This window comes from Lactuca virosa, chromosome 6 (genome assembly GCF_052849685.1).
Source record: "Lactuca virosa cultivar CGN04683 chromosome 6, Lactuca_virosa_CGN04683_v6, whole genome shotgun sequence".
Classification (NCBI taxonomy): domain Eukaryota; kingdom Viridiplantae; phylum Streptophyta; class Magnoliopsida; order Asterales; family Asteraceae; genus Lactuca; species Lactuca virosa.
In genome coordinates, this window is record NC_136431.1 from 77,484,803 (window position 1) to 77,556,891 (window position 72,089).

The window sequence follows — 72,089 nt, forward strand, 5'->3', positions numbered from 1 at the left end:
TTCAGGAAAGTCCACATTAAGCTTCAATAACCGGTCAACGAACCTTTTCATTTTCTGCATGTGACCGGTGATGGGTTCACCATCTTTCATTCTGGTTGTTATCATGGAGGAGATGAGTTCATACCTCTCCTGACGCGCGCTCTGATGGTACATTTCCATCAGATCCAGGTGCATCTCATAGGGGTAGAAATCTTCATAGGATTTTTGAAGTTCAGGAGTCATGGTGGCCATCATGATGCATGCTACTTTAGTAACATCCTTTTCATGTGCAACAAACTCCGCAAACTCTTCAGGAGTAGCATTGGCTTCATTGACAATCTTAAGCTCCCTATCGAGGACATACTCCTTGTCCTCATAGCGGGTAATCATCCTGATGTTTCTGATCCACTCATTGAAATTGGATCCATCAAAAGTGACTTTCCCACACAAGTTCATAAGGGAAAAGGAGCTTGTTGGGTTTGAGCCAGAAGCATTGTTGGAAGACATCTGAAAGAAAAGAAAGACAAGTTTCATTAGATTAAGAGTCCTTAATAAGTCACCCAAATGAAATATTAAGGCTAGGATACAACAAACTATTTATAGTTGGAAGAGGGATGCCGTAATCCAAGCTATAAAATATTTGAAGGTAGGTAAATGACGATTTACCAATTTCCACCATAAGAACGAAATTTTTCATTATTAGGTTTTATTGGATTTGAAACTCCTAGATCTTTTGAGATACATTGAACTTTTCAATGACATGTTTGAATCTCGATTGTGCCCTCTCAAGTTTGTGACTGGGATGCCGAGGATCACAAACAAGGTGTGAATAACCATACAAATTGACTTGGTACCCTTAACTATATTACCTAATCGATGTGCCGGTTAACCACACACGCTCCACCGATCTATAATAAAGTCAAGTTACCCTTTGCCACACTTACTAGTCCTTGTTAGTGTGTCGGTTAACCACACACGCTCCACTAACGACTTGGTAAGGTACAAAGTGTAATTTTATGGGCTAGCACCTATTTCACATTTTCCTAAAATAACTAAGATTTGGGAATTAATAATGTATAGTTACTTTATAATTTATTATACTTTTAATGAGAGTTAAAGTCTTGTCCTACCCGTTCGGCTAACGACCCTCCACCAGTCAAGGAAGCAGTGGGTGAGAGTGGACACCCATTAAGTTGCCATTTTATAGGCAACAACCTTATACCCCCCTTATAGACCGGCTTCGTGAATGAGGCCTACTTGCGGTAAGAACGACTTATTCTTATACATATCTATATAAATAAAATTATAATAATAATATAAGTGTTGATTTTTAAACTTTTAAAAATCTAAGGTTTAATTTGGAATTAAAGTATTAAAGTGTAAGACTTTACAAATTCCAAAACTTGAGGGCAAGTTTTGAAACTATTTCAAGACTCTTCAAATTTGTAACTTATGAGTTTTAATGGTTCGTAAAGTTGAAGACTCTTCATTTTATGAAACCTACTATTCTTTAATGACAACTTTTAAAGAAGTGACTTTTGGTTATCCATAACTTGAGGACAAGTTATGAACACCATCATTAACATTAAGATCATGAATTAAACTAGCATGTAGGTTACACACAATTCCTATGATCTTCTAAAACTCATAAGAACAAATATTCATATCAAACAATTTCAAGAAATCATATTAACACATATAAAACTTGAAAATTGATAATAGTCATTTGAAATGGGTTAACATAATCATTACCACTTTTAAAAACAGATTTTACAAGTCCAAAACAGTTTGGGATAATGATTCTAGCCCATTTCCAGCAACAAAACTCGGAAAACTGCCCAACACGCTCCTACTCGTCGAGTGCATTATCCTACTCGACGAGTGGGATGAATTTTGTCTTGGACTCGTCGAGTTCTCCCCTTGCACTCGGCGAGTCCAGTCGAACAGTGAACATTTTTTCGATTTTTCAAGCAGTTTGCATCAAATATACAGAAAACAATCTTAGGCTCTGATACCACTGATGGGTTTTGAGCATTCTAACACTCCTATGGTGTACATGCAACCCTATAAACCTTGAATCTATGTTTTCTCTAATATACATGCAAATTTGTTTTTCAAGGTTTACTTCCTAACTAGCATGGCATGGGGAGTATGTAATATAAAAACTAGTAGAAGTACATACCTTTCTTGTTGCTTGGATTCCTTGATGACTTTGTGAGCCTAGCACCCCAAATGTTGTGCCTCAAATGCTTCACACAACACCACAAGACTTGGAATAACTTGAGAGTAAACACTTGCACTAAAAAATCTGTTATGCCCTCTTAGAACTCACTAGTGGCCGATTTTGCTAGCTATAGGGTTCCTTTTATAGTGTTGTCACAATTAGGGTTTACACATGAATGCCCTTAATTGTCATGACTCTTCATTTCTAATGATCCATGGGTTTGTAACTCCCATATCCATGGAGCTCCAAATTACCATAAACCATGGATCATGAATCCACCATAAAAGATTAGATGATTGTCATAATCAACCCTATGTATTTAATTAGTCTCATTTTGATCACAAAATTAATTCTAAATTAATACTTGATCAACACTAATTAAATAATACTATTATTAATATATTAGAACTTATAATATATTAATAATCACAAGTGTCCTTTCTCCCATTTAGTCTATCCAAGTATTGCAATGCCATGCAACCCAAATAAACCATGCCGGGTCAGATCAAGTACATACCAAATAAAGTTATGGACTTAGACACTATATCCAACATGTAGTTACTAGTCAATGGGTGTTTTAATAATGAAAAAATGGGACCTTGTGAAGCCATTATAAAACCATATCTGGGACCATATAAAACATTCCCATGCATGCATATTATTCCAATTTTTTCCATGCATAAGTATTCAAAGCTAAATGTCATGATTTTACTTAAAAAGGCAACATACTTTCATACTTCATGTCATACATAAATAAATGACCAACATACCCTTTTCTGTCATACATAAATAAATGACCAACATACCCTTTTCTGTCATACATAAATAAATAACCAAAATACCCTTTTCTGTCATACATAAATAAATGACCAAAATACCATTTTCTGTCATACATACTTAAGTGACCAAAATACCCTTTTCTGTCATACATACTTAAATGACCAACATGCCCTTTTCTGTCATACATAAATAAATGACCAACATAGCCTTTTCTGTCATACATAAATAAATGACCAAAATACCCTTTTCTGTCATACATACTTAAATGACCAAAATACCATTTTCTTTCATACATACTTAAATAACCAAAATACCCTTTTCTTTCATACATACTTAAATGACCAAAATACCCTTTTCTTGCATACATACTTAAATGACCAAAATATCCATTAAATATAAATTACCATCATCCTATTACATAAACTTTAAATCCAAATTACCATCATCCTATTACATAAACTTTAAATCCAAATTACAATAAACACTAATCAATTACAAGAGCTTTTCCCTTCGAATTTCCTGGATCATCAACACCACCAATTGTTTTGCCTAATTTCAGCTTCAATATTCTCTCTGACTTTCTTCTCCTTATCCTCTTCAAAATCTCTGAAATTGGCCTAACCCTTACGTGTTGAACCTGGATAATAGGAGAAACCTCCTGAACATTAACATTATCAACTTGGGCATTAGGATTAACCTCATCAACCTCCTGAACATTAACATTATCAACTTGGATAACAGGATCAACCTCCTCAGCCTCCTCATCTTGAACAACTTCCTCAACCACATCAGCTTCCTCACCCACAACACCCTCATCACCTTCATAACTTCTAGGTAGAGTAAATTGCATAGAATGACTATAATCCCCTACACTACTGGATTCAAAAATAGTAGGAGTAACTTGCATATCATTTTGAGTAGTATCCATCTCAATTGGAGTCATCTCAACCTCTTCATGTTGTTGTGGTTCACTTGTACTACCCTATATGGCATTATATAATTATGTTAGTAACAAATCATATGTAAATAAATTTAAATTTTAAATGGTCTACCTGTCCTGCATTTTGCTTCACACAAACTTTTTGTTTCTTCTGTTTCTTCACATTTAACTTTTGGGGCCTTCTCTGTGGACAAGTGGCCTTGTTGTGACCTATCTCCTTGCAAATACTACATCTGATTTTCTTTCCAGCCTTAGAAACCCTGTGTGTTCCTATATTCTCTGTAGTGGATTTCTTCCTCTTAGTAGCTGGCCTACTAGGCATCCTTCTATTAATAGGAGGCAATGGTGGAGTATAGTTTGTCTCTGGCCACATGTCACTGCTATTCATGGGAGCAATTCTGTAATTGTATGCCTTCCTAAATGTGGTTGTGCTAAACATGTTGTTTACATATGCTTCTACATCCCTATTAAGAAATGATATGCTAGCTACAGAATGGGCACATCCATATCCATTCAATTGCCACAACCTACATGAACATGTTTTCCTTTCTAAGTCCACCTCATATGCATCTGTTGCCCCCTTACCTCAAACTGGTTTAATCCACTTGGTAGTACCTGATAATGCCTTTGAGCTTTTTTAAGCAAATTCACTTTATCCCTTATCTCTGGACAAATATGATTTCCCTATTGTTGTCCCTTTAATTTCATGTTGTAGATTCTGTCCATCATGTATAATCTTAACTCCTCTAACATGGTTATTATGGGCTTCTTCCTGGCATCTACAATTACAGCATTAAAACTTTCTAAGAACCCATTTTCAACTGCATCACAACACCTTCCAGTTTGAAAGGAAGCTCTTGACCATTTTATAGGATCTTTCTCCATGAGATATTGATGGGCATCTGGGTTCAATGTCTCAATTTCTTTCATCACAACTTTAAAAGCATGCTCAGTTGTGGCTTTAGATGCTCTCCAAAACAAGGTATGATATATGGCACCATTGAATCTCTTCTGCAAATTTTGGCAAATATGTCTAGCACACTGGCTGTGCTCTACATATGGCAGCAACTCTTTAACAGCCTCTATCAAACCCTGTAGTAATACAAAGGTTTAATTCAGATAGTGTAAAATAAATATAAATGCATTACTATGTAAAATACTAACCTTATGTTGGTCTGACATTAAACCGAAACCATTGCCTAAATTCAAGTTTAGATCATCAATGAGAAGCTCTAAAAACCACTTCCAATTCTACTTGTTATCCACATTAACCACTGCCCAAGCAATAGGATATATCTTGTCATTTCCATCCCTCCCAATACCATAAAGCAATTCCCCCTTACAAACACCTTTAAGAAAACATCCATCAAGACCAATTATCCTTCTACACCCTTCAATCTAACCTTGTTTAACTCCTTGAAAACAACAATAGAACTTGCTAAAATATTTCTTTCCATCTAGACCATCCTCCATATCTAGTTTCACAGTTGACCCAGGATTTGTCCTTAAAATCTCATGACCATATGACCATAGCTTACCATAATGTTCAACAAGGCTACCTTCAACAAGTTTCAGTGCATACTTCTTTGCTCTTCTACATTGCCCCATACTAACTTAGATACCAAACTTGGCCATTACCTTCAACCTAAGCTTCCTTACACTTATTTTCTAACTTTGTACAATCTCTTTGGTATAGTGACTCCCAATCCATGCATATGTCACCAATGATCCAAACTTGAAGTTCCTAGCACAATTATGATAAGCTTTTAGTGATTTGATTTGGAAACTCTCTTCATCACTTATCCAAGAAGCCCATAATCTAAATGTGCAAGCACCCTTGCTACACCTCACCAAAAGTCTTGTCCTATCATTTTTTTTTCAAAACACAATTGATATCCATTAGCTACAGCATAGTTACACAACATTGATTTTACTTGCCCTGGACCCTTAAATCTCATCCCTAGAATTGGTTTTTGTTTTTTTCCAGTGTAATAGCTCATTAAATGTGGAATGAGTTTGGATGTTAAGTTCAACTTCTCTCCCATTGTCATCATCTACAATGTAATATCCTCCTCATCATCAACACATAACTTACTCAAGAAAGGATCATTTGATGTCCTATTCATATGCACTACATCCTCATTAATTTCAAAGGCAACCTTCCTAAGTTCATCTATGTTATCTTCATTTTCACCATCAATACAAGACTCATGTTCATCATCATCATTATCTTCATCATCAAGCCACCCATCAACACCAACCCCAATATGATCCACATAAACCGAAATTACACCATCTGTTCCATAAGCATCAAAAATAAAAGCAGCATATTCCACATCATTTGAAATGGGATTAAGCCCTTCCATCAGGGAATTGCCTGGTTCACAGTACTAAAACTTTTTACACTCTTCATGCATGAAACGTTCGCTGAAGGTCACAAACTCATAATAAATCATAGAAGAAAAGTCAACATCAGTGAACATGGTTTTCACACCACCAGTGTAAGATAAAGGATTTCGATTAAATACCCCTTGGTAGTTGAGTTCCACCATCGCAAACAATCCCTTAGGTTCCGATTGTGCCATTGCTGCGACTTCTTTGTTTCTTCAGCTCGATCACAGGAATGCTTCACAAACCCTAACTCGGTTTCTTTTACAGCTCAACAATGAAGACAACTGAAGTTCGATAGTTGAAGACGATAGGATTTAAGCTTCTTATATCATTAATTGACGTGTCATATCTCACGTGGCATTGGATTAGACAAAAAATAAATATTAATTCACATATATAAAAAGTCAACCAGGAAACCTTCTAAAAATTGATAAAATGGTATAATTAAAAGGTCACTTACGAGTTTACTGGCCTAATGTACCAAAAAAAAACTTGAAGGACCAAATTAGCCAATTGAAGAAAGTTCCATGTGCTACAGTGACATTATCCCTAAAAAATACGTAATTCTTACAACTTCTTATATTAAATATTTTTTTTAAAAACTCGTATAAGACACGGATGTAACATTATTATATATAAATATAACAATACAATAATAAATATGAATTCTTTCTTATGAACAGTGAAATAAATTTGAGTTACCTTAGAATTTTGTCTGTTACTAGATGCTTCCGATTAGATACAGAGATGATCAACCGCCTCAATATCTCGATAGGTTTCCAATGTATTAAACAAACAAAACTCATTGCTATTCAATTTCTTCCTTATCATTTATCACGTCGATCTCCATCTCTTGCCGACTACGAATTCACATTTTCATCTGCAAACGCACATCGTAGGGTTCACCCATTTAACCCCTTTCAAACGACGCATCAAGTTTGAACATGGTGAGTTAATTATTTCTTCGCCTGTTACTTCTGTATCTTTTGTTGTTTATATAATGATTTTTACAGTTTATCTAGGTTTATTGTAACCAGTTCGTCAAACACGACCATGAACAACCCCAAAATGAAGGCCTAACACGAACCGGTTCTCACTACATGTCGGTGTTTCAGCTTCGTTTGATATGCCAGCTTCGTAACCGTCAAAGGTGGATAAGCAGGCGATTGAGCATGAGAAACGGGAGGATTTAAGTGGGTTAGAAAGTTATTGCTTTTGGATGAGAAAGATGCCTATAAGGCATTCGATGAAATGCCCGACCCAATTAAGCTATTCATTCCTATTTACGACTGTAAGTCCCTAATCTGCTTGTGTATCAATCAGATCCGTTTGATGGTGCGGAATCCCAATCAAACGGATGATGTTAGATCAAATAAAAGAGAAGGAGAAGAAGAATAATATGAATCTCAATGTATTACTGAATAGAATGATGATCCTTTACATGAGATTCACACACACTAACACACACTTGTTCTTCTCTCTAGTTTCTCTCTCTAGAACACCTTAGAATACACACACTTAAGCTCCTCTAGTGTTCATCAATCCACTCGTCAACCCTAACACCTATATATACTAGGGAATATGGGCTTGGTGAACATGGGCCGTAAATGGGTTTACGGCCGTAAACACAACCGTAAACACGTATACGACCGTAAACACCAAGCTGTTTACGGTCCAAGACACAAAAATACATTTTCCTAGAAAAGTAAAGTATAAACCATATTTTTGACCCAACAATCTCCCCCTTGGTTTATATCTTTCTTTTCTTAATTGACCCAACAAGCTCCCCCTAAAAAGTAGCTGACTTTTCTTGTCAATCTTCATTGGGAGCTTTGGCTTCAGCTTTAATCTTCGAATTCTTCACAGCTTCAAGATGAACTTGATGAATCTTCAATGAATGACTTCATCTTGAGCACTTGAGCTTTTCTTCAGAATTTGACATTGAACGCACATTGGGTGAGGAGGCTTGACGTACTGATTCTTGAAAGATAGCGCTTTCAGCTTAAGAATCTTTAGAGAGAACATCAAAGAGAACAAATCTTCTGGATCACTTCAGCAGGTTCATAGATAGCAGCAGACTGATTGAGGAGGCTTCAATGCAATCCGACACATAATCTTTAAGTGCAGCTTCACCTTGCTTCTGGAGTTGAAAGATTGAATGTTGAAAGAATAATCTTCATTTCTTGCTCCTTCGAATGCGAATTCTTCGATGCTCACGGATGAAACTTTGGCTCAGAAATCTTCAACACAAACTCCATGAGTTTCATCTTCACCTGAATTTACTTTTCAAGACAAAACAAAACTAAAAGAAAATTTTAGCACACAATATTTTTGGATTTTTCATATTTTCTGAAAAAGAAATAAAACAGAAATAACATTATTTTAGGATTTTTTTTATTTTCTGATTTTTGTTTGGTTTTTTTTTAATTTTATTTTTAAATTCTCCCCTAATATTTAAAAATAATAAAAAACCAAACAAAAATTGAAAAATTAAAAAAAAATCCAAAAACATTTTCTTTCTGTTTTATTTTTTTTCAGAAAATATTCAAAAATCCAAAAACATCAGAAAATCAAAAAATGTTGGTTATTAAATGTGCTTGAGGGAGATATCTTGGGAAGTGATATAATCATGTGATAACAGACAATCTGAATCTGTGTAAGGGACTGAATCTGAATTGTCTAGGCTCTGTGTTCGATGCGCTGGTAGGCACGAAAGATTAAAATGGACTTGACTAGGCATTAATGAACTTAAGGAATCTAGAGACTTGACAAATCTTGACCTAGTTAGCCCGTTTAGCCTGACAATACGACGCTCGGATAGATTGAGCAGGGAGATAAATATGAGAATCTACTGGTTACACTAAAGAACCTGTATCTAGAACCGTGGATTAACTTTTTTTTTTAAATTCTCCCCTAATATTTAAATTAGAAGAAACTATGAACAAATTTAACAAAAATAAAATGATATCTAACTTTAAGAGTGATTTGGGATCAAAGTTGTTAGACAGCCCTAATCCACTTGTCGGTACCTTTCATCTTCATGTCTTTGTCTGGTCGATTGTCGGTATTGTGGTCCACTTAAACACAAAAAATTGTGACAAAATTACTATTAATTGTAAGACAAAGTGATCCTAAGTTCCTAGATAATATTTCGTAAGGACCATTCAGCTGACGACGACCAGGGATATTGTTGTCCACCTAAATCGAGCAGCGAGATCTATAGACAATCTGTAAGTGTTCAATTGTTAATTGTAATAGAACATGGTTCCCGCTTCCTGATATGCTCCAGTAATCAAGGACTTCCAGAATACTCCTTACATCGGGTGAGCAGACAATTATCAAGATAGAAGATGGATTTAGAATGCATATGCTATACACCCAGGTCGGATCTCTTCCAATCTCGCAGAGGGTGAAACATATGACTAAATGAAGTTTTAGAGGGATTGAGAAAAAGAATGATGCATATACTGTGTACCAGGTCGGATTGTGAGTCACGCAAAGGAGACAGTATATGGCTAACAGACAGAAAGAATTGCATAGATGGAGGATGCAGAGAAATAGAATTACATATGTTACAGTCCAGGTCGGATTTTGAGTCACACAGAGGAGGTAACATATGACTAACAGACAGATAGAGAAAGAAAACAATTTTCTACACACCTAATTCATCGGAATTCACCAGTCACCCCATCAATACCAGAATTAAGGACAGAATCCGCACATCGAGGAAAAGTTAATCCACGGTTCCAAATACAGGTTCTTTAGTGTAACTAGTAGATTCCCGTATTTATCTCCCTGCTCAATCTATCCGAGCGTCGTATTGTCAGGCTAAACGGATCTAACTAGGTCAAGATTTGTCAAGTCTAAGAATTTCTTAAGTTCAACTCTGCCTAGTCAAGTCCATTTAGAATCTTTCATGCCTACCAGCGCATCAAACCCAGAGCATAGACCCTTCAACTTTGGGTACGTTACGCAGACTCAGATTGCCTGTTATCACTTAATAATATCACTTCCCAAAACATCTCCCTCAAGCACATTTCATAACCAACATATTTTTGATTTTCTGATTTTCTAATGTTTTTGGATTTTCTTAAAATTTTCTAATTTTTGTATTGTTTTTATTTCTCCCCCCTAAATTTGTGCATAGGAGAGAAACGAAAGTAAATGCGCAAATTTAAACTATCCTAAAACAAAAATTAGTCTTTAAAGCGAATCAACTTAAGAAAAACTCAGGAGTATAGAGAAGAAAACTCAAACCGTAAGTCACCGATTGAATTTGCATCCATAAGGTCTGAGAACAGCACGCGTAATCTCAGAACAGATCCGAAAATTCTTCATGTCATTAAGCACAAACCCCATGTGTGATCCCTTCTTTTCTTCCCTTTCCCGTAAAGGACACATACTCCCAAACAAAGTTATGAATGTTGTACAGTTGAGAGATGTCCCCTATCATGTGCCTGGAACAGCCACTACAAACAAACCGAAGTCTGATGATATGCCTCCATAGCTGCTCCGACACAGAGCGGTATTAGTTGGTCTTTGGAACCCAGTCCATTTTGAAACTGGGTTGACCTTTTTCACCCTTGCACGGTACTCTCTCCCATGACATGTCCTGCTTATCACAAACAGAAGATGTAGAAATATTAGAATCGTTAGAAGATTTGGGAGAGTGAGCCTTTGGAACCCATTTGTAGTTGGGTTTAACCCATTTCTTTTTCGATCTGATGGGTGGCTCAGTACTTGATTTTGATCTTGATGTCGGCCGTTGAGATGACTTTGACCTAACCGGTATTTGTTTCACTGGAGCATCTCTTGGATTGGGCTTCTTGGCCGACATTCCCTTCTTGCCATTGGGATTCAGATTCTTGGCCTTGTGGGTTTGATTCTTGGCCTTCTGCGCGTTCCAGTCATCATGGTCTGAACGTGACCTTGAGGGGTTTCTTTTGAAGTATCTCCCTCTTGGCGCATTCTGCCAGCCTTGTGCATAGTACGGAAAATATGCGCGATTAGGACAATTTCGGGCAATGTGACCAGGTGTTCCACAGTGAAAACATGTCTTTTTCTTCACTGTGAAGTTGTTTATTCCTGCCCCTGGTGGCGTATCTTTGCCTTGTCTCTTATTTTTACCACAAGCACAATTGCAGGAGTCACTCTGTTTCACTGGAAATGGTGGCCTGTATTTCTCAACAGCAGGTTGATCAGAAGCAGCTGAGTTCGAAGCAACAGATTCAGAGCTCAAGGAGATGTTAGTTTGTTCAATGGTGTTCTCCTTGTTCTTATCCTCTGCTACTTTACCTGCACATGAAGTAGAAGCATTAGAATTTTCAACCTGAATACCTCCTGAAACAAAACCAGCTGGTTTGCCATATTGAAGATGTGCCTCCCTGTCAATTTCTTCCTGTGTCGTAGGAATGGATGTGTAGTTATGATTGAAAGGTGGAGGAACACTATCATACCCTAGACCCTTGTTTTGATTATCTTTGAATTTTAATTGGGTTTCAAATAAGGACTCGACTGTCTTACTTGACGCAATATAATTTTTGAAACTAACATCTCTTTTTCCACACTTAATTTTCAAAGCGTCAAGTTCTTCAGTTACAGCATCAAGTTGTCTCTTAATATAGTCATAAAGTTCACATTTTTCACTGTATTCTGTCTGAATTCTCATGAAATCCTTTATTTTTGTTTCTAACTGGGCCTTCAGGGGTTTCTGTCCTTTCCTGAGTTGATATCCTTCATATCTCAGGTCCTCAACTTCTCTTTTTAATAAAATCATTATATTCACGAAGAAGTTTAATCGTAGCTTCACATAATTGAGAACATGAAACTTCACATGATTGAGAACATGAAACTTCATTGACCGGAAGGTTTGCGGAACTCATTGTTTTTCCACACTTCAAACCGTCAATTTCTTCAATTATATCAGCAAGACTAAGACGATTGAGATCTTTTGTCTTCTTGATGTCAGCCACGTTCATATCCCACGATTTCGGAAGTGTATTCAGCAACTTTTTGTTTATCTCAGATTTAGTCAAGAAGATCCCAGCTATATTTATCTCAGTAGTAAGTGTAGTAAATCGCTTCAACTGAGCTTCCAGGGTTTCTCCAGGGATATAATCGAACATGTTGAAATTTTGTCTTAACATATCCTGACGACTCTCTTTCATGTCTTCAATTTCCTTGTAGACCTCAAAACCATTAAAAGTCAAATTTAAAGAGTCAAACTCAAAAGTCAAACTTGAAGAGTCAAACTTAAAAGTCAAACCGAAAAGCTAAATTTGAAAATTTAAAAGTTAAACGAAAAGTCAAAGTTTAAAGTCAAAGGTCAAACTTGAAAGTCAAAGTCAAAATTTAAGGTCAAAAGTTAAAAAATAAAAGTCAAAAATTAAAATATAATTTATTATTATTTTATTATTATTATTATTGAAAATGAGGTTTTTAAAAACAAAAGAAATTATTTTATTTTATTATTATTATTATTATTATTATTTTTTGGGTTAAAAGTGCCAATTTTGAAAGTTGGAACCGAGAGGGACTCTTTAAGAATTTAGTTTCGAAGGAAAGACACAAAGGAATGGGTAGCTGAGTTGGTTAAAGCGTGGATTTGTTGTGCTTGAGGTCGCGGGTTTGATCCCTGGCACCCTCAAAATCGCGTCCCCCCCCCCCCCCCATTTTTTTTAATTAAGATGCTTTGCGAGGCTGCTTCTTGCGAGGCTGCTGCTTGCGAGGCCGTAAACCGAAGACCGCAAACTCGGATCGTAATCTCGGACCGCAAGCTCCGGGGCCGTAAACCGAGGACAGTAAGCTCGGGCCGTAAACTCCGAAAACCCTGGCCGCCACCCCCTCACTGGTTACGACCAAAAACACCGATTTTTGCCCCTTTTTGCTCCAAAACTCGATCAAAAACCCGTTTTTATGAAAAACCCGAAGAACAAACCCCCCTTATTTTTCAGACATCTATCCAAAAACGCAAGAATATTTCGAAAATAAGATCAAATAAGCTCCAGATCTGACAAAATTGACTGATACAATCCTTGCTCTGATACCAATTGTAAGTCCCTAATCTGCTTGTGTATCAATCAGATCCGTTTGATGGTGCGGAATCCCAATCAAACGGATGATGTCAGATCAAATAAAAGAGAAGGAGAAGAAGAATAATATGAATCTCAATGTATTAATGAATAGAATGATGATCCTTTATATGAGATTCACACACACTAACACACACTTGTTCTTCTCTCTAGTTTCTCTCTCTAGAACACCTTAGAATACACACACTTAAGCTCCTCTAGTGTTCATCAATCCACTCCTCAACCCTAACACCTATATATATACTAGGGAATATGGGCTTGGTGAACATGGGCCGTACATGGGTTTAAAGCCGTAAACCTGTTTACGGCCGTAAACACAACCGTAAACACGTATACGACCGTAAACACCAAGCTGTTTACGGTCCAAGACACAAAAATACATTTTCCTAGAAAAGTAAAGTATAAACCATATTTTTGACCCAACAACGACATTTCCATGGTTAACCTCAAGCCGCAAGCGCTCATCTTCAAATCATTTGCTTCTTCTTTACTCAGTCAATCGACTTTTCCATGGCGACCTTGATGATTTCCCACCCGGATTGTTGAACCCTAATCTCACCTTTATCGAAGGTAATTGATAAGTATAGTTAAATTTTGACTTTTAGACACAAATGTATTGGTTATTAGTTTCACATTCGGTAAGAAAATGCTTTGATAAGTTCAACTCTAGTAAACGTATTTACTCCTTTCACCTTAGTTGTGAACTTGAAACACAATTTTTTTTTTTTGGGGAAAAACTCTACAACAAATGCCTACGTATACAAAATTTTGTGGCAGATATTTATCAAAATCCATATATATTATCTGAATGTAGATGCTTTGGCTTAAAAAGTCTACTGCTATCTCCTTCTTCTGAATAGAGGGTGTATGTGCTAGCATAGTCATCACCTGCGGATTGGGCAACATCTATATTTTCATAGTTGTAAAGAATAATAGTAATATCTATTATGTAATTGTTTTAGGAAGGACATTTAATAGCAAACCAACTTATTCAATGAATTGAGGGTACTTTTGAAAATAAAAAAGTTGTAGTTTCACTAAATATTATTACGTTATTGGAGAAAATTATGCTCTTATTTTAACAAATCTTTGATTGTATAAAATTGCAGATGAGCTATGCATGAGGGTTATACTTCATGCATGTTGGATTGTACCTTTGCACTGATCAATGATCATATAATAGTCGTAAACAAAAAATATGCTATTTAGTAAAAACTAGATTTTTAAAATATGTTATTTGATATATTTTATTCACAGTTGTATTTTCTTCATGGGTAACATGTGACGACTCATAAGAATATAAGAAGTATTATTTTTTCTTTTTTCTTTTTTCGTGCTTATTTCAATTTTTACTGCTATTGGTATTTCCCACAATTTGCCTTTTTTTCTTTATTTGTAGTTTATTCTTTGGATTGTTTATAATCACTACAAGAAAAAAGGGTAATAGCTTTACCGGCGACACGTCGCCGCTATTGAGTCGCCGCTACTGCTTTGTCGCTATTGATCAAAAAGTCGCCGCTAATGCTCGCTGTCGCCACTAATGATGATGTCGCCGCTAATGCTACGTGTCGCCGCTAATACTCTTGTCGCCGCTAATGCCCAATGTCGCCGCTAATAGTGTCGCCGCTATTGTCTTTTTTTATTTTTTTTAAAAGCAGCCATTTTCGGCTGTCCAAAAACCGATACATAATAACGTTAAATGCAGAAAAACCGATACGTTAAATGCAGAAAAACGATTACATAACATCCAAGTTTTATAATACCATACATACACCAAAATAAATAACAAAATTCTTATAAATTTATATCATACTACAATCTCTAATAAAAGATAAATCTAATACGACATGTCATCATCCCCGTCACCGTTGTTCCCTCCTATAAGTTCCACAGTAGACTCCGGATCATTGTTCCCGCCACCTATTAACTTAAACCAAACTTAAAATTATCAAATTAACAAACCACCTAACTAACATTAACCTTTTAAGTTAAACCAACAATCAAACTAACAAACCAACAAACTAATAATTACCAATTTATCTACAAATACACATTACATAGGAACTATTATAGTAATTTACTTTAAATAACATTTTCAATATTAGCGTCCTACTTGTTTTTTGTTTCTTTTTTACATTATGACATTGTACTTTACACATTGTATACAATACACTTCAAATTGCATTCAAATACACACATACATACATTATACACAAATATATACTTTTTATACACATAAAACAACCATCAACACACTCCAAATTGCACATAAATACACACTTACATACATTATACACAAATATATACTTTTTATACACATAAAACAACCATCAACACACTCCAAATTGCACATAAATACACACATACATACATTATACACAAATATACATACTTTTTATACACATAAAACAACTATGAACACAATCCAAACTGCATACAAATACATACATACATATATACATTATACACATATACGTATAACATATTTGAAATACACACACATATATGAAATACACACAATTTTCACACACATATATATGAAATACATACACATATAACATATTTCACACACATATATACAAAATACACACACAAATTCACACATATAAAACAAATTACAAAAAAATGCACATGTGGTTCCCAAAACTTTTCTCTCTTTCAACTGGAGTCTTCGGTGCTGCAATAATGGTGGTGGTAGTTGATGCAGGTGACAGCAACTGCCGACGGTAGAGATGGTGACCAGAGAGGAAAAGAGATTTTTGAAAACAAAAATGCAATTAATCACAAACTCTTATGGAGATCGACATTAAAGTAGAAACAAAGGAAGAGATGAGGAAGGAAACACGAACCCGGGAAAAGGAAATCGACAACAGCAACAGTGCCGGTGGCCGGAGAGGGGAAGTTTTCGGTGGCCGGCGGTATCTCTTCTACTATATGTTGTTAAATGAGGGAGAATCGTTGGAGGAATGGAGAATCGTCGGAGAAAATGTTGGAACAAAATGAGAGTAGATTGAAGCAGAAAGAGGAAGCAAGTGGGAGTAATCTGCGTCGACCTTTAGCGGCGACACCCAATAGCGGCGACAAAAGAATCAATACCGGCGACATCCAACCCGTATACAAAGAGGGAAAAAAAGGCGCATTTTTTTCGACCTTTAGCGGCGACAATTTAGATCTTTAGCGGCGACATATTGTCGCCGGTATTGGTTTTGTACGTTCCACGAGTTTCTCAGCCATTAGATTAGAAAAATGATCAAACGGTTGGTGTTCACCGGAACGTGAAAACGCGGATTCGGGTAGGCAGCCATTACCGGCGACACTAATAGCGGCGACAACACCTTTAGCGGCGACTTTTCGAAAAGTCGCCGCTAAAGGTGTTGTCGCCGCTATTAGTGTCGCCGGTAATGGCTGCATTTCTTGTAGTGAATCATCACTCTGAGAGGTTAGGATATATAGACATCGGAACAACTACAACCTAGAAATTCTCAATATAATATAAGCAAGTACCAACTCTTCTATACGACTTCGTTCATAATTAAATACACCATAAAAAATAAAAATAAAAACTTCCGACCCATGCGAAGAGCCCTTTTCCCAGTTAAATTTGATTTTAAACAGTTTATTTATATTAAAATATATTAAACTTTTATATGATAGTTTGGGTCTTTTAATGTTATCAACTCCTTATTTTTTAATTGTCATGAACCATCCACACAAACGATAATAAAATAATCATGTGAAATGTTATCTTAACAAGAGCATAAATTGTAAGATGAAAAAATTGATATTGAAATCAGAAAAAATAAAATAACATAGGGAAAACTTTGCTAAAATAAATCAGCCAATTGGATATAAATATTTACAAAACAAACTCTTATAACATAATATTTTGTACGGATTTCGATTTTTGTAATCAACATAACAAAAAATTACATAAAATTTTTAAAAAATTGCAGTTCCTCATAAATTTTGGCAGCCCACTGCAAATTTCAGTCAACGATACCTGTATCGAAACAACATTTTAATTTTTTTTTTTGCATGCCCAACGTATTTTTGCAGATGATGGCTATTTTGGTATTTTCCTGTTTTTTGAAGTATTTTGTAATAATATATTAAAAAAAGAAAATTTATTATGCTCTAATGACCATACTTAAAAATAACGAACACACAAAAGTGATAATATTAATGATTTTTCATGATGAACAGACAATTACATCAATTTTAGCATTTTTTTTTAAAATTTTAATTTATAAATAAACTCAGAAAAATATCAATGACCATTCCATCTTGGAATTTATGTGGATGAAATTGCCAGTTTGAAATAGTTTTAACGATTTGAGACCTGACGCCATAAAGTCTTCGTCTTCTTTCATTGATTTCTTCTTCCACTTGTTTGATCCGAACTCAGAAGGAAACTTCATAGAATCAACAACGAAAACCTTAAAATTTTGACCTTTATCGATTCAATTTCTTCATATATTCACCCTTTAATCACCTCCTATCGTTCACTTGTAAACACCGTTCAACAAAAAAAAAAAATGAATCAAAATCATGTTATTACAATAGACCAAGAGGTGAAGTTCATGAACACCCAAATGAAAAAACCACCAAAATTACTACACAAATCAGCTGGAATGGACTCTTGTTGCATATTCAGAGTCCCCCAGAGTCTTTTCGAGATCAACAGGGAAGCATATCAACCTCGAATTGTCTCAATCGGCCCATACCACCATGGAAACAAGCATCTTGAGATAATCGAAGAACATAAATGGAGGTACCTGAATGATTTGATCCAAAGAACAGGTAAGTCAATTGGATTTTTCATGAAAATCATAGTGTCAATGCAGGATCAAATTCGACAAAGCTACTCAGAATCTATTGATCAATTTTCCACCAATGATCTTGCTAAAATGATGGTGCTTGATGGGTGTTTCTTGATTGAATTGTTCAGAAAAGTTGGAAAGTTGGTTCAGACTGATATATATGATCCAATTTTCCGTGTGGCTTGGGTGTCTCCATTTTTGATGAGAGATCTTTTGAGAATTGAGAACCAAATCCCATTTTTTGTTCTCCAGAAGTTGTTTGATGTATCTAAACCTGAAGTGTCTAAACCCGATGATCCCACACTTTCATATTTAATCCTTGAGTTTTTCAATTACACAGTTGATAGGAAAAAAGAGATACTAAATCAACACAAGAATACCGAAGGGAAACATTTACTAGATTTTTTCCGAAAAAGTTTCATAAACCCTAAAGAACAAAACCCAGTTCCCACCTTTGACATATCCAAAAATTCTTTCCAAAAACTTATCCACCTCCCCACCAAACTCAGGATCAATTATAGCTCTTCCGTTAAACTTATCCCCCCAGCGAACAAACTCAAGATCGCTGGGGTTAAGTTTAAGGCAAGTCATGAACCCGATAGCTTCTTGGACATTGAATTCCGAAATGGGGTTCTTTTGATTCCTCAAATAAACATGGACGATTTTTACAGTTCGTTCTTTTTGAACTGTGTTGCTTTCGAGCAGTGTTATTTTCACTGCAGGAAACATATTACAACTTACGTTGTGTTCATGGGATGTCTAATGCACACCTCGACTGACGTGGGTTTACTTGCGGAAGGCAAAATTATTGAGAATTATTTTGGTAAGGATAAAGAGATAGCGGAATTCTTCAAAAGTGTTGGGAAAGATGTAGCTTTTGATATCACAAACAATTACTTAAGACACCTGTTCATCGAATTAAACAATTATTGGAATGGGTGGAATGTGAGTGTGGACGGGATTAAGAGTACTTATTTTCCCAGCCGATGGGCCTCAATTTCGGTGTTTGCAGCCTTCTTGTTGCTTTCCCTTGCGGTTCTACAGACATTTTACACTATTTACCCGTATTACCATCCTAACTGATGTGGGTGATTCGAGGTGGTGCGGGGGAGATGTTGCATCAGCATTGTATTTCTGTTTCCATTTTTTTTCGGTTCAACTTGAATTCATTGTTTAAATTATCAACGGTGTACTATTTCCCTAAAAAATTAGTTTCTCTATCATTCATACACACAAGCAACGACTATCTACTTTCAATCATTTATCAACAAACTAACACAATAAAAAATATATATTATTTGGGAGTTAATATATATATATATATATATATATATATATATATATATATATATATATATATATATATATATATATATATATATATATAGAGCTAGGTTCAAATATGGATTGAAATGTGGAACGTGTGGATAATGCTATAATTTGCAATTAAGGCTACTATTTCTTAAACCAATTAACAAAACCTATTTTAACTTTTAAGTCACCTGTAAATATTAATACCCTATATTTTTATTTTTCTGCAAATTAGATAATTTTGCATCGCTTTTATACGATTTATATGCATCTATTATCGAAAAAAACTAGAGCAATAAACAACACTAGAAAATAAGAATGAAGTGGAAGAAGTAAATAAAGATAGGAGATTAGCTGGATACCTTCATCTCCATAATAGCTGTCAAGACAACTGCATGGCATAAAATTCAATATTTGTTAATTGTAAGTCCATCTTTAGCAATGTGTAGAGCAGCTTGATTATCACAAAACAAGGGAGTTGGTTTAGCTGAGTGAACGTCCAACTCTGTTAGAAACCATCTCACCCAAATAATTTCACTGTCAGTGGACGTCATGGATCTATATTTATATTTTGCTTCAGCAGATGAACGTGAGACAACCGATTGTTTCTTTGTTTTCCAGAAAATGGGTGCACCTCCAAGTAAAAGTAGGTGTATCCGGTCTGAGACCTTGATGTAGGGATAGCCGAGCCAGAGTCACAATATGTCATGAGAATGCATACTCCCTCTCATGGAAAAAGAATACCTTGTCCGGTTGCTCCTTTCAAGTAATGAAGGACCTTATGTGCAACGTTAAAGTGGGATTGTCTTGGATCAACAACAAATTGGCTCAACACATTCACCGAGTATGTGATATCTGGTCGTGTAGCCTGTACGTAACGTAATTGTCCAACTATGCGATGATAACGACTAGCATCAACTTTTGGTTCCTTTTCAGTTCTATCCAGTTTTAGGTACTATTCGATAGGGAACAGACTCGGTTTTCATCCTTGTAACCCATAATCCTCAAGGATGTCAAGTATGTGCTTTCGTTGATTTAGTACCAGCCCTGAGGTTCGAGTTAGCTCTATGTCGAGGAAGTATTTGAGGTTTAGTACATCTTTGATGCTAAATTTGTTGTTCAGATTATCCTTGTTTCTTGTATTTTCCTGGTATCGTTTCCAACCATAATTACATCATCGACATAAATGAAAGAAACAACAAAGTTGTTTCCTTTCTTGTGAATAAAAAAAGAATAGTCTGGTCGTGACTTTTTAAAACATAGACTGATTAGAGCATTGGTAAACTTTTGGTATCAATTGCATGAAGCTTCTTTTAAACCATATAACGACTTACGTAGACAATAAACTATAGTTTCTATTTCATTTCAAAACCCCTGGGGAATTTTCATGTAAATTTATTCATTTAAGTCGCCATATAAGAAGACATTGTTAACATCGAGTTGATGGATTGCCCAATCTCTTTTGACCGCCACAGATAGGAGAGTTCTGACAGTGACAAGTTTTTCCATTGGTGCGAACATGGCGTGATAGTCGACACCCTCCATTTGAGTGAACCGTTTTGCAACAAAATTGGCTTTATATCTTTCTACTTCGTCATTGGGTCTATACTTTACTTTGTAATCCCATTTTGACTCAATAGCATTTTTTTCCTTTAGGAAGAGCTTCTAAAGTCCATGCCCCTTTCTTTTCTAAGGCTTGAATTCCTTTTTTCACAACTTCTTTCCACTAGTCATTTTTAATAGATTGATAGAAATATTTTGGCTCATTGTTAGAATTAATGGCCACAAGGTAAGCCTGGTTAGTATCAGATATTTTTGGCATGAAACAAATTAGATAAGTGATGTACCGTAGAGGACGCTTGACTTGGTGAAGCTTGTGCATGGTTAACCAAGGTGGGGAGTTAGACGTGATAACCGGAAAAGTGTTTCGGTTGACTTTTTTTTTTTCTAAAGATTTGGTGCAGTAGGTTCAGTGGTGGTGTGGTGTTATGCGATTCTTGGTGAATTTGTCGGCCATCATTGATTATTCTTGTATTGATAGTAATCCCATTGGTTACTATGGGTGAGCTCCCTTCATCGAGGTTTTGGATTGAGACATTTGATTCAATTAGCTCTTGAACAAAGTTGGATCATTTTTTGTTATTATCCCATACATCATGTTTGGTGTCGAAGTGAACCGTCCCATCAAGAACTTCCAATGGGTCATCATTTGTACATTCATCGTTTTTCTTGAGGAAAGGAAACCGGTTCTCGTGGAACCTCACATCTCGTGAAACAATTACCCTTTTGTTCTCAATATCAAAAAATTTATAACCTTTAGTCCCTTATGGGTAACCCAAAAACATGCCAGATCTCCCCCTTGCTTCAAACTTGTCCTCTCTAGTTTCATTGCTTCTAAAATAAACAAACACCCAAAAATTTCATGTGTTCATATTCTGGTTTTTGTTGAAAAATAATTTCATATGGGGTTTTATTTCCTATATCTTTAGAAGGAAATCTATTAATAATATAAAAAACTGTTAAAATACATTCACCTTGAAATCTTTTTGGAAGATTAGCTTCAAATCTAAGAGCACGAGCAGTTTCAAGGAGGTGCATGTGCTTTCGTTAAACAACCCCGTTTTTCGCGGGGTGTGAGGACATGTAATCTCTAATAAAATTCCTTATTTATTATAAAAGTTAATCATCTCGTGATAAGTGAATTTGGCTCCGTTGTCACTTCTAATTTTCTTAACCAATTTTCCAAATTTGTTTTTTTTTTCAAATTATAAAAATTAATGATACATTTGCAGATTTACCTGCTTCATTTTTATGTTTAAGGAAGAAAACACATACGCCCCTACTAAAATCATTTAAAATGGTTAAAAAGTAGCTTGCTCCCGAAATTAAAGGAAAACGATACTTTCCCCAAACATCACAATGCAATAATTCGAAACAACCATTAGTCTTAATTTCACTAATTTGAAAGGGCAGTGTAGTGCCTTTATGTCACACGTGTGGCCGAGGCGGCGAGACACGTCGAACTGTGCGACTAAGTTCATAGATCACATGTAAACTAAATATATAGCACAAGTACAACAATAAACAAAATAACATTCGTATTTCATCTTGATATTTGAGTACAAGGTTTTTATAGATAATAATAGTACATGAGTTGCCTTAACAGATAGACAGATATTACAACAACTAGTAAACTAGGTCACCTGTAATCCAATCCGTCTTGAATGTATGTTTAGTGATTTTCTGAGAATACATGTAGTTTTGAGGGTCAACACAAGGTTGGTGAGAGTTACAAGTTTTCTGCTAACAAAAATAATACTTTTAAAAAGTCTAAAAAATATTTTCTTTGTAAGTATAACAATACTTAAAACTGTGTTTGTAAAGAGTCTTTGAAATCAAAAAATTATCTTTGTTTAAGTAAATCCATACTTAAAACTGTGTTTGTAAAGAATCTTTGAAAGCCAAAATGTATCTTAGTATAAGTAAATTCATACTTAAAGCTGGGTTTGTAAAGAATCCTTGAATATACTTGAAAACCAAACTGTACTGTTGCATAAGAAATCCATACTGAAATAGTGTTGAAAGCAACCAATCCCATGGTTTGTAGCGAGAGAGAGAGAGAGAGAGAGAGAGAGAGAGATAGAGAGATATTCTAGTTAATGTTTATAGTGAGTCCTATAACCGAGCTATTGACTGAATGTACCCCCTACAACGCTTCATTGGACGCTATAGTAACAATAACAAAAACTTATCACCCGCTTCAATTGATCGGTCGAAGTTGTAACTAGCAACCGCAGGTGGGGATGTCAACCTTGTATAGATACATACATATGTATCTCGATCCAAAGATTAACGTTTATAGTAGTGTGGGTATGCTAAGTGTTTAGACTCAGCTAATGAATATAGTCTCACTAAAAAGCCCTTAACTAAAGTATGTGAATAACTCTCAGCCCTAACTTAATTGTGGATAAGTCACTAGGCATAATGAATTTCATTGTATAAAGTTTATAACATCCGAGTATGCTTGGGACGTATGTAAAAGTGTAATGTACTCGCTTTTATAAAGATGTATGTTCCGAAATAATGAACATGTTACATATGTATGTGTATAAGCTTTATGTATTTATACATATAAGTATACATGCATAGTAATAGCTGGTATCCTTGAAATACTACTATAGTTTTTATGACGTACAATGTCACATAAATCATATATTTTTTTGTCATGTAGAGTTTGTTTTGCGGAGTAGTTATTTCACGATAAAATAGCTATAATATGTATATTAAAAGTTTATAATAGTTTATTTGTAATAATATGTTACATTGTTAAATAACATTGTTATAAACTAAACTTATTGTATTTTTGCATAAAAGAAGAATTTGTTTGTATAAACAAAGTATATAGGCACATGTATCCCCCCCCCCCCCCCCCCCCCCGAGATAATTAAAATTATTAAATGGGGCCGTAAGCACTCACTCTTGAAGCGTGAGTTCCATTTGTTCGAAGTCGTTTCATTTTTGTGAAGCTTGTCGTGAGAAATCGTAAAACCACAATTCTTGAACTTTGAAATACTTTCGGGGCTATTTTGTAACGAGTTTGCACTATAGGGGTAGATTTATAACTTCACTAAACTATAAGGGCTGTTTGGTAATATAATTAACCAAAGCAGGACTAATTTCGTTAAAATAAATCAAAGGAGGGGTTGTTTTGAATAAATGGATTTAATGTTTGGGGTTTAGGAATTGTTTTTAAAAATTTATGTTGCAGCAGAGGTTATTTAGTCATTTCATCAAAGTTGAAAGATCTTAGGGCTTTTATGCGCTGTCTATTGTTTGATCGATCAAAAGAAATGAGGGACACAAACAAACGATAGCAGGTGCAAATGATCGACGATGGCAAGAAGTCACGCAGGCTCGCAGGCAGCTAATCCGAACGTTTTGGTCGATCGATCGCAAGAAGGAGGCGTCTTCGGGGTCGAAGAGACCAAAGAAATGAAGAGACGAGGCAGCAAGATTGCACTCTTTCTCGTCCAGCTGTGAGGTGCAAAGGGAGGAGGAGGGTTGGTCCGGTGACGTGTCACGAGCAGCAACAGCAGAGCATGCGAGGCTTCTACAGTCTTTGGTTGATAGAAGTAGAAGAAAGAGTGCGAGGGGAGGAGTTCAGAAGAGGGGTCCAATAAGCAGCAATAACCCTCTCTTTCCAGGAGGCAAAAGAGTGTAGGAGGGTAAGGATGGGCAACCCTAGCCTTCTCTTTCCATTAAGTACCCAAAATATTAGGGTTTGGACATCCATCCAATCTCACGTCGTGAGCATTCAAAGTCTCACTTTGTGAGAATCAAAATCATGGGTCAACTAGTCAATGGGCATTCACGACGTGACCATTATGTTTCACGTCATGACCTTCAACCAAAGTTAAAAAAATTCAAGAAATTAAATCGCTCCATGATCAAAGTGTTACACAAGGAGTTTGATCTCTCCAATTCCACTTCTTTGTTCCTAATGGCCGAATTTGCAGTTGACTCATATGTGAAATTAGTATTACAATCACACACGATAACCAAGATTTAACACCTGTTTTTAGGTATTTTCACTTATGCTTAAGTATTTATAAACTTTTCAAATTTGGTCCTACGTGGTGCGTAGGAAGATGGCTACGCGTGGCATAGCAAGAGGATGTGGATGCGAGACTTTAATGATCTATGCCCATCGTAGATCAGAGTACGCAATGCATACTCGCCCAAAGCCAAAGCCCTAATATTAGGGTCAAGACCCTTTATAATCTCATTATCTCCCTTGAGACTTGCTCTATCTTCAACCTCCATCCTCCATATCTATGATCTCGAAACCCTAGACCCATTTGTGAGGCTTTTGAACTTTTTGAGTGTTTTTGTATGTTTAATAGTGCATATTAAAGAAGACGCAGTCCACCGTTGAAGCTTGATGAAGATAAAGCTCTTAGATCCTGAACTTACTTGTCATTCCTCAATCTCAAAAGGTATAGAGCATGAACCTTTATGTTTCATTTTGCAAGATCTTAAGTTGGTTCATCATTTATTATACTTTTGGTCTAATGACTTGGATTTTATGGACTATGGATTACTCCAGACCTCATGAATGCCATTTCTAGCCTTTCCTGAGTTTGTAAAGTCATAAAAATTGGAACTTGAACACTCCCATTCATCCATGCATGAGACTTTGGGCATTAGAGTGTGTTTTGGACTTAGGTTTTGTTTTGTACCTTATTAAGCCATGCACAGGCATAAAGTTGACGATCTTATCATTTAAGACGTCCCTTAGGCTCAAATTTGAGTGTGGATGTTTAGTCTTTAGGCATTAAGGACTTAATAAGAAGATTGTTGAAACAGTGGAATTATGCAGGGCATAATCTTGGGTATGCGGGGCGTAGCCCGTGGGTTGGCCGATTTTCCGAATAAGGCTCTACGCCTTGTGTAGAGCTATGAGTATGCCATGAGTAGGTCAATAGATGTTTGACCGGAGACTTTTTGACCAGTTTGACTTTTGTTCAACTGTGAAGGATTTGGACTCGGAAGGGTAAAATGGTCTTTTGCCCAATTGTGATATTTTCTTCGTAATTGGATTTGCTAAGTTGGGTTATTACCTTAATTTATTCATTAGGGTATTGGTTTTGATATATATATATATATATATATATATATATATATATATATATATATATATACACCATTATATAAACCATACATATTTGTGGCCCCTTAGAAATTAAGACATTGTCTTAAAAAACAAGGAGGTGAAATATGAAGCGTTGGATCTAAATTGGATGGTTTGGATTATTTTGTGGGTGATCCATGTGAATAGCTTACAACCAATCAGAATTAAGTATTTAAAGTTTACAACTGTTAATACAGAATGTACAAATATTAAAGCTTATTGAAACACTCTTGCTCATTCTCATATGGATGAAGCTTTCACACACACAGACATAACACCCCCGTGCACCCTAATTCATTATATACCCTAAATTCCTTTCAATTACCATTGTTATCTACCTCAAAACACTAAATACACAACATCCCTAACCATCGCCACAACCCACCACAACCACCTCTAAGAGCTACCCTCATCACCACCGCCTGTGGTATCCTCTGCTCGCCAAGGTCACCATTGCTCCCTGTCAGCGATCCTCCGTCGTTTTCTTCCCTTTGGTTTTGTTTCGTTTGTTTAGACAACACCACAACCATGACCAGGAATAACCCTTCTCACGGTAGCTACTGCTCCCCGCCGACCTCCCCTCTCACCTTCAAAAGCCAACGGTAAATCTTGACCCACCTACATTTGTTGTCGTTTTGTGACGTTTAGTGTCATTTGTGTGTGTGTCGGTTGCTGTCATTTGCTGATGTTTGGTGCCATATGTTGTTTATGTGTGAACAAGCAACACCTTCATGACTATGAAAAACCACTAACGAGGGTTCTCTATACATTTTCATTCTATCTATATGTGTGAATCCAAATTTAAACAATGCTTGTTTTCTGTGGTTTTGATATAGATTTGATAATGGTTTCATTTATGTGGTGTTGATATAATTTTTGTATCTGAATATGCAGAAAAAATGAAATATATGGGAAAGGCAGATGAGACGAAGCGAAAATGAAATCAATACGGTGTTAGTACAATATTGAATGTGCGATTTAGGTTTTATTTATGACGAATGCAAGATCGAACCAAAAAATCTAGAAGGGGGTTGAAGGGGATATGTGTTGGAAGGACAGTTATGGGTTTGGGTTTGCTTTAGGCTTGGGTTTGGGGTTCTTGCTCCATTACTGATTGTTTTGTGTTGCGAATATATCCACCAGATCTACAACAATTAGATTAATTTGTTTTTTCAAAATACCCATTACTGACTGGTATTCATATTCTGTAGTTTGTGGTTTTAGATTAATGGAACCAGGTTTAAGATACACAGATGTTTCGTTGTTATTTGATTATTCATTTTCCGATCTTTGGTTTCAGATCTATATCGTATATATGTGAAGCTATTAATAGATAAACAAATTTATCAGCTTTTAGATAGATGGAATAAGAAATTTTATGTTGTGGTTAGTAAATTTTAAGAAATATTGGATTTTTTTTTGTATTTTCATGTGTTGTTTTAGTTCCATTTATTCTTTTGCACAAATATGATTAGATCTCTTAAATTAAATTTAAATACCTAACATCCTTTTGTATAATTATGTAATTGTTTTTACTAAGCTCCTTAGTTTGAAGCGTTTTTATTTTTTGAAGTCATAGTTTTAATTATCAATTATGTGTTATGACACAAAATATTAACTAAAAGATAATAATATTTTTTAATTATTGTTTTTGAGATACTAATGTGTTTATTAAAAAACGAAAAGTCATATATTGGATTTTTAGTTTAGATGAGTCAAATATGACTTCCTTGTCTTCCTAGGGTAAAGGTGTATAAGATTACTTTATTGAACATGTGCCTTCTGAAAAAAAATCTTTTGAGGGATTTTGTTGTTAAAAATTGTAACACGGCCTTTAACTTTCTTTATTAAACGTCATTAACGTGACTTTCTTTGGCACCAGTGAGACGTCAAATTTTCTATTCAATGATCTTTTGAATATTAAATAACTAAATAAGATAATAATTCGATTTAATTTTAAAGCGTCTTGATATTAAATTTATTTTATTTATTTAAGTTTTAGACCTCATATTTTCATTTATGTCAAATTTGGAATTATATCCTACTTTTTTAATACTAAAGTTGGATGGTAAATCATTTCTTAAAATACATGTGGTGATGGGAGGCCAACAAACCCGCCTAACAAAAGTATATAGATTTTGGTTTTAAATTAATTAAAAAAAACGCAATTAATTTCTTAAGCCATTTAAACATTATTCCATGATGGTTTTTGAACATAATATTTTTTAATATAAGTTAATCGCTTATTTGTAAGTATTTTTTAGATGGTAGTTTTTGAACTTTTATGTTAACATATAAATCCAAAAAACTAGAAATATTATTTGTAGTTGACATAGAATTATATTAAAAAATATATTTTCTAAAACATGTATTACAATCTTTATGATTTAGTTTTATAAATATCATAATTATTCTATCAATGTAGAAATATATTAAAAATAGACATTTTTGACATATAGTAAAAGCGGTTTTTGCAAACATACGTAATTTGGGTGATTCTAATGACTATAGTTATAAAAGAAACAATGTAAATACTGATTTTAAGTTTTTCTTTAAAATCTACTTAAGTCATACATCTTTTTATAAGTTTTTTATAATATATATATAAAAAATAGAGAATTTTAAAAACTTCTTGCGATCTCTTTATTGTCACGCGGGAATATAGGATAGACAATAGTAACTCAAACCGAACTAGACTATTTTTTTTGTATGTTTTTATTTAAGAACAAGGATAAGAATAGACATAGACAAATAATAAAATAAAGAGTAAACTACACGAATGGTCCTTGTAGTTTGTGTTAGTTTGTATTTTTGGTCTCTAAATTATTATTTTTTAACTTGAAAAGCCATTACAATTTGATTTTGTTGTCTCTAACTAAATCCTCCACTCGATAACCGGGATGAAAATACATTAGTTTCAAATAACCGACAACTTACTTATATATAATATCTAATAGTATTATTTTTTTCTTAAAACTAATAACAAAAAAAAAAATACTATACAATTTACATAAGTAAATAAGACTTTCACATGATGCATTTCATAGATGACTTTCATATTAAAACTAAGGAAAAAAGATCATCATCGAAAACAAAGTATTCACCGAATGAAAACATTTGACGCCCGTAGAAAGGGAAACAAACCGTCTCTCGAAAATTAACCGGTGATAGAGAAAACTTATATTCAAATACTCGCCAATAGAAATGAATCGCCGCTCGGAACTATTAATTGTAAAAGACTGCTCGCCGACGCTGCATCGCGCGGGTACACTACTAGTATATATATATATATATATATATATATATATATATATATATATATATATATATATATATATATATATATGTCTTTGTGATATTTGCATGGAAGACCGTGAGGGTAGCCCATGAAATTTCAAGGAAAGACATTGGGGTAGCCCATGACACTTAGCTGTAAGAGTATGGGGGTAGCCTATGGCATTTCAAGGAAAGACCATGGGGGTAGCCCATGGAAAATGTATGGTATGTGGTATTTAGGGGAACTCACTAAGCTTTATGCTTACAGTTTTATGTTTAAATGTTTTTCAGGTACTTCTGGTTCCAAGGGGAAGAGCTCGACGTGATTGCATCGCATCCACCAGTGTTCCACATATTCCAACTTTTTGGTCCTCTAAGAATTATTTGATACGATTTCATACTTGATGGTTTTGGGAATGAATGAATGAATTTTTGGTTGGTTTTAAAACAAAATTTTTATTTAGTATTTTTGGGACGTTACAGGTTGGTAGCAGAGCCTTGGTTTGAGGGATTCGGGTACACTATCGAGTGTGTCTGGACTCAAACTAGGGAAGTCGTAAAAACTAATAAAACAGTTTTCAATAAAGGTTTTTGGTAAAATAAAAAGGTGTGATGCATACAATCGGCCGAGCTTAAGTAAGTATTTCCCAAAATACCCATACAAGTTTTGTGATTAATGCTTGGTTATGAGTATATGATGACTACATGCTGGAATAAGGCTAAGGATTTTCTGAGAATTGCGTGATAGATCGATAGGAGGAATGCCTTTTTCCTAATATTTGAGCTTTAGAATTGCATGCTAGTATGGGTTTCAGTTATGAGATAGAATGACATGATTAGATGATTGTTGGTTTAGATTACTTGATGCTTGAATGTTGTTTGCTTTGTGTTTTTAGAGACCTCCAAAAATATCAGCTAATTATTAAGCGAATATATTAGGTTACATGTTAGGGATTAGATAATTTTATAAGGTTAGGTTTAACTCTATTGCACAACTCTTGTCTGAGTCCAACCATTGTAGTGTGAGACCTCGCAATCGAAGAATTATCTAGTGCTTGTGGCATGTAATTGTACCCGTGAGGTAGTTAGAATATATTAGAGGGAGTTTATTCTATAACTGATAACGGAGAGTGGTGTGAGGTGGGAATCCTAGGAGAGCCTAGGAAGAATGCTAGTCTTTGTGAGCGCAAGATAGCAAGGTTTTCATGAATCGTAAGGAAGTAACTTAGAGGATTCGGGATCGTTGTTGAGGAAAGTACAGATAGATGTGGAAGGTAGTATTGGGCCCGTACTACTAAAAGAATAGGATCCGTACTCGAACCAAGGAATGTCTCGAGGATTCTAGGGAGCTTGTAGAGTGTGAAGTTGCTTGAGCATATTTTGATGGTTTTATGTTTGTATTTCAGTATCGTGGTCACTCGAGGTTCTGGTTCTGACATTGGTATGGGTCCGACCCCTAGGGACGAAGCATTTCACGAGTGGATGTGAGAGTTCATTTCATCTGAGATTACTCGCAGTATTCTAGAGCAAACTCCTGTAATCTTCAGTACGATCAAGGAGGGTATCATGGAGGTCTTGGACTAGCGTCTGGGTGCATTTCAGACCGAGGTAATGGCTATGGTGAGCACACTCTCTCTAAACTTTCAGGAGTTTCGTGCATGTGGGGCTCCTGGGGCTCCTGAGTTCTCGGGAAGAAGGAACCGATTTTTAGTTGACGGTGGCTGGAGTATGTGACGAACGCTTTTCGGACGAGCTTCTGCCCTGAGGGGTCTATGGTAAGATATACATCCTGTCTGTAACGCCCTATTTCTGGTATGTAATTTAAATATAGTATTTTCCCTTCTTATGAGGAACTCGGCGAGTCAGTAGCCCGAGTCGACGAGTAGAGACGAGATTTGCACGTGTTTTTAGTGGGCGACTCGACAAGTCCGTTTCCCAAACTCGGCGAGTCCGCCAGTCTGGGTGAAACCCTAAATCCCAGGGTTTGTACCCTATTTAAACGTCATTATAGCCTCCTACCCCAGCCTCCAGCACCTCCAGAGCCTTACTCTGTAAACCCTAGTCCCCATTGTTGAGCTTGAGTGTTTTGTGCTAGCTTGGGAGTTGTAGAAGAAAAGAAAGGAAAGAAGACCAATATAAGAGAAAGGAGATCCATAATCTAGCTTCCATTTGCTACATATTCTGGTAATAAAGTTATCACCTTGCTTATTCTTCCATTAAACCCTCTTTTATGCTTGTTTATGGTTCTCTTGGAACTTTATATGATTCAAACTCGAGAATTGAACTCTCCTTAGGATGGAAACCATAGATCTGGATGTTATTGAGCTCTAGGAGCTCAATGTAGCTACCTTTATGCAGATATAGCCTTGTTCCAAACCCTAAGTGGTTATTGTTGGATGATTTTGGTGTTTAAGCCCCATTCTCTTGTGCATGCATGTAAAGTTGGAAACTTTACGTATAAAACCAGCCCTAGAAGCCCAGATCTATGAACTGGATGCACTGAAATCGACTAGAATTGACTGTATAGTAATGGAATGCATGAGACTCGGCGAGTCTACGCCATGACTCGGCGAGTCCAAGGCAATCTTCTTGCCTCAGGAACAGACTCGACAAGTTGTTCATACAACTCAACGAGTCACATGCTGGACGTGTTCATACGATGAAGGAGAACTCCAAGAGTTGTTCATACAACTCGGCGAGTCGGATGAAGTTAGACTCGATGTTAGTATCAAAGAAGAACTCGTCGAGTCTTTGCCAAACTCGACGAGTTGAAGCGGGAAGAGGATTAGAAAGGATGTTAGGGACTCGGCGAGTTGGCGGCCCAACTCGGCGAGTCCGGTCAACTGAAAGTTGACTTTGACCAGAATGTTGACTTTGACCAGGGGTAAAATAGTCATTTTACCCTGAGAGTAGTTATCAGTATCTGATTTAGTGCTTATGAGGTTTGTAGCCGGGGAGTTCTGGAGCAGCAGTCATCCAGTTTCAGATTTAGCATCTCAACAGCCAGCGTTACGAGGTGAGTTTCCTTCCAGTAGGAACGGGTCTATGGCCACAATGCCGACCCATTTAGTTAGCAGTAGTTCCGGACTTCGGTCCTATGCAATAGTTCAGTGTGCTTGATGTCTTTGTGATTCAAGCATGTCTTTGTGTTATGTGTTCCGGACTTCGGTTCGATGCAGTATGCAGTATATGTGTTTATGCTAGTAGATATGATTATGATATGCTATGTTCAGTTAGTTCCCGGACTTCGGTCCGATGCATAGGGCGAGGCCCTGGTTAGTTCTGGACTTCGGTCCGATGCAGTTTCCGGACTTTTGTCCGATGCAGAGGGCAAGGCCCTGGTTAGTTCCGGACTTCGGTCCGATGCAGTTTCCGGACTTCGGTCTGATGCAGAGGGCAAGGCCCTGGTTAGTTCCGGACTTCGGTCCGATGCAATTTCCAGACTTCGGTCCGATGCAGTGGGCAAGGCCCAATACGTGTTTATATGTTATTGTATGGTATATGGTAGCTTGGGGGAGCTCACTAATCTTTGTGCTTACGATTTCAGTTTTTGGTTTCAGGTACTTCCGCTAGTAAGGGGAAAAGCTCGGGATGATGGCATGGCACGCACCACAGCTTCAGTTTATCCTGGGAGTTTATTTTGATATTTTTTTTGATATGTTTTGACAAAAGTTGAATTGATACATTCGCTTTTACATTTTGAGATATGCGATTCGTGGTTTTGCTAAATGTTAGATGATTTTATGATTTGATAATGTTTTAAAAACAAATTTTTGGGTTGTATTTTTTGGACGTTTCAAGTTGGTATCAGAGCCTTGGTTTGAGGGATTCGGGCACACTTTCGGGTGTAACTGGACTCAAACTAAGGAAATGGTAAAAAGATTTTCAAAAGAAAAATGCTTTCGAAAGAATTATTGAGAAAAAAACTTAAAAAGAAAAGAGTTTTTGAAAAAGAGAAAGGTGTGTGGTGCATGTGATCAGCCGAGCTCAAGTAAGTACTCCCAAATTACCCATACAAGTTTATGTTATGATTATCAGTTTCAGTTTCAGTAGAACAACATGCTAGAATAGGACTAAGGATCTAGGAGGATGCCTTATGTGCCTGCTATATGTGTTTCAGCTTTATGAGAATTTCATGCTAGTATGGAGTAGACAGTAATAGGATAGTCTGTTTAGGTTATGCCTGATAGTATGAGCTTAGCATTGTATGCTAGTGCAATTTCTTGATATGAGGATAGATTTACCTGAGTAGTTTCCTGTGTCTGAATGCTGCTTGCTTTGTGCTTTGTGGGACTCGGAGTGATGGGAGTTAACTATTATGACAACCCGAAATTTCTATTTTGTACAGCCATTCAAATCAATAAGAAGTCAGAACAGTTCTGCTAACTTTCAAGCTTTTTGGAATAAGTTTGAGCGTTTTAAAGTTAGTACTTCAATAGATATCAGGAGAGAGGATACCTTAGGGTTTATTAAGTAGCTATAAGGTCCCAAAACTTCAAAAGTTTGGAGTTTACGGCCCAAATGGTATTAGGGCCGTAAACCCTAATGACTATATAAGTGAGACTTAGTTTATTTTAGCTTTTTTTCACATTTCCAAGACTAGAACCAATTCTTTCTCAAGTATCATCCCACTTTTCTTCAAGATCTTCAACTTGTAAGTGTTTCTAAGCCCTAGTAAGTTGATATCTACTCTAATCTAGTGATCTAACACACTTCCATCCGTGAAAACATTCCAAAAGTGTAGATCTTCAAGTTTCACCAAGAACACCAAGAACACACACTAGTGTTCTTGGACTTTTAGCACCTTTTCAAGCTTCTACCTAGTAAGTACTTCTATCCTAGAGTGTTATAAGCCTTGTTACACTTCTAAACATCAAGAAAACACCCAAGAAAGTCAAGATCAAAGGTGTTTACGGTCCAAGATGTTCTTGGACCGCAAACCCTAAAAATGGTGCCAATGTGTGCCTTAGTCCCTACCAAGCCTTGCAAACTAGTTTAGATCTTAACCTTGATGTGCTTAGGACTCAAAACAACCAAAAGACCATAACCCATATGGGTTTACGGCCGTAAACACATGGAGAAGTGGTCCATGGGCTGTAAACTCCATTTAGGAGTGTATTGATGCCACAAACACTTCCAAAGGCTTAGACTTGAAGTTAGGATGCTTCATTATGACTTTTAAGACTTCAAATCACAAAATGGTGGGAGTACCATGAGTTTACAGCCGTAAACTCATGGGTTTACGGCCGTAAACTCCAAAGGTGATGGTTACAAAACCGTAAACACCTATAGATGCCATTTCACTTCCCTTTGATGAATCACATGTGATTCCAACACTTGATCAAGGTGTTTCCTAGTCCCGGAAGGTGTTTCCTTTCATATAGTTGTTTATAAACACTATATTCATGTCAGTATGTTTCCTTATATGTCATTTAGGACTTGTTGTGTCTCGGGACTTCATTCGTGGAACTTCTCATCCTTACACGCATACCCGTTTGAATCACCCACATCAGGTGAGTTCATACCCCGTAATGAATCTTTTAACTGTTTTAACTGTTTTAAGGGGGGGATACAAGTTGAACACAATGATAATTGTGTAAATGTTTGTTATAAACATCTTTCAAAATGTTGCTTATGTCACTAATAAGTTGTCAAAACATTTCAAAACTCCTTTAAAAGTTATGTTACTTTTTAGTTATACAAAACTCTGTTTTTAAAGTACAAGCATAACTTAGTAGATAAATGAGTCTTTGCAATATCAGTCCAAGTAGAACATTAGTAAACTATAATAGGTATAGTTTAGGAGAATGCTATTCATTACTTCTAGTACAATGAAGCACACAAAGAAACAATACCATACAGAACAATACCATACAAAACAATACCATACAGAACAATACCATACAGAACAAACAAGTAAGGTTGCTATAGCATGAGAACACACAATACATGATCTAATTATACCAATGAATCACTAACGCATTGTTTTAAACAAAAGGTGATAGTTATATTGGGTATACATGATCATATACTTTAATGTGAATTACATGGCTTGCAAGAAGTTGCAGAGGTCGTGTTTGGTCCCCCTAATCTCTTGACAAGGAGAGCGTTTAATAAGGGTTCTAGCTTTCACATTATAACTGTAATAAAACACTTATGTTTTTAGGTTATTAGTACATCCGCATGTCATTATAAACGACAACTGTGTACTTAAAATTTCCATTACTTTCGTAAAGTGACAGTACCACTTGAAAGTTGAACTCCAACTATGTTAGAGTTATAAACTAGGGAAATGATACTTTTTACAATCGACAAATGGAACAGTCGAGTCTAGCACAGAACAGAAGATGCCTTGGTAGAAGGCTACAATTAAAGGATAGGACCATAATGCTAGTCTTATGATTCCTTAATGTATACATCACGGGATACATATATACCAATAGGATCCGACAGCTAATAGGATGTGTGCTCTCCGCTTCATTTCCTGTTCCTCGTTGGGTTGTGGGCTTGGAACGGATTCACCCAATCTATTATCTACCCGATTCTATATATATGTATGCTTAGTATACATTAAGTCATCATAAGGGTACCAGGTATGGGTCAGGTTATAGAACACAGACTCAAGCACATTTTTTCTAGTACAAAACATACTTTCCAAAATCAGTACTTTTGGTATACAAAACTAGAAACTTCCCAGTAAAGGGTTTAATCCATTTTATTAAACCAATTCAATTTTAAAGACTTTAGGTGAGTAACTCTATAATACCTTAGTTTATACATCATGTTTATATATAAAACTAATACCCAATAGGTAGTTGGATGTGTGTTTTCCGCCTTACTTCCTGTTCCTCGTTGGGTTGTGGGCTTAGGGCAGATTCACTCAATTAACTTTCTATTCGATATTAGATTATATATAGCAGTATAAACTAAGCTATTATAAAAGTAGTCATTGTGGTCACCATTTTATATTAAGAAATAAGGGTTTTCTTAAAAGAACTTTTCATTAGATATAAAGGAACCATTACAATTAACTCCATGAGTAACAAGTGAATACACTAGGGTTATATATGACAACGATCTAACAACCAATAGGATGTGTGCTATCCGCCTTACTTTTTGTTCCTCGTTGGGTTGTGAGCTTAGGGCAGATGCGCACAATCGATTGTTTATTTACTCTGAGTCCTATATAACTTGTACCCACTTAGTACCCATAGAAAGGCTTGTAGTGTCATTTTACTTAACTTTCATCAAAGTAGGAAATATAGGATTTTCTAGAGGAACATGCGAACTTTTCAAAACAGAACTTACAGCTTACACCACTTTTACATATACATTTTCAACCACATTTTACAGCTTACTCACATCACTAAAATCTTATGAACTCACCAGCTTAATTGCTTATCAACTCTTTCAAATAACTTGTATTCTCAGGAGACTATTAGACAGGTGCTCGTGCTGGGAAATCAGAAGATGGAGCATTATAGCTTCAAGTCTTGTTTGGTTATTTGTTTATGAATTCTATGTTTTGTGAACACACACATTGTAAACACTTTCTTTCTAAATGAAATGGTTGTTCATTACTTGCTTACCATATACATATCTCGTGATACTAAACATGACGTCCTCCACCCCTGAACGTTTCCGCCGTTCCGGTTTTGGGGTGTGACAGATTGGTATAAGAGCATTGTTTATAGTGAACTAAGTATATCAACCAATAAAAGATATACAGCTATTAATGCAATGGGGTTTAGTGCTCTGGATAATGATATATTTTAAAGTATAACTACAAGTTATAAAAATATACCTACTTGTTTATACATGTACATAATAGCACTAGTGTCACGAGGAGAACAGAACTAAAGTATTTAAAGGTTGAGCACTGTCGTCAACCTGAACAGTTATGTACTCATAGCTAGGATCAATATAGCCTGATCAACTATATTCATTCGAGATGTGACCGACATGTGTTTGGGATTGATGGGGTGTTGCAACAGTGTTAAAACTTACCAGAACAGCAGAACAAGTATATTCAGAGTTAGAATACTATAGGAGTATTTTAGTCCAGATAAATAACTTATGTGAGAACTTAAAAGACCCTTACGGATAGGTCTATAATATTGCAATGTATATTCCTAAAGTTTTATATATAATCAAGATCTTATAGACTTAGAATCTGTGGCCTACGCTTCGCTATCCATTCCTCTTAAGGGAGTAGTGTTGAGGTAGGACCACTTATTCGAAGGTCTATTTAATCTTCAATTATATATAAACTTGTGTACCTTGTACAATTATAGGAAGACTCCGTAAGGATCACCCCATCCTTAAAGCTCATAGATTCTTTAGTCACATTCATTCTCGCACAACAAGCCCAAATAGATGTAACCACTTCCTCATAGTATACAACAGAAGAGTCCAGGAGGAACAAGAGCAAGTTCATGAGAAGTTTTCAAAGAAAGATCAGCCGAAGTAACCAAAACGTCTTACACGTCACATTAATAAATATTAATCTTGTTAATTTATTGAGCGAGTGGAAACACTGCTCACATTACATGTGTTAGGATTATTTTCTTACATGCAGCTGGTAACAATTATTCAGGAAACAAATATTCATTCGAGGATAGTTATTTCAAATTCATAGAGTTTTTTTTGGTATAGACTCATTTATGAATTGTTTCTAGAACCCTGTGGAAGTCAGGACCCGATACATCCAGAACTAGGATAACCTTGTCTTTTCCGCTTTTGGCTAGTGTCCATTGCTATAGACTTATTCCGTCTCATCTTTGTTTTCTTTTAGCAAAGATGCCTCCTCGCAGATCACCCAGACACACTACCCCGATAACTCCAATACCGCCTCCTTCGCAAGTCGATATGTGACGAGCGGTCGTTGTCGCGTCAAAAATAAACCTTATTTCCACTAATCTAGCGAGTGGTAAGTAAGGGTTGGATCCAGAGGAGCTTATGGTTAATAGTTTAGTTACTATTTTGATTTAACGATAAAGAAATAATGATTAATTTGAGATTTATAAATATGATGACAAACAAAAAATATATGATTTTAATTCAATTAAAAAAAATGATCGCTTCCGGTTTCAGAATTAATAATTATATGAATTAGAAATGAGTGTTATTAATTTTTCATAGTCGATTCAATTAAAGTCTAAGTCCAAAATAGAAAATAAGTGTAACCGCACCCTCCGTCCTACACACCGCTATTGGATGATTTGGCACGGTGGGGAGATCACTTAAAATTATTTTAAACTTGGAATAATTAATTGATAAATGAATAAAATAAGTGTAACGATTTTATAATGTTAAAAACATAAACAAAATCCACAAATAATATTCAACAAATTCAAATGTTCACACCCAAAAATAATACAATAAGTAAGAATTAAAACCTACTCCCGGTTGCGATCACGAGAGGATTTAGCCGCACATTGTAGACTTATACAAACTCATATTTGTATTCTTGAATTCTTGATGTCTTGATCTTGAATCTTGAAAAGTCTTGAATCTTTGATGGCTTGAATTCTTGGAAAAAGAAAAGAATTTGGAAGACTAAAATGCTTCCAAAAAAAAATATAGAAATTTCCTAAAGAAGGTGGTGGTATGAAAGTAGGTTGGTATAAGAGGTATAAGAGGGTGTGTAAGAATGTAAGAGGTGTCTTAGAGGTAAGAGGTGTGTTTGAAATGGTGATTTTGAGGTGGTATTTATAGTGAATTTTTGGAAAATTAAATATCAAAAAGAATGAAATAAAGCTAGGAATATTAAGCTTTTAGATTGGACCTAAGATCCAATCTAAATCTTATGAAAAAGAATTCAAAAGAATTAAAAAGATGGAATTATTTGGTTTTTGTTGGAAAGAATTTGAGTTTAAAATAGGAAAAGTGGTGAAAAAGTGGTTAAAATTGGTTGGAAAGTGTTTAAAAGATAGGAAAACCCGTAGGTTCAGCACATGGCACAAGCACTTGGAGCTGGCATCAAAACGGCGTCGTTTAGGGCCATTTTTCGCGGGTCCAGATCGGGTCCGAGTTGGGTCGAGACGCGGATCTTCTGTGAGTAGAAACGGGGCGGCAACGGGGCGGGTCGGAGCCGGATCAAAGCGGATATGGATCGGACGACGTCATCGATGACGTCACGTGCGGATAAAAGCGCGGATCCAACCCGGGTCGGAGCCGGGTTTCACTGTGAGAGCATCTGGATTGCGGGGCGGTCTCCGGATCGGGCTCGGATCTTTGGATCTGGGTCGCGAGCTTTTGGGCTTCTGGGTTTGGGCTCCGGGTTTGGGCTCATTCCGAAATTTTTCCTTTTATATTTTTTTTTGTGAATTAAATTAAATTAAATTAATTTAATTAATATAAATTTTTTAGAAATTAAATAATTAATTCCCAATAATCTATTTTAATTAAACCTCATTAATTAATTTAAATTCTTTTTATTTTTATTTTAAAAATACAATTTTTCATTTTTTTATTTTGTGTTCTCGTCTTTCCAAACCCGAACATCTTCAATTCTTTTGTTTTCAATCTTGATTTCTCTTCGTGTAATTCCTTGAACTTCTTTTTGCATCTTTTTGTACCATTTTCATCATATTTACCACCTACAAACATAATTCAAATACATGTCAAAGTAGCACCATTCTTAGATAAAATCGGTTATTTTACATAAATTATAGTATATTAAGCGTGATGTAAAATATACCGATCAAACCTCCCCAACTTATCTCTTTCTCGTCCCGAGAAAGATCCAAATGTAATTGATTAGCGTGCTTGAAAACTTCTTTGATGTTTTTGAAAACTAAAGATATGAATTATAAACTAGTTTTCACATGGAACCATAACAGAATTAAATAACACCAATCAATACCACCTGATCAAGATATAACAACAAATGTTAGGATGAGGTCACATTTCTTTCTTTGAAGTGGAGACGTGTTTACAATCAAGGTCGATTTAAAGATATCGCTTTACCATAGGCTTGATCTACCTCTACTTAGTGACTACTTAAATATCAATCAAAATGACTTTCAGGTTGTAATGTTTGGCTAAGGGTAGGGTAGGGATGTTTTTGGATTGGTGACTTGGTCTTTTAGACTTTAAGAGCACAACAAAGATAATTATTACAACTCGATAAATACAATACAACTATATACAAACATTAATAACATCTACAACTTATGTAAAATGACTCAAAATGTTTAGATAAGACAAAAATCTTTTTGGATTATGTTCAACTTAAAAATCATGACATTATTTGAATATGTCATTTCAAATTAAAATTGTATTATTAATAAAAACACAAAAGTTATTCAAACTAAAATGATTGGTTCTGGTTTTCTTTCTTTTTTTTTTTTTTTTTTTTTTGCACAGCAAAACCCTAAAGTGTATATATATGGACTCAACTTGAAACAAAAATTGCAAACGTTTACAAACATATAAAATATTTCTAACTAACCTTCACTAACGCTATACTTTTATTTTTAACATTTTTTTTTGAACACAACAGATATATATCAAAATATGGAAGCTCAAACTTTAGATTTGTTTCTAAACTTTGATTTTCTAAAAATAACAAATAACACATAAAAAATCTCATATCATATAACTTTAAACTTAGGCTTAAATTTTCTAAAAATGTCGAAAATTTGTGTAAAATGTTTCGAACAACGTTAATTTCTTGATATCTAACCTTAAGTTTATAAAACTATAAATACTTACACAAACAAAAAGAGAACATTCAAATAAAGGGGTAGCTGTCTTCTTTTTCAATTTATATATATATATATATATATATATATATATATATATATATATATATATATATATATATTAAACCAATTTTTTAGAACCAAGCAAGAGAAATTTTCTGAAATTTCACAATTTATTTGACTCGCTAAAATATGAACAATATATATAACAAATACATACACGGAAATGATAAAACTTTGCTTATAAAGTCGAAAGACATGGTAGGAAAGTGTTTGGGATATGGCTTAAATCTGCTTAAGAAACGAACAGGCTAAGGCTCAAAGTGGTTAACAACAGGGATTTTAAAAACAAATGGGTAGGCTTAAGGGTTAATTGGCTAAAAATAAAAATAAATGAATTGCCTTTATCATTTTGATATTCAGTATTCTTAAAATAGAGTTAAAACAAGTTCTAGAAAGCTGATCTACTGCATGAAATGTATCAGTCTGTTACGGTCCACTTTCTCACTGTTATGCATCCTATTGTTTGTTTCTATATCCATACAAGTAATACTAATTGGTGCTTCAAAATGTTTTTTTTATGTTTCCTGCTATAATTTGGTAAAAGCACACTAACATACTAACACAATTACATTCTTTCCTTTTTGGGATAATTTCTTATTTATATTAAAAAAAATCACACAAAACAAACAAAAAATCGAGATCACCTGATAGTTCTTGGTAGAGGAGGCTTTTATATCTTCAAAAATAGGAGAAAAATGTTGAATTTTTTTTTTCTTGTTGGGCTCCATCAAAACCAAAAATTGCAGCATATTTGGTTTGTCGCCTTTTTCTCATTTAAGTATACCTCCCCAACTTTAAACTTTGCATCGTCCTCGATGTAAAACACAAAAGAAAACCATAAAACAATAAAATGAAATAAACCACAAACACACCAAATAAAATAAATCCATCATTTTCGCTGAGGATCGCGATTGCACTTGGCATGTGCAACAAGCCTTTTAAACCCCTAGGTTACCCTAATGGACGAGTGAAGTCTCGTGAGGGTTTGCAGTGAACATACCCACAAAGTTCTCGGGTTGCCTCCCGAAGTAGCGCTAAGTTTAACGTCTTCAGCCAGACGTGTTACCTCAAAGCAAAAACTAGATGACGTAAGTGGGTTGTTCTTGTAAAAAGTCAACCCGTTCTACTTGTACCTCATGTCGTGTGGCGGATGAAATATAGGGCTTGAGACGATGCCCGTTTACTTTGAATGACTCACCGCCTTTTTCATCTTTGATCTCAATCGCTCCGTGAGGTGTGACATCAACTACTTCATATGGTCCTGACCATTTGCTTTTCAATTTCCCGGGAAAAAGCTTTAATCGTGAATTAAATAGCCACACTTTTTGTCCTTTTTCAAAAGTTTTGATCTTTAATTTTGCATCGTGGAATGCTTTCATCTTGGACTTATATATGACAACATTATTGTATGCCTCATCCCAGAGTTCTTCCAGTTCACTCAATTGTAGTTTTCGTTCCTTTCCTGCTTGATCATACTCCAAATTTACTTCTTTGATGGCCCACAATGCTCGATGTGCTAACTCAACCGTTTTGCTTGTGCCATGAAATGTTTCATCTTTTGCTTTGTCCAATACTCTGGTATTTTTCCTGTAGCCAAATAATTCACAATATTAGCAAACCAAGGTAATCCATTGATGTTCAATAATTGTTCATCGGGAAAGGTATCCCGAATTTCTTCCTTGAAAGTGCTTGATACATCAATGGGGAGTCTGGACAAGTGATCAACTACTACATTATCACTTCCTTTCTTATGCTGAATTTCTAAGTCAAATTCTTGTAGTAGCAATATCCATCTAATAAGCCTCGGTTTTGCATCTTTCTTTTGCATGAGATGACGCAAAGCACTATGGTCCGTAAAAACAACAACTTTTGACCCCCAAACATATGAGCGAAATTTGTCTAAAGCAAAGACAACTGCTAACAACTCTTTTTCCGTTGTTGTGTAATTCAATTGTATATCGGAAAAAGTTTTGCTAGCAGATTACAACGGGCTTTTTATTCACCTGTTGCCCCAATACAGCACCAACCGCATAATCACTTGCGTCACACATGATTTCAAAAGGTTGTGACCAATCAGGTGATCGCAATATTGGTGCTTGGGAAAGTTGTCCCTTTAGATTTTGAAAGGATTTCATACACGATTCATCAAAAGAAAATGGTGCGTCTTTAGAGAGCAAATTGCATAAAGGTTTTGAAATCGCACCAAAATTTTTGATGAATCGTCTATAAAAACCTGCATGTCCAAGAAAAGATCTCACGCCTTTGACATTTGTGGGAGGTGGTAGTAAGGAAATGAGTTGTACTTTGGCATGGTCAACTTCAAATCCTCTTTCAGAAACAACATGCCCAAGTACAACTCCTTCTTTAACCATGAAATGACTTTTCTCCCAACTTAAAACCAAGTTTGTCTCCATGCAACGTTTCAAAACTTTTACCAATTGTTGGAGACATGTGTCAAATGTTGATCCAAAAATAGAGAAATCATCCATAAAAATTTCCAAGGACTCCACGACCATGTATGAAAACATACTAGTCATTAATCTTTGAAAAGTGGCAGGGGCATTACATAATCCGAATGGCATTCGTCGGAATGCGAAAGTACCATAGGGACATGTAAAAGTAGTCTTGGCTTGGTCTTCAAGATGTATAGGTATTTGATTGTATCCAGAATACCCATCCAGAAAACAATAAAACTTTTGACCTGATAATTTCTCTATTATTTGGTCAATGAAAGGTAAAGGAAAATGGTCTTTTAAAGTGGCAGTATTTAATTTGCGATAATCAATACAAACCCGCCACCCGGTTACCGGCCGAGTGGTTATCTTTTCACCACTTGAAGTTTCTACGATCGTGACGCCAGCTTTCTTTGGAAAGGTTTGCGTTGGGCTAACCAATACACTGTCAGAGATTGGGTAGATGATTCCGGCATCTAACCACTTTAACACTTCTTTCTTCACGACTTCCCTCATATTAGGGTTCGATCTTCTTTGCGTCTCTCTTGATGGTTTTGTCGACGGTTCGGTAATGATTCTATGCATGCAAACTGCTGGGCTTATTCCTTTAAGATCGGCAATTGTCCATCCAACTACGGCTTTGTATGTGTTAAGCACCTTCAGTAATGCTTGTTCTTGTTCCTCTGTCAAATCTGATGCAATGATCACCGGAAGCGTTTGATTTTCTCCCAAAAAGGCATATTTCAAATGCTTCGGTAACAACTTCAATTCCAATGCTGGTGGTTCTTCCAATGATGGCTTTATCTTTGAATCAATTGAATCTGGGAGATCATCAAAATTATTTGACCAAGTTGACGTGCGACCATGGATATCATTCAGAAACTCTTTTTGATCTTCAATTGATTGAGATCTGTCACTGTCACAAAAAACATCCTCCAAATCATTGGTTATGTCCAGGAGCATATTTGCGGTATGCTCGTGAACACAATCCCCGATGGTGCCTATCATAAAGCAATCATTATGATCTGGAGAGTTAGCGTTCGGTCCAAAGGCTTGTAGTCTCAACTTGCGGTTGCCAAAAGTCACGTCAATTGCACCATCTCGACAACTAATTTGAGCATTTATAGTTGCTAAAAAGGGACGACCGAGAATGACATTTTGTTGTTTGTCCTTGAAGTGTTTTTCAGAGTCCATAACTATGAAGTCAACTGGGTAATAAAATCTTCCACCTTGACTATGACATCAGGCAACATCCCCCGTGGTAATTTAAGTGACAAATCGGCCATGGACACAGTAATGTTAGTTGGTTGCAATGGGCCAAGGTCATATTTATCATATAAACTACCAGGAAGGACATTGATACTTGCTCCAAGATCAAGAAGTGCCTTTTTGATTTTTATGTTTCCAATTTCAATTGTAATTAAAGGTGCTCCAGGATCTTTTAATTTGGGTGGAAGTATTCCTGTCAAAGCGGCACTAACATGTGCTGTACCGTTTGATTTTGTTGGAATTCGGTGACGTCTCTTTTGAGTACATAAATCTTTGAGGAATTTAGCATAAGCCGGAATTTGCTTAATGGCATCGATAAGTGGGATGTTAATTTTGACTTGTCGAAAAGTTTCCCAAATATCATCATTTTTTTTAAAAACTTGTTTTTCTGGGTTTTTCAAAGCTGTTGGGTAAGGGGTGGTATTTGTCTCCACATGTCCTTCCCCAACTTTAGACAGTTCCGACTCATGCAATTTTCCTTTCAATTTATGTTCTGGTTCAATTGGTGTTTTAAGAGTCTTTTCACTTTCATTATCAGAAGATACATAATCCTCCACAAAAACCTCATCAGGATTTTTAACGAGTTTGGTGTAGGCTTATGCACTTGATTATCATATGATTTACCACTACGTAGAATAGTTACCTCATTTAGATGTGCGTTGTTGTTGGTGTTGGTGGTGGTGGTGTTGCTAGTTGAAGCTCTTGAGTGTTGAGGATTTACTTGCGTGGTGCCCGGAAGGTTGCCAGGTGGTCGCCGATTTATTTGCTCTGCTATTTGTCCCAACTGCTTCTCAAGTATTGAAATTGATTTGGAGTTAATTTCATTTTGCTTGAGACTTTCCTTCATCATGTTCATCAATTGTTCCATTTGCTTATCATGGTATGGTTCACTTGTCTTTCCATGATTTGCTTGAGAAGAAACTGGCCCATGATGTTGATTTTGACTGGATTGGCCCGAATTGTTGTTGCTGACCTTGTTGCCTTGCCAGGGGTTGAAGTTGTTGTTGTTGTTCCGCCAATTTGAACTTGAATTGTTGTTGTTCCTCCATCGGTCATTGTTGCTTTGGTTGTTGAATTGATTGTGTTGTTGTTGTGGTCTATAGAAATTTCGCCTTTCTTCATTCAAGTCAGCCTGATCACCGGAAGAATAAAAGACTTCTTCAACTTTATCATTGTTTTGAGCGAACATGTTCCCTTTTCTGCAGTCTTTAGTCTTGTGTGGTCCTTCACATAAACTGCAAACAGTTTGAACATTAGATTGAGGGTTTTGTTTAAGTTGACTGATTTCAGTTGTCAGTTTCCGCATTTGGGAAAGGACTTCAGTCAGCACTTTATCGGTTTGATGTACACTCTCAAATTTAAGTTGTTTGTTTTTGTTGCCACGATATTGGACCGAATGAGCGGGACTGCCATTCATTGCCATTTCATCTATGAGTTCATAAGTTTCTTCTGGTGTTTTGTTCCTTATGGAACCTCCGGCAGCTGCATGGAGTGATTGTTGTGTATGAATGTCCAAACTATTGAAGAATGTTTGGACCTGCCTCCACATAGGTAGCTCATGATGTGGGCATCTTTGGAGTAGCTCTCGGTATCTTTCCCATGCTTCGTATATCGATTCGCCATCTTCAGCTTGAAATGAAAGGATTTCATTGATCATCATGTTTGTCTTTGATGGTGGAAAGTACTTGGTTAGGAATTTGTCAGCCAAGTCTTCCCAAGTGGTGATGGATTTAGCGGGTAATGCTGAGAACCACCTCTTGGCACGGCCTCGTAGAGAGAAAGGAAAGAGGCGTAGTCGGATTGTATCTTCAGTTACTCCATCCATCTTGAGCATGTCACAAATGTCCAAGAAACTAGTGATGTGTGTATTGGGGTCACTATCGGGTGAGCCATCGAATTGCGCACTATTTTTCACTATTTGGATCACATGCATCTTGATCTCAAAAGTTGTAGCTCCTACTTCAGGTCGTTTAATGCATGATTTGGTCCCGTCAAGTGAGGGTCGTGCAAAATCTCCCATGGTTTTTCGGTCTGTCATCTTGTCGTCGGTTTTGTTGGCTTCTTCAAAAATTAAGGCGCGGTGAGTAACACGATTTCTTCTTGCCGCTCTTTCGATTTCTGAGTTAAAAAGCAATGGAGAGGATCGTCTCGAATAACGAGTATGCATGCACAAAAAAAAAAAAATACAAACGCGTAAAAGGAATTTAACAATTATAAATAAAGACTATAAGAATCAAATAAATTTTTTTTTATATGTATTTTTTATATTTTTTTTTATATATTTTCGAAGTTATAAAAAAAATCAAATAAACAAAAAAAAAAAAATTATATTTTTTTTATATATATTTTCGAAATTATACTTAAAAATCAAAAAAAAAAAAATTGTGATTTTTTTTTATTTTATATATATATTAGAAAATTATACTAAAATATATATATATATATATATATATATATATATATATATATATATATATATATATATATATATATATATATATATATATATATATATATATATATATATATATATCAAATAAACAACTAGAAAGAAAATGTGAAATTTTTTTAATCAAAAATTTTGTTTTTAATTTTTTTTTAATTTAAAATAAAAATCAAAATAAATAACTAAATATTAAGCGCAATAGCTCCCCGGAAACGGCGCCAAAATTTGACGAGCGGTCGTTGTCGCGTCAAAAATAAACCTTATTTCCACTAATCTAGCGAGTGGTAAGTAAGGGTCGGATCCAGAGGAGCTTATGGTTAATAGTTTAGTTACTATTTTGATTTAACGATAAAGAAATAATGATTAATTTGAGATTTATAAATATGATGACAAACAAAAAATATATGATTTTAATTCAATTAAAAAAAATGATCGCTTCCGGTTTCAGAATTAATAATTATATGAATTAGAAATGAGTGTTATTAATTTTTCATAGTCGATTCAATTAAAGTCTAAGTCCAAAATAGAAAATAAGTGTAACCGCACCCTCCGTCCTACACACCGCTATTGGATGATTTGGCACGGTGGGGAGATCACTTAAAATTATTTTAAACTTGGAATAATTAATTGATAAATGAATAAAATAAGTGTAACGATTTTATAATGTTAAAAACATAAACAAAATCCACGAATAATATTCAACAAATTCAAATGTTCACACCCAAAAATAATACAATAAGTAAGAATTAAAACCTACTCCCGGTTGCGATCACGAGAGGATTTAGCCGCGCATTGTAGACTTATACAAACTCATATTTGTATTCTTGAATTCTTGATGTCTTGATCTTGAATCTTGAAAAGTCTTGAATCTTTGATGGCTTGAATTCTTGGAAAAAGAAAAGAATTTGGAAGACTAAAATGCTTCCAAAAAAAAATATAGAAATTTCCTAAAGAAGGTGGTGGTATGAAAGTAGGTTGGTATAAGAGGTATAAGAGGGTGTGTAAGAATGTAAGAGGTGTCTTAGAGGTAAGAGGTGTGTTTGAAATGGTGATTTTGAGGTGGTATTTATAGTGAATTTTTGGAAAATTAAATATCAAAAAGAATGAAATAAAGCTAGGAATATTAAGCTTTTAGATTGGACCTAAGATCCAATCTAAATCTTATGAAAAAGAATTCAAAAGAATTAAAAAGATGGAATTATTTGGTTTTTGTTGGAAAGAATTTGAGTTTAAAATAGGAAAAGTGGTGAAAAAGTGGTTAAAATTGGTTGGAAAGTGTTTAAAAGATAGGAAAACCCGTAGGTTCAGCACATGGCACAAGCACTTGGAGCTGGCATCAAAACGGCGTCGTTTAGGGCCATTTTTCGCGGGTCCAGATCGGGTCCGAGTTGGGTCGAGACGCGGATCTTCTGTGAGTAGAAACGGGGCGGCAACGGGGCGGGTCGGAGCCGGATCAAAGCGGATATGGATCGGACGACGTCATCGATGACGTCACGTGCGGATAAAAGCGCAGATCCAACCCGGGTCGGAGCCGGGTTTCACTGTGAGAGCATCTGGATTGGGGGGCGGTCTCCGGATCGGGCTCGGATCTTCGGATCTGGGTCGCGAGCTTCTGGGCTTCTGGGTTTGGGCTCCGGGTTTGGGCTCATTCCGAAATTTTTCCTTTTATATATTTTTTTTGTGAATTAAATTAAATTAAATTAATTTAATTAATATAAATTTTTTAAAAATTAAATAATTAATTCCCAATAATCTATTTTAATTAAACCTCATTAATTAATTTAAATTCTTTTTATTTTTATTTTAAAAATACAATTTTTCATTTTTTTATTTTGTTTTCTCGTCTTTCCAAACCCGAACATCTTCAATTCTTTTGTTTTCAATCTTGATTTCTCATGTCAAAGTAGCACCATTCTTAGATAAAATCGGTTATTTTACATAAATTATAGTATATTAAGCGTGATGTAAAATATACCGATCAATATGGCAGCTATAAACGCTACAGTGGCCGCGGCTGTGGCAACAGCCATGGCTCAATATCACTCCATCAGTACCAGTGGAGGTGGAACGTCTACTGATTCTACTCAAGGTGAGGTCCCTGTGGACCAAGGAGAGTTCTCCTACAAGGACTTCACCAGATGCCAGCCATTGTCCTTTAATGGGACTGAAGGAGTCATTGCCCTTATGCAATGGTTCGAGAAAACAGAGTCGATCTTCGAAATCTGTTTATGCCCAAAAGGAAGCAAAGTGAAGTTTGCTGCCTGCACCTTCTCTGGCAAGGCCCTAACATGGTGGAACAGCCATGTTAAGTCACTGACCCTATCAGTGGCAAACTCAATAGGTTGGGAAAACCTAAAAGAGTTAATACGGGAGGAATACTGTCCGTTAGGCGAGATTCAAAAACTGGAACAAGAGCTGTGAGATCTCACTATGGTCGGCTCAGACATAGTGACCTACACGGACCGGTTCAGCGAACTAGCAGCTCTATGCCTCGAGATGATTACCTCGGAGAGCAAGAAGATAGAAAGATACATTTGGGGTCTGACTGCTCCGACCCAAGGAAATGTGCTGTCTTCTAACCCAGCCACGTTCGATAGTGCTAAACGCCTGGCTCAGCGACTCATCGACCATGGAGTCCGACATGGTGTAAAAGTCCCTATTCCCGAGCCATTGAGGGAAGAGGACGATGATCAGAAGTCAGGGAACAAGAGGAAGAAGAAGCGAACAACACAAGACACCCCGCAAGAACAATGAACGAGTACTATGTACGCCGCTACGACACCTACTGCTTCAGCACCTGCCAACCGATATGCTGGGAACCTTCCGGAGTGTGGAAAATGCAATTTTCACCACACCGGAGTGTACCGAGAAATGCAGTGTCTGAACTTCCACAGAAAGGGACACACCGTCCGTTACTGCAGGGCACCGGCTCAACCGATCTCCCAAGTCCTCGGAGCTGAAGGAAACCAAGCCTGCTATGGCTGTGGTGAGACTGGACACCGTCAGAGGGACTGCCCAATAGTAAGGAACTCAGGTACGGATGGACGCATTCTGATGATTACCGCAGGGGAATCTACCCCGGAGTCGTCGACGAGTAGTGGTACGTTTTCAAAATAGTAATTACTTTTAAAATTAATTTATATTGGTATAAGATTAAAATTTGGGGATAACACTTAAAAGTAACTTTAACAACTCACATGTTGAAATAGGTCACAGTATTCAAGAGAACTAAAAGATCCGTTTAGAGAAGCTATTATGGCTTACCATATACATCAGGGTTGTGCGCAACTAAGATGTCGCAGACTAAGAGTGAGTGACTCCGCTTAGGTCCCCATCCCTTAATTGGTTGGGGGATTTGAGGCAGGGTTACTCAGTCGACTGCCTGGTACATCTTAAATATTCATAACTAGTATATGGCAGGCGATGGTAGTGGTACCAAGGAGCATTATGATATAAAGTACCCCCACCAATTGGTAGAACACTTTTGTTCGTATGTATGTGCACATAGTAGTACGATACGTAGGAGTGTTAACTTCAATTAGAAAACAGGAAACACGAGAACAGTTACAAAGAGTACATTGTTGAACATACTAGGAGTACAGTATCGAGCATACCAGGGATACATCGTCGTTTATCAGACGTTTTATTTCATTTGACCAAAACTTTGTTCGGTAAAGAGTCTGTTGCTTTCATCCGTCATGAGTTGGCGTGGTCCTCACCATACTGAGTTCATATGTTTCTATCGCCTCGATCGACAAGTTCTCGAAACTTTCGTCCTTCGTATCGAAGGTCCGACCTAAACCTAAATCTTATCTTTCGTATTCTAAACCCCCGAAGTACTCATGCGAAGAGTACTTTGTTTTCGAAGCCTTATCGTCAGATGTCCGCAGACCGTCACGAAATACCACTCGTCCAGCAGACCAAGTTCGAGCACAGAGGCTATGGACGAATACAGCCCACCTATTACTATTTAGTGTATACGCGAGGGTGGTATATGATTATGATTACACAGACTTAGTATGTGTGTTTCCGCCCTTTCTCCTGTTCCTCGTTGGGTTGTGGACCTGGGGCAGAGTCGCACATCCGACCGTCTAACTAACCCTAATTATATACGACTTCTATACGCGAGGTAATGATAGATGGACCAAGTATGAATCCTATCAGGAACACCAGGGCAAAAATTGCCAGGTCTACGAGTGGGTATTCAACAGATAAGAGAAGCGCAACCCCAGTAGTAATGTTAAGAGAGCTAATTTCGGGACGAAATTCCATCTAACGGGGGGATGATGTGACAACCCGAAATTTCTATTTTATACAGCCATTCAATTCAATAAGAAGTCTAAACAGTTCTGCTAACTTTCAAGCTTTTTGGAATAAGTTTGAGCGTTTTAAAGTTAGTACCTCAATAGATATCAGGAGAGAGGATACCCTAGGGTTTATTAAGTAGCTATAAGGTCCCAAAACTTCAAAAGTTTGGAGTTTACGGCCCAAATGGTATTAGGGCCGTAAACCCTAATGACTATATAAGTGAGACTTAGTTTATTTTAGCTTTTTTTCACATTTCCAAGACTAGAACCAATTCTTTCTCAAGTATCATCCCACTTTTCTTCAAGATCTTCAACTTGTAAGTGTTTCTAAGCCCTAGTAAGTTGATATCTACTCTAATCTAGTGATCTAACACACTTCCATTCGTGAAAACATTCCAAAAGTGTAGATCTTCAAGTTTCACCAAGAACACCAAGAACACACACTAGTGTTCTTGGACTTTTAGCACCTTTTCAAGCTTGTACCTAGTAAGTACTTCTATCATAGAGTGTTATAAGCCTTGTTACACTTCTAAAGATCAAGAAAACACCCAAGAAAGTCAAGATCAAAGGTGTTTACGGTCCAAGATGTTCTTGGACCGCAAACCCTAAAAATGGTGCCAATGTGTGCCTTAGTCCCTACCAAGCCTTGCAAACTAGTTTAGATCTTAACCTTGATGTGCTTAGGACTCAAAACAATCAAAAGACCATAACCCATATGGGTTTACGGCCGTAAACACATGGAGAGGTGGTCCATGGGCCGTAAACTCCATTTAGGAGTGTATTGATGCCACAAACACTTCCAAAGGCTTAGACTTGAAGTTAGGATGCTTCATTATGACTTTTAGGACTTCAAATCACAAAATGGTGGGAGTACCATGAGTTTACGGCCGTAAACTCATGGGTTTACGGCCGTAAACTCCAAAGGTGATGGTTACAAAACCGTAAACACCTATAGATGCCATTTCACTTCCCTTTGATGAATCACATGTGATTCCAACACTTGATCAAGGTGTTTCCTAGTCCCGGAAGGTGTTTCCTTTCATATAGTTGTTTATAAACACTATATTCATGTCAGTATGTGTCCTTATATGTCATTTAGGACTTGTTGTGTCTCGGGACTTCATTCGTGGAACTTCTCATCCTTACACGCATACCCGTTTGAATCACCCACATCAGGTGAGTTCATACCCCGTAATGAATCTTTTAACTGTTTTAACTGTTTTAAGGGGGGATACAAGTTGAACACAATGATAATTGTGTAAATGTTTGTTATAAACATCTTTCAAAATGTTGCTTATGTCACTAATAAGTTGTCAAAACATTTCAAAACTCCTTTAAAAGTTATGTTACTTTTTAGTTATACAAAACTCTGTTTTTAAAGTACAAGCATAACTTAGTAGATAAATGAGTCTTTGCAATATCAGTCCAAGTAGAACATTAGTAAACTATAATAGGTATAGTTTAGGAGAATGCTATTCATTACTTCTAGTACAATGAAGCACACAAAGAAACAATACCATACAGAACAATACCATACAAAACAATACCATACAGAACAATACCATACAGAACAAACAAGTAAGGTTGCTATAGAATGAGAACACACAATACAGGATCTAATTATACTAATGAATCACTAACTCATTGTTTTAAACAAAAGGTGATAGTTATATTGGGTATACATGATCATATACTTTAATGTGAATTACATGGCTTGCAAGAAGTTGCAGAGGTCGTGTTTGGTCCCCCTAATCTCTTGACAAGGAGAGCGTTTAGTAAGGGTTCTAGCTTTCACATTATAACTGTAATAAAACACTTATGTTTTTAGGTTATTAGTACATCCGCATGTCATTATAAACGACAACTGTGTACTTAAAATTTCCATTACTTTCGTAAAGTGACAGTACCACTTGAAAGTTGAACTCCAACTATGTTAGAGTTATAAACTAGGGAAATGATACTTTTTACAATCGACAAATGGAACAGTCGAGTCTAGCACAGAACAGAAGATGCCTTGGTAGAAGGCTACAATTAAAGGATAGGACCATAATGCTAGTCTTATGATTCCTTAATGTATACATCACGGGATACATATATACCAATAGGATCCGACAGCTAATAGGATGTGTGCTCTCCGCTTCATTTCCTGTTCCTCGTTGGGTTGTGGGCTTGGAACGGATTCACCCAATCTATTATCTACCCGATTCTATATATATGTATGCTTAGTATACATTAAGTCATCATAAGGGTACCAGGTATGGGTCAGGTTATAAAACACAGAGTCAAGCACATTTTTTCTAGTACAAAACATACTTTCCAAAATCAGTACTTTTGGTATACAAAACTAGAAACTTCCCAGTAAAGGGTTTAATCCATTTTATTAAACCAGTTCAATTTTAAAGACTTTAGGTGAGTAACTCTATAATACCTTAGTTTATACATCATGTTTATATATAAAACTAATACCCAATAGGTAGTTGGATGTGTGTTTTCCGCCTTACTTCCTATTCTTCGTTGGGTTGTGGGCTTAGGGCAGATTCACTCAATTAACTTTCTATTCGATATTAGATTATATATAGCAGTATAAACTAAGCTATTATAAAAGTAGTCATTGTGGTCACCATTTTATATTAAGAAATAAGGGTTTTCTTAAAAGAACTTTTCATTAGATATAAAGGAACCATTACAATTAACTCCATGAGTAACAAGTGAATACACTAGGGTTATATATGACAACGATCTAACAACCAATAGGATGTGTGCTATCCGCCTTACTTTTTGTTCCTCGTTGGGTTGTGAGCTTAGGGCAGATGCGCACAATCGATTGTTTATTTACTCTGAGTCCTATATAACTTGTACCCACTTAGTACCCATAGAAAGGCTTGTAGTGTCATTTTACTTAACTTTCATCAAAGTAGGAAATATAGGATTTTCTAGAGGAACAGGCGAACTTTTCAAAACAGAACTTACAGCTTACACCACTTTTACATATACATTTTCAACCACATTTTACAGCTTACTCACATCACTAAAATCTTATGAACTCACCAGCTTAATTGCTGATCAACTCTTTCAAATAACTTGTATTCTCAGGAGACTATTAGACAGGTGCTCGTGCTGGGAAATCAGAAGATGGAGCATTATAGGTTCAAGTCTTGTTTTGTTATTTGCTTATGAATTCTATGTTTTGTGAACACACACATTGTAAACACTTTCTTTCTAAATGAAATGGTTGTTCATTACTTGCTTACCATATACATATCTCGTGATACTAAACATGATGTCCTCCACCCCTGAACGTTTCCGCCGTTCCGATTTTGGGGTGTGACAACTATTAGGTGGATACATTAAGTCACATGCAATCAGGGTTGAATAATCTCAGAGTGTTGGATTTGATCCTATTGCGCAGCTCTTGTTTGAGTCCTAACCGTTGTAGGGATGAGTCCCTTACTTGAAGGATTATCTGAGCCTAGTTGTATGAGATGGTATCCATGTGGTGGCTAATTGGCATTACAATGAGGCTTTCAGCAGCTGAGGGCTGGTTTTTGGGAGAGTCATAGATTTCCCTAGGGTAAGCCTAGGATGAGAGTAGCAGAGATCAGTAGCAGTAGAAGTGACTTGGTGGAGTCAAGGCAGTTCTTGAGGAAAGTACAGATAGATGTGGAAGGTAGTATGGGCCCGTACTACTGAAAGCAGAGGATCCGTACTTGAATCGAGGAAGGCTGAAATGAGACCAGGAAACTTGTAGTAGTAGCGATCCCTCGAGATATATCAGTGTTTCTGACGTTTATCATGATGTGTTTTCAGAATGGTGGTTTTACGCCCTAGGCCAGCAATCGGCAGTTCAGGAGCCGACGAGGGATCAGGATCAGGCTCGGGGGCCGAGCATTTGGATGAGCAGACTAGGGAGTTCCTCTCCTCAGAGGTTACTCGCACCATACTCGAGCAGACTCCTGTGATCTTCGGTTCGATCAAGGAGGGTATTTCGGAGCTGATGGATGAGAGGTTGAGCATATTCCGTGCTGAGGTGGCGGCTATAATGGCGTCGCGCACACTCACCTTCAAGGAGTTCCGGGCTTGTGGTGCTCCAGACTATCATGGGGCGCGGGACCCCATAGCGAGTACTAGGTTTTTGGCAGACGTCGCCAACGCATTCCGCACCAGCAGATGTCCCGAGGGGGACAAGGTCAGACTAGCATCCTGTCTCCTGAAGGACAGGGCAAGAGATTGGTGGGAGGAGATCGGGCATGTCATCGGGGATGACGCAGCTCTTGATGCGATGACCTGGGCTGATTTGACTACCAGGTTCAGAGCCGAGTTTACACCGGTTATTGAGGTGCAGCAGTTACCTAGGGAGTTTCAGGATCTCACTCAGACTACAGAGACAGTGGCGGAGATTACCGCCAAGTTCAGGGAGAGGGCTTGTGACATCCCCTAATTTCTCGGCCAGAAAAGACCGATTTAATTTATGCTTTTTAAAATAAAATCAGAGAAATCTTTTCAAAAGATGTTGCGGAATTGGTCCCCAAACAACATATGATAAAAGTTTATTAAAACCTTTCTTTAAGAAATATATAATTTCCTTTTATATCAAAACCTCGGGATGTCATGTTCTGATACAGATCAAAAGCATAAACAAGACATTATAAGCCTTACAACAGTTATTCATAACTACTGGCCTATAATCCATAAATCACTCATCATCATCATCCGACTATGCTCGGGGTCCACTACCTGTAATATAAAAAAAACTGAATGGGTCAGGCTTGGAAGCCTGGTGAGCATATAGGGTTTTCAACCCACAATAAATAAATTTATTGTACTTAAACATCAATCAATCAACCAAATTACCCCAACCCCATTATCTTATTTATTTCTTAAGGGTTTACCCTAAGAATCAACTATCACTCCTTCCTAAGGATTCATCCTAAGGAATAGACACAAGGTCACACCATCACCAGGGTTTATACAATAGGGGCTAAACTCATAGCTCTTATTTATTGACAGTATTATTGACAGTATTCACCCCTGTCATACATGTCAATGGGTTTTTAGAGTACTCCAAATGAACATATAGTTCATTACACCTACAGGTTGCAGGCCTGCTAGTGTTCCACAGACTGTCTAGAATAGTCCATGGTTGTCATCCCTACTCTGCTGAATGACGAGGGTCACCGTTTGGGTAAGGACTTATCTCATATTTCACCACTCACCCTCAACTTATGATCTCCTTTCACCACTCACCCTCAACTTATGATCTATATCACTGATCATTTTATTTATCCAACTCACCTTTCATCACACACCCATTATTTCATCTACCCATGTTTTACCCAACATTTTTTGTAGATAAAAATACATATACAGTTTAAATTATTTAAAAACATGTATAAATCACACCTTCAACATCCAACTCAAATAAACAAACAATAAATATTCACACAGCACATATTTTTTATAAAATACTTCATATCTATGTGTAAGGTGAAAGTAACTACACACTCACTTGATATAATGAAAATCGGGCAGCAATTCGTTTCCTAAAACGATCGTTTCTAATAAAACTGGGAGTTTTATTCAGAAACCGGGCTCTGCGAGGGTCGGGCTTTGAAACCGAAAATATAAATTTTCCGGGTCTTCGGGCACTTCGGGACGTGTTTCGGGCGTTGGAAATAATCCCGGGGCTTCGGGGGATGTCAAAATAGTAAGAAGCAGCGAAGGATACGTGTGAGGCGTCTTACGAGCCGTCTTAGACGTCGCCTAGGATGTCAAAAGGCGCGTCAGATGCTTACCAGACCGAAGCTCAGTCCAATCGGAAGGCGACAGGTGCGCGACACGCGGCTACTGTTCATGCGAGGTGACGTGGCTCTTCCGGATAAGGCTTATCCATGCGAGATTCCTCGGAAAATGAGCCATAATCTTCTAAAATCCAGAACTTTCGCATACGGGCTCCGTTTTCGACGTTCTTTATATGCACGCGTAGGTAAAATTACGCTCTACAACCTTTGTTTAGACTTCGTCGGCTAATTTTGACTTTAATTTTTATATTATTATTTTTAACAGACCGGGACAGGAAATCCGTTAAAAATTCATAACTTCTTCATCCGACGTCCGTTTTCGTCATACTTTTTACTATTGTGCTACTATTTACGAGATCTTCAATTCTCGTTTAGGTTGTGTCGGCTAAAAATCACTCGACCTAAATTCGAGTTTTTAGCTGTCTACTGCTAAGCTGAAACTTCGAAAAATCATAACTTCCTCATACGAAGTCAGATTTGGGCGTTCTTTTTATCGAACTTCTCGGTTTAACGAACACTACGAGTTTCGTTTAGATCACTAAGGCTAAAAAGTAGTTTATTGAAAACTCACTTTTTACGACATTCAGCACCGAGCCGGTTTATCGTGAAACTTTGACATGTCATAACTTCTTCGTTATAACTCGGATTTCGGCATTCTTTATATATCCGTAATCCTTGTCACGCCCACTACAAGTTTCTTAATAGATATCGGCTTTATCTAAAATTTAATTTTTGACGCTCATTTTTATTCTTAATTAATTAACTCATACTAATTAAGCAGAAAACACATAAAACACATAATATTCACATAATTCCTTTTCATTTCTTCTAAATGAGTTACAAAGGTTAACCTAGACCATTATGTCAATATTAATGCCTAGCCTAGAAACACGGGCGTTACAACTCTCTCCCCCTTAGGATGATTCCGTCCCCGGAATCACACAACGACAAACAACTACGGGTAGCGACTCACCATGTCACTCTCCGTTTCCCAGGTGGGATTTGGTCCATTTATATGTTTCCAACGCACAAGTACTAAATCGACTATCTTACGTTACAACTTCTTAGTCTTACGGTCAACGATTGCCTCAGGTTCTCCAATTAACCTCTTGCTCTCATCCAAACTTAATTCAGAAATGGGAATTATGTCGGGCACACCTCCCGTGAACTTCCTCAAATAACACACATGAAATGTGTTATGAATAACCTCCACTTCTTCCTGTAATTCTAGCTTTTAAGCTTGATTCCCGATCCTCTGAAGAACTTTAAATGGTCCAATAAACTTTGGACTCAACTTTCCTCTTCTACCAAACCTTATAAGTCCCTTCCATGACGAGACTTTAAGTAAAACCGAATCTCCAACTTCGAATGATATCGGTTGTCTTTTCTTGTCAGCATAGCTCTGTTGAGCAGCGAACATCCTTTTCCTAATCACTTTCAACTTTCCAGCAGTCTGATGGACTATTTCAAGTCCCATAAGCTGCTTTTCCCCAGCTTCCAGTCACCATGACGACATTCAACAATTTTCCCCATACAAAGCGTGATAAGGTGCCATCTTGAGGCTTGAGTGGAAACTATTACCCTAGAAAAAATTCTACTAAAGGTAATTGTTCATCCCAGTTACCTTGGAATTCTAGGGTACATGTTCTCAGCATATCCTCGAATGTTTGAATCGTTCGTTTGCTTTGACCATCAGTTTGCGGATGGTAAGATGTATTCAAACACAACTTGGTACCCAATTCCTCTTGTAGACTCCTCCAAAACCTTGAGGTAAAACGGCTGTCACGATCGGAACACCGTGTAGCCTCACAATTTCCTTCACGTAAGAATTTGCAAGTTTATCCATAGACCATTTCTCGTTGGCTGCTATGAAATGCACACCCTTATTGAAGCGATCAACGACCACCTAAATCATGTCGTGACCGTTCCTTGTTCTGGGCAGTTCAGTCACAAAATCCATAGTGCTGTCTTCATATTTGCCCATGGGTATAGGCAAAGGTTCTAAACTCCCATACGGTTTCTGATGTTGTGCCTTAACCCTAGCACAAGTTACACACTCGTCCACATACTTTGCAATATCGAGCTTCATCGTCGGCCACCAGTAATAGGGTTTTAGATCCCTATACATTTTCGTACTGCCGGGATGAATCGAGTACATGGTTTTGTGAGCTTCTTCCATCAGAAGATCTCTTACTCCTCCCGCCTTAGGTACCCAAATCCTATCTTTGAATACCTTCAGTTGTCATACCCCCAAACCAAGGATGGCGGAAACGTCCGGGGGTGGAGGACTTCATGTATAGTATCATAACAACAATTTGAATAGTGATCAAAGTAAACATAACCAACATAAATATAATTGAAAAAAAAGTTACATCATTGTATGAATTACATGTTTACAAATCAATTACATTATGTTGACAAAATATGAAATGTTTGACGCCTTAACGTCCCATCCTCAAAAGCACTTGTTTACCTGTTTAGTGATTTCCTGAGAATACAAGAAGTTTTGAAAAGAGTGTCAACAATTAAGTTGGTGAGTTCATAAGCTTTTGTATGCAGTTATGAAAACCTTTTCTTGTAAAAGTAGTGTTCGTTCCAGAAAATCCAATATTTTCCTTAATGTGTAAATGTAGTCTTAAAACCCAAGGACCGAAATGTACAAGTAATTTGTCATACTTGTAGTAAAACAATGCAAGTTTAAATCGACATAAACCCATTTGATTTTAATGAAATCCCCGTAAATTCTTTGTTTGTTAATACCACATGTGAGTTATTATAACCATGCTATGACTTAGTTGGCCTGAAACGACGTTCTTCAGGCGTCGGAAATGTTATGACATTTGTCACCCCAGACATGCCGGTCTAGCTGTTGCATGTAGCTAAGGCGTGGGTTTGTCAGATCCAATATAGATCTATACACAAGTATCACGCTCTCCCTCCAGGAGACTCTGGTTATAATACAGGACTTATTTGTAAAGTGAAGCGAATGTCTCACAGAAGTCATTAACGAATTTACGTGTAGTGTAATGAAAACTCCTTTTGTATAAATGTACCCTTTAGTAATGAGTTCGTTATGTAAATGTATCATAAACTATACCTATTATAGTTTATCACAACAAGGGTAGTAGTAGTGTTCATAAACTATATTTGTCATAGTTTACCAAATGTTTGTGTATAATGGATGTAAACTTTGTTTATAAAAATTAATTAATTACCATACTTGTGAAGGTAAAAATCCATTTGTTTTCTGATGTATGTCATCACACCAAGATGAAATGACATATAATGTAATAATATAAAATTACACAATGATACACACCTTGCTCAACAAGTTACAAGGTGTGAATGAAATTGATGGTATTTTTCTAGTGATAACATTTCTGTTCCTGTTCTTAGAAAATTTATAGAAAAATCATCAAATGTCTAAATCAAAAACCGCAAATTCTGAGAGTTTAGAAAATATGTCTAGTTTGTTCATAAATTTTCTCATGATTTTTAGTGATCTTCAACTTGTGTGAAAAAGTCCATAATCACAGACTGGTCTGGATTTGTTCTTGAAATGATAGGCAGTTTTGTAAAAATCACCATAAATTGTAGAAAAATTGTATGGAGATGTGAAAGTAGTCATTTTAAAGGTATGAACCTGACCTATTTTCACCTGATACAGTTTTGAAAAATAAAATGTTTAAGTTGACCAAAACAGTCCGTGAATGGAGTTAAACTTTTCTGATGAAGACTGTTAAATGAGCTTAGTTGTGTTTTTGGTGTTTTAACTTGTATTCCCCCCTTAAAACTTAAGAAAAACATGAAAAGATAGGGGTATGAACTCACTTTATGTGTTCTTAGAGGGTGGATGTTGAAGAAGAGAAGTGTTCAACTCAAGAACACTTAAAAGATGCCTTGATGAATCGAGAACCTAACATGAAGGTGACGTTGTTTGTGTAAGATTCCTATGATTTTGAGTAGAAGGATGTGTACTAATCATAAGAGGAATGAATTATACTTACCAAGAGTGGACGAAAGCTTGATTATCAGCCTTGGAAGTCTTGAAATTGAGAGAGAATGGTGAGAGAATTTGGAGTGTGATCCTTGGAGGAAAATGAGAGAATGAAAGAAGTATGAAGAGAGGGGATAGATTTTATACTTAGACAAGGAGTGGGGCTGGTCATGTAGTGGATATGAGCTGGTCATGTAGTGGGTAAGAGCTGGTCATGTAGTGGAAAAGAGTTGGTCATGTAGTGGGTGTGAGTGGTGGAATGTGTCATAAAGTAATGTAAAGTCATCTTTCCACCTCAAGCACTTCACCCACTAATTATTGGTATGATTGGCCCTAAAAACGTGGGGATTAATGAAATATGGGTTTTTAATTGTTAAAATAAAGTTTTTGGTGAAAATCCCGCGTTAAAATGATGAAAAACGGGCCTAAAACGAAGTCGTAGTCGAAAACTGGGAAGAAGGGGGCTGTCTGCGAGACCTCTCGCATGGGGGCCGAAGGTGCGAGGTTTCAGACCTGAGGCTTCGGTCCGAGGCTTCGGTCCTGAGGCTTCGGTCCGAGGTTTCGGTCCTGATCCCTTCGGATGCGAGGCTTCGGTCCTGAAGCTTCGGTTTTGGGTCCTGAAGGCTATTTTACCCGTTTTACCCCGTTTCAAGTGGTTTTTGACCCGGTTAAGGGTCGGGATGGCCCGAATGATTACAAAAAGTTAAAGGAACTTTTGAGAGAGATTTTAATAGAGAGAGATTGAGTGAAAGAGATTGAGAGAGGTTTCGTTTGTGATCTTTTTGAGTGTCCGGCTTCGCAACGCAAGGTCCATAAACCCCGTTAAGCCATGATTTAGTGTCCTACACACTTCCGATGATTGTGCAATAGTGTTTTATCGCTTTGGTTCGTTGTTTAGCACTATTAAGGCTAAGGAAAGTCAAACACACGAATTTTCCAAATGATATTTTCTCATTAAAATAGCGAATTGTATAGTGATTACATAACGTAAACCCTAACATACAAGGGTTAATGGAGTTGACCGGTTTGACTTGTTGACTTTGTTTGACTTTGACTTGACCGAAATTTGACGGTTGTCACATCATCCCCCCGTTAGAAGGAATTTCGTCCCGAAATTTGTATTTTTGACTGGGACTTCAAGAGTTCGGGAAGAGATGTGGATACTTTTGTTTCATTTGATCCTCGCATTCCCAGGTGAATTCGGGTCCTCGTTTAGCATTCCAGCGGACCTTCACTATGGGGATACGACTTTGCTTTGTTCGTTTGATCTCTCGATCCATGATTTCTACCGGTTCTTCCACGAAGTGGAGACTCTCGTTGATTTCAATTTTGTCGAGAGGTATCACGAGGGTCTCGTCGGATAGACATTTCTTTAAGTTCGATACGTGGAAGGTAGGATGTACGTTATTCAGTTCCTGTGGCAATTGTAGTTTATATGCTACCGGGCCAATCCTGGCAAGGATTTCGAATGGTCCGATGTATCTAGGGTTTAGTTTTCCTCGTTTGCCGAAACGTATTAAACCTTTCCAAGGTGAGACCTTTAATAGTACACGATCCCCAACCTAGAATTCTAAAGGCTTTCGTCTGTTTATCCGCGTAACTTTTTTGTCTGTCCCTAGAAGCTTTTCACCCTTCACGGATTTGAACTATCTTCTCTGTAGTTTCCTTTATTATCTCCGGGCTAGTGGGGGTGCTATTAGGGACTTGTCCCTTAGCTAGTTGCGTGTCACCCACTTCAGCCCAGCACAGAGGTGACCTGCACTTGCGGCCATAGAGGGCTTCAAATGGTGCAACCTTGATGCTAGTGTGATAACTGTTATTGTATGAGAATTCAACAAGTGGTAAATGGATATCCCAAGATTTACCAAAGTCTATCACACACGCTCTAAGCATGTCTTCTAGCGTCTGAATGGTCCTCTCACTTTGCCCGTCGGTTTGTGGGTGATAGGCTGTACTCATGTCCAGCCTAGTTCCCAAGGACTTCTGAAGTGATTGCCAGAATCGCGAGGTAAATCGACTATCCCTGTCTGAGATAATGGATTTTGGCACGCCGTGCAGTCGTACAATCTCTTTGATGTACGTCCTAGTCAGTTTCTCCATCTTGTCGGTTTCTTTTATCGGTAGGAAGTGCGCTGATTTGGTCAATCTGTCTACGATTGCCCATATGATATTAAGCCCGCCCGTGGTCTTAGGTAGCTTGGTTATGAAGTCCATGGTTATCTGTTCCCACTTCCACTTAGGTATATCAGGCTGTTGTAGAAGTCCTGAAGGTTTCTGATATTCTACCTTGACCTTGGCGCAAGTCAAACACTTGCCTAAATAGGTAGAAATTTCGGCTTTCATGTTTGGCCACCAGTACGACTTTTTGAGATCCAAATACATCTTATCTGAACCTGGGTGGATGGAGTATCGATTCTTGTGTGCTTCGTTCATGATGACGTCTCGGAAACCACCGAACTTCGGTGTCCTGATTCGGTTCATGAGGTAATGAACTCCGTCGTCTTTGACTTCTAGGTTTTTATCCATTCCTCTTAATGCCTCACCTGTCACATTTTCAGGTTTCGAGGCCTCCAGTTGAGTCTCTTTGATTTGTGTGGACAGGTGTGAATGGATTGTCATCGTTAATGACTTTACTCGGCGCCCCGAGTATTCCTTTCGACTTAAGGCATCTGCTACTATGTTTGCCTTACCTGGGTGGTAACGAATCTCACACTCGTAATCGTTCTGTAGTTCTACTCATCGTCTTTGCCTCATGTTGAGCTCCTTTTGATTGAGAATGTGCTGAAGGCTTTTGTGATCGGTAAAGACAATACACTTTGTTCCGTAAAGGTAGTGCCTCCAGATATTTAGGGCGAATACTACTGCTCCCAATTCGAGGTCATGTGTGGTGTAGTTGACTTCGTGCGTTTTCAATTGCCTCGATGCGTAGGCAATGACCTTTCCTCGCTGCATTAATACACACCCAAGTCCCTGGTTTGATGCGTCGCAGTAGACTACAAAGTCTTCGGTTCCTTCTGCAGAGACAGGATTGGTGCGCTGCATAGGGCTTGTTTTAACGTTTGGAAGGCAGCTTCTTGTTTATCTTCCCATTTAAACATCACACCTTTTTGAGTTAAGGTGGTGAGCGGTTTAGCGATCTTTAAGAAGTTTTGGATGAATCTTCGGTAGTATCCAGCAAGCCCCAAGAATTGTCGGATTTCCGTTGGTGTTGTAGGTGCTGACCAGTCTTGATTGCCTTAATTTTGGAGGGGTCCACATGTATCCCTCTCGCACTGATCACATGACCCAAGAAATCTACTTCTCGGATCCAGAATTCGCACTTAGAGAATTTAGCATAAGCTTCTCAGCTCTCAACGTCTCTAGCACTTGTCGCAGGTGTTGGCGATGCTTTTCCTTACTTCGTGAGTAGACCAAAATGTCGTCGATGAACACGATCACGAACTTGTCTAAGTAGTGTCGACACACTCGATTCATCAGGTCCATGAATACCACAGGTGCGTTTGTTAATCCGAAGGGCATCACTACAAACTCGTAGTGCCCGTAGTGAGTTCTGAAAGCTGTCTTGGGGATATCTTCTTCTTGAACTCGTAGTTGATGGTAACCCGACCTTAGATCGATTTTTGAAAAGTAACTTGCTCCTTGAAGTTGGTCGAAGAGGTCGTCGATTAGGGGTAGAGGGTATCGGTTTTTGATGGTAAGCTTATTTAACTCGCGGTAGTCAATGCACATGCGAAAAGATCCGTCCTTCTTCTTTACAAACAGGACCGGTGCTCCCCAAGGTGAAAAGCTCGGCCTGATGAACCCTTTGCTTAGCAGTTCGTTCAATTGACTGGACAGTTCTTGTATTTCTGCCGGTGCTAGGCGGTATGGAGCTTTGGCTACTGGGGTAGCTCCGGGGACCAAGTCAATTCGGAATTCGACTTGCCGTGCGAGGGGTACACCTGGAAGGTCTTCCGGGAATACGTCGGGAAAGTTGCACACTTCTGGAATGTCTTTGATATCCTTCATCTCTTGTTTCTTATCTACTATGTGGGCTAAAAAGGCATGGTATTCCTTTCGGAGATACTTTTGAGCCTTGACGCAAGAGATGATTTGTAACTTTGTACTGGGTTTATCACCGTAGACGAGAAGGGTTTTGCCACTTGGCAGATTGAGGCGAATGACCCTTTCGTAACATAGAATGTCGGCACAATGAGGACTTAACCAATCCATACCGATGATTATGTCGAAACTTTTTATTGTTACCGGCATTAGATCGATTGTAAATGAATGATTATCTAGAGTGAGGGTACACCCTGAGTATATATCGCTAGTGCGCTCTACTTTTCCGTTTGCCATTTCTACGATGTATGTGTCTTTTAGTAATTGGGGATCTTGTCTAAGTAAGTGTTTGAATTGATGGCTCACAAAACTCCTCTCCGCTCCACTATCGAAGAGTATGCATGCATATGAGTTATTGAGAAGGAACGTACCAGTAACCACCGTGGGGTCCTTGATTGCTTCCCCATGTCCTATAGCCTGGACTCTCCCCACACCACCAACATTAGGGGTTTATGCCTTTGGGCAGTTTCTTTTGAAGTGTCCTGCCTCCCCACAGCCATAACAGGCTTGACTTGCCCCCGTATTGGTGACTTGAGTGATGGGTTGGGATGACGCTCTACAGAAGCGAGCGGTATGCCCCTTCTTGTTGCAATTTTTGCAGTGCATTTCCCGACAAGCACCGGTGTGGTGGAAATTACACTTGTTGCACTTGGGAAGGTTTCCAGCATATTGCCTTGGTGGTGCTGGAGTAACAGGAGAAATGGCAGCACGAACAGCAACCATCTGTTGCCTTTTGGTGGAGTCTGGCACTGACTGGTTCTGTTTGTTGTTCCAGAATTTTCTTTTGTTGCTCCTCCCCTTAGCTTGATCACTGGTGGTAGTAACAATACCGTGGCTAGCTCTATGGTCGATAAGTTGTTGTGCCAATTCTTTGGCACTTTCAAAAGTAGTGGGTTTCGAGGCTAGCACACTATCTTGAATCTGGAATGATAGTCCCCAGAGGTATCGTTCCACCTTCTTCGCTTCTGGAGTGACCATTGCTGGGCAGAGGAGTGCGAGGTCATTGAATCGGGTAGTATAAGTTTCAAGGTCTGTGCCCGACATCTTGAGGTTCCAGAGTTCTTCTTCAAGTTTTTGCACTTCGCCCCTCGGGCAATACTCCTTTAGCATCAAAGCTTTCAAGTCCTCCCAGCTGATAGAGTTAGCCACTGCAGGAGTAAGTGACTTAACTCGGCCATTCAACCAAGTGAGAGCTTTACCGGTGAAAGTGAATGCTGCAAACTTGACTTTTCTTGCTTCGGGGAAAGCACAGATTTCGAAAACTGCTTCCGTCCTCTCGAACCATTGCATTAGTGTGACCACTCCCCCGCTTCCATTAAAAAAATCAGGTTTGCCACTTGTGAAGTCTTTATAAGAACACTCTTTTGTACGCCACGTACTGTCCCCATGGTTAGAGTGCATAGCACCCAATCCAGAACACCAACACCGTTTGTCCCTATCTGCGACATTGCGGCCGCTACGGCTGCTGTTACTGCCGCCTGGAACATCACGGAATCAAACTGTGGAGGCGGCGGCGGAGGAGGTGTTGCTGTGCTACCGGAAGGTCTGGGTCTTCTCCTTGGTGGCATAGTTCTGTCATAAGTTTTAAAGATGACAAGTCGGTAAGACTTCAATGGTGATAACGAGTCGATTGTTACTTTATCTAACTCATTTGTATTATGTCCCGACTTTATTGTATTTTCAAGTAATTCATAATAAAAGTTTATACGAGCAAACTTATGAATTAGATAGTGGTGACTCAATCGGAGTCCTGTGTTCTGTTCCATGTCTAATCCACTCCTAAGATTCACTCGACATGCCCCAGTTATGTGTAATTAAAATTTTATTTGACTGTTGCTCCTAATGAGTCTACCCTAAGTCCACAACCAAACAAGGAATAGGTTCTAAGGCGGACTCACCATTTCTAGGTCAATCATTTCTTACACATAACTTCGAGGTACACCTGAAGAATCTTAGAGTTATCAGTTGTAAATTGTTTGTAATACCAAGTAGTGAGATCTCATGTCAACATCCAATGAAATAATATGCATGCCAATTTCATTGATAAACCTTTTAGTGCATATTTTTTTAGGAGAATTTGACCTTTAAGCAGGTCTATATCAATGTAATGGAAATTTTTTTGGCCTAACATAGCCCCTTAAGTAGTGTAATCACTTAATCGCATGGTTAGCTTACATGCAAAAAGAGTAGCACCAACGCGTACTCATAAACCTACTCTACAAGGACGTGCGAGTAGCATGAGTTTTACTCACGGTAATCGGCCCCTGGCAGCGTAAGAGATATGAAATGAATCTAAAATGTCGAGTTATAAGTATACAAAATACTCCCATAGTATTTTTAAATGTTATGTTTGGTTCTTAGTGTCTTCATTATAGGGTGATGTTAGGTTGTCAGATTTGTTGTCCACTACGTCTATCCCCCAATATATGCAAGTCACTTCTCGGACAGATATAGTTGATCAGGCTATATCCTTCCCAGACTTGATTCACATATACCAAGGTATACCCATAGTGTACAACTCCTCTTCTTTTACTTTATGTTCTCCTAGTTATGACACTATGTGAGCATGTATGCATGTATTTATACTTTTAACAAGAAACCATTTATTTTCTAAAAGTATATTCATTTAAAAGTTGTTCAAATCAGAGACTTTCAGTCCCAAATGTGTTTATAGTTTGTATATCTTATGTGGTCCGATATACTGAGAATACAAGAAGTTTTGAAAAGAGTGTCAACAATTAAGTTGGTGAGTTCATAAGCTTTTGTATGCAGTTATGAAAACCTTTTCTTGTAAAAGTAGTGTTCGTTCCAGAAAATCCAATATTTTCCTTAATGTGTAAATGTAGTCTTAAAACCCAAGGACCGAAATGTACAAGTAATTTGTCATACTTGTAGTAAAACAATGCAAGTTTAAATCGACATAAACCCATTTGATTTTAATGAAATCCCCGTAAATTCTTTGTTTGTTAATACCACATGTGAGTTATTATAACCATGCTATGACTTAGTTGGCCTGAAACGACGTTCTTCAGGCGTCAGAAATGTTATGACATTTGTCACCCCAGACATGCCGGTCTAGCTGTTGCATGTAGCTAAGGCGTGGGTTTGTCAGATCCAATATAGATCTATACACAAGTATCACGCTCTCCCTCCAGGAGACTCTGGTTATAATACAGGACTTATTTGTAAAGTGAAGCAAATGTCTCACAGAAGTCATTAACGAATTTACGTGTAGTGTAATGAAAACTCCTTTTGTATAAATGTACCCTTTAGTAATGAGTTCGTTATGTAAATGTATCATAAACTATACCTATTATAGTTTATCACAACAAGGGTAGTAGTAGTGTTCATAAACTATATTTGTCATAGTTTACCAAATGTTTGTGTATAATGGATGTAAACTTTGTTTATAAAAATTAATTAATTACCATACTTGTGAAGGTAAAAATCCATTTGTTTTCTGATGTATGTCATCACACCAAGATGAAATGACATATAATGTAATAATATAAAATTACACAATGATACACACCTTGCTCAACAAGTTACAAGGTGTGAATGAAATTGATGGTATTTTTCTAGTGATAACATTTCTGTTCCTATTCTTAGCAAATTTATAGAAAAATCATCAAATGTCTAAATCAAAAACCACAAATTCTGAGAGTTTAGAAAATATGTCTAGTTTGTTCATAAATTTTCTCATGATTTTTAGTGATCTCCAACTTGTGTGAAAAAGTCCATAATCACAGACTGGTCCGGATTTGTTCTTGAAATGATAGGCAGTTTTGTAAAAATCACCATAAATTGTAGAAAAATTGTATGGAGATGTGAAAGTAGTCATTTTAAAGGTATGAACCTGACCTATTTTCACCTGATACAGTTTTGAAAAATAAAATGTTTAAGTTGACCAAAACAGTCCGTGAATGGAGTTAAACTTTTCTGATGAAGACTGTTAAATGAGCTTAGTTGTGTTTTTGGTGTTTTAACTTGTATTCACCCCCTTAAAACTTAAGAAAAACATGAAAAGATAGGGGTATGAACTCACCTTATGTGTTCTTAGAGGATGGATGTTGGAGAAGAGAAGTGTTCAACTCAAGAACACTTAAAAGATGCCTTGATGAATCGAGAACCTAACATGAAGGTGACGTTGTTTGTGTAAGATTCCTATGATTTTGAGTAGAAGGATGTGTAATAATCATAAGAAGAATGAATTATACTTACCAAGAGTGGAAGAAAGCTTGATTATCAGCCTTGGAAGTCTTGAAATTGAGAGAGAATGGTGAGAGAATTTGGAGTGTGATCCTTGGAGGAAAATGAGAGAATGAAAGAAGTATGAAGAGAGGGGATAGATTTTATACTTAGACAAGGAGTGGGGCTGGTCATGTAGTGGATATGAGCTGGTCATGTAGTGGGTAAGAGCTGGTCATGTAGTGGAAAAGAGTTGGTCATGTAGTGGGTGTGAGTGGTGGAATGTGTCATAAAGTAAAGTAAAGTCATCTTTCCACCTCAAGCACTTCACCCACTAATTGTTGGTATGATTGGCATAAAAACGTGGGGATTAATGAAATATGGGTTTTTAATTGTTAAAATAAAGTTTTTGGTGAAAATCCAGCGTTCAAATGATGAAAAACGGGCCTAAAACGAAGTCGTAGTCGAAAACCGGGAAGAAGGGGGCTGTCTGCGAGACCTCTCGCATGGGGGCCGAAGGTGCGAGGTTTCAGACCTGAGGCTTCGGTCCTGATCCCTTCGGATGCGAGGCTTCGGTCCTGGAGCTTCGGTTTTGGGTCCTTAAGGCTATTTTACCCGTTTTTACCCTGTTTCAAGTGGTTTTTGACCCGGTTAAAGGTCGGGATGGCCCGAATGATTACAAAAAGTTAAAGGAACTTTTGAGAGAGATTTGGGAGAGATTTTAATAGAGAGAGATTAAGTGAAAGAGATTGAGAGAGGTTTCGTTTGTGATCTTTTTGAGTGTCCGGCTTCGCAACGCAAGGTCCATAAACCCCGTTAAGCCATGATTTAGTGTCCTACACACTTCCGATGATTGTCCAATAGTGTTTTATCGCTTTGGTTCGTTGTTTAGCACTATTAAGGCTAAGGAAAATCAAACACACGAATTTTCCAAATGATGTTTTCTCATTAAAATAGCGAATTGTACAGTGATTACATAACGTAAACCCTAACATACAAGGGTTAATGGAGTTGACCGATTTGACTTGTTGACTTTGTTTGACTTTGACTTGACCGAAATTTGACGGTTGTCACATCAGTCCTTGACCGTTTGTATCAAACACCAACGTTTTACCCAAACGTTCCTCCTTTCGGTCATTTCTTTCTAAAGCTTCCTCTTGAGATTTCACAATTGTCAAGACAACCTCAATTCTCAACGCTCTTGGCCTTTTCTTTTCAAGATTTACCTTCCGACTGAGAGCATTAACAACAACATTTGCTTTACCAGGGTGGTAAAGTATCTCACAGTCGTAGTCCTTGAGTAATTCTAGCCAGCGCCGTTGCCTCATGTTCAATTCCTTCTCCATATCCTTAAGGCGAACACTAGCGCTGCCAACTCCAGATCATGAGTGGGGTAGCTCTTTTCATGCTCCTTCAATTGTCTCGATGCATACGTGATCACTTTATCCCTTTGGGTCAGAACACAACCTAACCCAACTCCGGAGGCATCACTATAAACTGTGAAGTCATCAACTCCTTCAGGTAACGAAAGAATCAGTGCTTCCCACAACGTCTTCTTTAACTTCTCAAAGCTTCATATGCTTCTCATTCCAAGTATAGACATATCCTTTGTGGGTCAAAGCTGTCAATGGAGTCGCGATCGAAGAAAAGCCTTGGATAAACCTTCGGCAATATCCGACGAATCCTAAAAAGCTTTAGATCTCCATAGGACTTTCAATCGTAATCTTTGAGTTACAAAATAAATCCTTATTGAGGACTCCTTCTTCTTCTTGGAATAAGTACTTTCCTCCATTTATTGTAGCTGACCGATGGGTCATGTTCTAATCATCTCTCATTGTATAATGCACTACTTAGACTCAGATCTCCTAGCGACAAATTTCAGAAAAAACTATACCTACCTTCATGTTCTAATGTGATACAATCACAGTTCAACATGTATCATTTCTAACTACCAACTTCTTCAACAATGAGTGTGATACTTCTATTGGTCGCTTTGATCATCTTTCACTTCAATCATTTGGCTTAAGTCAAATGCTACATCGAACTTCGTTCTTGGAATCACGTAACAAACTCATCGTTGTCGGACTCGATTCGATATGACCTCTAAGGTCGGAATAACAATCATCTTCTTAGTCATTACCGAAACGATGGTAACGACAGACTAGAATAAGACGGAATCAATTACTAGTTCCTTGGTAACCTTGTGACTTTCCCTGATCCAAGTGTGAGTCCTGTGCTTCCAGTAGTATAGATCTC

General features: G+C 37.1%; 2 protein-coding genes and 1 pseudogene across 2 annotated transcripts; 1 reads left to right on the forward strand and 2 right to left on the reverse strand.

Moving 5' to 3' along the window:
• Positions 1–4,607: 4,607 nt before the first annotated feature.
• Positions 4,608–5,531, reverse strand: LOC145121674 (uncharacterized). The gene is made up of 3 exons (XM_079057387.1): positions 5,327–5,531; positions 5,088–5,155; positions 4,608–5,015 (listed from the first exon to the last, which is right to left on the reverse strand). The coding sequence occupies exons 1-3, from the start codon at positions 5,529–5,531 to the stop codon at positions 4,608–4,610; spliced, it is 681 nt and encodes a 226-aa protein (XP_078913513.1).
• Positions 5,532–17,732: 12,201 nt separating this feature from the next.
• On the forward strand, positions 17,733–19,461 carry LOC145120278 (UPF0481 protein At3g47200 pseudogene; annotated as a pseudogene).
• Positions 19,462–44,923: 25,462 nt separating this feature from the next.
• Positions 44,924–47,016, reverse strand: LOC145121675 (uncharacterized). Its single transcript, XM_079057388.1, has 2 exons — positions 45,640–47,016; positions 44,924–45,547 (listed from the first exon to the last, which is right to left on the reverse strand). The coding sequence occupies exons 1-2, from the start codon at positions 47,014–47,016 to the stop codon at positions 44,924–44,926; spliced, it is 2,001 nt and encodes a 666-aa protein (XP_078913514.1).
• Positions 47,017–72,089: the final 25,073 nt, after the last annotated feature.

What these genes read in the sequence shown, in the direction of transcription:
- LOC145121674 (XM_079057387.1), bottom strand. Translation starts at nt 5,531, where the DNA reads ATGGGGCAATGTAGAAGAGCAAAGAAGTATGCACTGAAACTTGTTGAA. An exon ending in TTTTCAAGGAGTTAAACAAG is followed by an intron (nt 5,156 to 5,326) that starts GTTAGATTGAAG and finishes AGTGGTTTTTAG; the next exon opens with AGCTTCTCATTGATGATCTA. An exon ending in TAATGTCAGACCAACATAAG is followed by an intron (nt 5,016 to 5,087) that starts GTTAGTATTTTA and finishes GTATTACTACAG; the next exon opens with GGTTTGATAGAGGCTGTTAA.
- LOC145121675 (XM_079057388.1), bottom strand. Translation starts at nt 47,016, where the DNA reads ATGGGAGATTTTGCACGACCCTCACTTGACGGGACCAAATCATGCATT. An exon ending in ACAACGCACATCTAAATGAG is followed by an intron (nt 45,548 to 45,639) that starts GTAACTATTCTA and finishes GTTTTTGTGGAG; the next exon opens with GATTATGTATCTTCTGATAA.